The 72,089-nt window shown below is 46.9% G+C and overlaps 1 long non-coding RNA gene across 1 annotated transcript; it reads right to left on the bottom strand.

Moving 5' to 3' along the window:
• Nucleotides 1-18,702: 18,702 nt before the first annotated feature.
• LOC136624699 (uncharacterized) lies at nt 18,703-24,507 on the bottom strand. Its single transcript, XR_010792384.1, has 3 exons — nt 24,481-24,507; nt 23,675-23,755; nt 18,703-18,889 (listed from the first exon to the last, which is right to left on the bottom strand). It is a non-coding gene; the product is annotated as an uncharacterized lncRNA (long non-coding RNA).
• Nucleotides 24,508-72,089: the final 47,582 nt, after the last annotated feature.

Below are 72,089 nucleotides of genomic sequence, written 5' to 3' on the forward strand. Positions count from 1 at the left end.
CCCTTGGCTTTGTCAATCTCCAGTACTCAGTTCACTGTGTTGCCCTTCCTGGACCCTGGTTCCGCATGGAACTTCTTACATCAAGCCATGGTGGATCGCTACAAAATTCTTATTCCACGGCTTGAGCCCTTTCATGTTGACATCTGTTGATGGGAGTTCCCTTTCCGACACTATTCAATTCATCACGGAGCCTCTGGGTCTAAAGTTGGGCTTTCTCCACTCAGAGAGGATTTCCTTGCTGGTCCTTCCGAGATCCACCAGGTCCCTGTTGTTGGGTCTGCCTTGGCTTTGTCTGCATAATCCAACCTTGAATTGGAGGTCTCGGGGGAGTTATACGATGGGGTTATCCTGTCATTCTAAGTGCCTGCTTCCTATACAGCCTGTTCTATACCTCCCAGTGCCTCAGAAACCCCAGGGCCTGCCAAAGGCTTACTACAGTTTTGCTAATGTCTTCAAAAAGAAAGAGGTGGAATGTCTGCCCCCACATTTTCCTTAAGGCTGCCCAATTGATCTGCTGCCAGTTTCCTTACCTCCTCAAGGCAGGATATAACCTCTGTTGCTCCCTGAGAGCTAACTTGCAGCAGAGTATGTCAAAGACAATCTCAAGGCGTAATATACTGAGGGCATTTTTTGCCTGTTATTGGCAATTTTTCTAATCTGATATAAAGCCTTGTTGTCCTATAACATCCCTGGCATCTCTTTGATATTATAATAATGCCCCCGTTTAGTGCTCCATTATAAAAAATAAATATTATACTCACCTAACCCCTGATCAACGCAGTGACTCCTTTATTCCTGTACTGTTATCAACCCGCTGCAGCAGGTGTGATGACATCACTACATCGTGCCTCCTGCACTGAGTCAGCAACAATGCACGGAGGATGGGAGATGCTGTGCTCACCAACAGTTAGATGAGTGTAATGTTTATTTATTTTCTGATCTTTATTCTATTTGGTTTAGGCGATAGAAATGGTAAAACAGGCAAACTATATGGCTCCCTGCTCTTCCATAATTGCTGACACAGCTGGATTCAGGGCACTGGTCTTTAGGCCCAAGGCTTGTGTGCCCCGGATCTCCAGTGCTAGTGACGCTCCTGGTTTAGAGATTTCTATTACTAAAGACTGATATAACCATTCTATAAATGATCATTGATATAAAGTACTATTTAATTATAATGCTTAGATTTTCTCAGCAGCCCTCCACATGGGGACAATAGTGTCAGTGTGAGGGATACTTCAGGGATTAGTAACTGGATTTGGGGAGAGATAACATCGGGGCAGGTTCTGTTTTTGGTTATTATTTTGGTTCTATTATCTACTCCACTTTCCACAGCCACTGACATTGTATTCATCATCCTTCTCCTCATCTGGTACCGTCCTCTTCTCGCCCTGCTGTATAAGGGTGAGTTCCCATGTCCCTTGTATATTACAGTATTGATATATGCTTCAGAGATATCCTTGACGTCCATCTGCAAGCAATTTGCATTGTTTGGAGTCCTCTGATATCTGAGTCAATTTTCACTATTAAGTGGTGTCACAGCCCCGCAAACAAGTAAGCTCTCCTTATAGATCACCTCCTTCTGTTAACCGTTGAATTACCATATATACTAGAGTATAAGCCGGGTTTTTCAGCACATATTTTTTGTGCTGAAAAAGCTCCCCCGCAATACTCACCTCTCAGCCGGCGTCTGTGTCTCTGGCACGATGGTCTCTCCGGTGATGCAGCAAGCTGCTTGAGATTTCTCCCCACTGTCATCTTCCTGCTCGACTTTGTATTCCGCCACTGTCAGCGCTGTGTAATTAGGTGCTATGATTGGTTCGAACGCCGGCTGGGAGGTGAGTATTGTGTTTTTTGTTTTTTTTTACCTAGTATATACTTGAGTATAGCTAGGCTTATACTCGAGTCAATAAGTTTTACCATTTTTCTGATAAAACTTATTGACTCGGCTTATTCTCAGGTAGGCTAATACTTGAGTATATACAGTAACTATGCACATTTAGTGTATTACCAGTTGGCAGTGTGGCCAGCCCAAGAAGAACTAGGGAAGAGCAGGAAGGAGGAGGAGGGAGGCAGTCACATGGGCCAGCAGGGACTGCTGCACCTGCCTCCTGCTGAACGCGTCCACCGGATCTGCCTGTGCTGCTGGCCTGCTGCTATCAAGGGAGAACTGGTCCGGGCCCCGGGGTATGTGTATATAGTGTGTTTATAGTGTGTATATATAGTGTGTATGTGTGTACTATCTATCTTATCTATCTTATCTGTCTTATCTGTCTTATCTGTCTTATCTGTCTTATCTGTCTTATCTGTCTTATCTGTCTTATCTGTCTTATCTATCTGTTATACATCCCCATGGATTTACTGTATATATTTCCCTCTTTACACACAATTAAAAAACGCATCTGAAACGCGTGGTTATTAATAGTGTTTGCGGCTTCTTAATAACGTACGCGGTCTTTTTATGTGTTTTTCTTAATTGTGCTTCTAAAGTACAACAAAAACATGAACACACTCTAAAGCCACGGTCACATGGGACTGAAATCCCGCAGAAATTTCGTGGAATGACCACATCGTAATGCTGCAAAATTTCTGCGGCAGAAATGCAGCTTCGTAACGCACGCAAGTTTTGCTATGGCCATCTTTCCACATAGAAGGAGAGAGGCCACCGCAGAAACGACGATACAGTTGACATGCCACGGCTTTGAATTCCACACAACATGTCAATTTCAGCATGGCTCGGCCGCGACGGACTGGCCGCAGCGTGTGGATGAGATTTTTGCAAATCTCGTCCACTTTGCTGCTTTGTCACGGGATAAAAATGCAGGTGGAATTTTCATGCAGAAAGTCTGCTCTGAAATTCCGCTGCAATTCCGCCCATGTTATCCAAGCCTAAGGCCACTCTCACATGTGCATTCAGAAAACGCAGCTTGTAATCGTGGCACTTTTACCAGAATTTCGAGCGGCATTTTTGAACACATGGTACAGAGTTTGACAGCACTTTTTAATGCACCCCATCATTGTGATGGGTGAGAGGAGGTAAAAAACCTGAAAATGCAAAATTAGAGCAGACAGCTCTCGAAAATTGGGAGCACCATGTTCGAGTGCAGGTTTGAGTAACCCCATTAGAATCAATGGGAGTGTTGTACTGAGTTTTGTATGGCGCTTGGACACTGCGCTAATAATGGTAAAAAGCAGTGTGTGTGTGGCCTGCGGGGCTACCAAGAAACTTTCATGTGCAGGAAATGCATCATGTGCAGGAAAGATTACGCTAAGGAGTTAGATCATGTATGGAAATTTGTTTTGCAGCCGTATGCAGCCCGATTTGGGTAAAGGTACAGGGGAACTTTTGCACCTGGGCCCCTGAGCCTTTAGGTATGCCCCTGATGGTACGTATATGTTACAGTAGTCATTACAAACCTTTTGCAACACATGATCAGGGTAGACCCGAGAAACCGTTCTGTAGCCAACCGACCTTTACGTTAAAGAATGACACAACACAAAATTCTTTGGATAATTTGGCCACAGCAGTTATTTTATTAATTTTGTAACATTAACAAAATAAATGACCTTCGTTTTTTAACCACTGAGGGGGGGAATCCTTGGAGGCACAAAATCTGGTGCTTAAATAATTTCTTGATGGAAAATGGAATCTTGCCCACAATCGTCCTAACCAATTCGTGGACACCACTAGCTGCCTTAAGGTGGCTAAAATATATGACATACGGCTGGGAGAGATAACCCCCCCCCCATTAGCCAAATCCCATAGCACCAGACATTAAACCAATAACCAGAGGAGGGAGCGTTAAGCTGTAAGGCCATACCCACCAACTCCCCCCCCCCCAAACAATTTACCACTGACTCCACGGACTCCCCACCCGTCACAGCCAGCACGGCTTATGCCTCAGCCTGCGCCGCACCCCACCAATCTCAGTGCCCTTTCAATACCCTCCTGAACTGCTGGGGCCCACATGTCAGTCCCAATGTCATTAAGTTGGACTCCGTCAGACTGCCAGTAATTCCCTTCTCCCTTTTCAAGATATATATGACAGACACTATCTCCTCCGTTTCTAGCCACAAAGGCCGAGACATGCCTGTTGAGTTTGATCCTTGCTTTATTCAAACTCTCTGGTGACCTAGCCATCCTCCATGTTTTTCTAGGAATGATCTCTGAACAAACTATTACCATATTCTCAAACAAGCAAGGAAGCCTTAAAAAATCATATTGAATGTCGTGCCGCAATTCACGGGCAGGGCGGCTCCCCAAATCATTCCCACCCACATGTAGGACTAAAACGTTGGGACTCCTATCCCTAGCTGCGCAATCACTGACCTCCAGTAACACAAGCCTCCACAACATTCCCCACCTACCAATCCACCGCAGGGTCGCCACATCTGTGTTAAATCCCAACTGCCGTCCATTCAGCCGTGCGCTTGCTCTTTCAGCAGCCCAGTAGAGATATGAATGGCCTAGAAGCCATACCAAGGCAGCAGAAGGAAGGCCTGTGTAAAAAAGATGAAGAAATATCAGTCCCAATCCCCCGTCCTTTAAAACACAAAATAGATAATTTTTTTTTAAATAACCTACTTGTAAAGCTAATTAAATCCCACTACCCACAGCGCTGGCCAAGTAGCTGCGCACCATTTTCCTTTAAAGAAGGCACCAAAAGCTGCTCCCCGAGCCGCATCCCTGTACAATTTGCAATCAAAATTGTTCACTGTCTTTTCTAAAAACAAAGACCTCCCGTTGTATTGATCCAAGAATTTGTCCCATTCGTCCAAATCAGCCTTCATTCCCTTTGACACCCGCAGAAAATGATGCCCTGCCTTTACGCCCGCTGACGCTTCTGCCATTCGGCGACAAAATATGCGCCCCATTGGCATAATACGACAGGCAAAATTTAATTTACCCAACAGCGACTGTACAGTTTTTAGCGTCACCTTCCTAGCTTTACGCACACTCTTCAAATCTTCCTTCAACGACTTCAATTTATTCTCTGGCAAATGGTATGCCAAAATGTTCAGCGACCCATTGCACCGTGGTTAAAAGAAAGGCACACACCCGGAATTTGCTGGACCAATGCATAGAAAATCATCCAAATAATGAATGATTGACTTTATACCTGAAACATCCCAAACAACCCATTCTAAAAATAAACTAAATGCCTCAAAATAGGCACAAGAAATGGAACACCCCATAGGAAGATACCTATCTACATAAAACTTTCCTTCCCAACAACACCCCAACAGCCTTAAACTCTCAGGATGCACTGGCAATAGCTTAAACGTCGATTCCACATCCGTTTTTGCCATTAGTGCCCCTTTTCCACACCGCAACACCCATTTGACCGCCTCATCAAAGGACGTGGGGGTCATGGCTTAACCACAGAGCAGGAAAGACATATGGTGGATAAGCTCCCACCTAATTTATATATAAACTTAAAAAAAAACTGGAAAAACCCACTGGAGAGAGATCCGGGTGCACTGCTACTCACCCTCAGTGGTACCCCCAACCATCGGAGGGGTGAAGAGGAGACTGGAGAGCTGGATCGTGTCCCGAGGTGGCTGAGAGGAGCTGCGGCCTGCTGCCCACACTGATCCTTCTGGATACATCTGGTCCCCGGAGATCGCGATCGGTGAGGAGGAACCTGCATTACAGGTGTGCTCCCGGTGGGTCCCCAGCACTCACCCAGAAGCTGTGGAACGGAGGAGACAGCAGACGCCGTAGGGATTGCCATCTTGCCAAGGTGGGATGGAGCTCCTCCCGATCGGAGCTGCTGCTGGAAGGGGCCCCTTGCTTGCTCACCGGAGAGCAGTAAGTAGCTGGCCATGGCGCCGGCGGAAGTTGGACTGACTGCCTGCGGTGCTCTCCTTGCAGGCGGAGCTCGGCGGCAGTTCCTGCATCCCAGCGCGGCACCAGGAGGGAACTCCCCTTGCAGGCCTCTCACATCTGTCACCTACCCGAGTGAGGACTGGGGATAGCGCTGCGGCTTCCTGCTGCTGGGGCTCCGATACTGGGTCCTGCGGCACCCAGTGACGTCATTTTGGGGTCACTGTGATCCTCTGGTGGTTCACCGCCATCTTTTTCTCTCGGGCAGAGGTATCCCCCGCCCCCCCCCTCCTGCAATTAACAAAAGCTGCGGAGAGGAAGAGCAGCGAGCAGAGGGCCGATAATAGCTACCTGTACCCAGCAAGGGTAACTAAAGAGAAGCCCATCTGAGGGATAACTCACTGCAGTATCTGCATAAACTGCATAAAGTGAGCCCAGCTATCTGCATTCACATTATCAAGAAATCACTGATCTGTTCCAAACTACTAGTGGTGATTTTCTTATATTTTGTTGACCTCCCGTCAACAATGACTGTTGAAATATTCTATTGATGTTTCACCTCTAATGGCCTAAGGCACACCTATCCAGTTATCACCATTCTTTTATACTAAACAAGAGGTTCGTTCACAGACCCGTCAATTATAGGTACCCCAAGCACGTCATATATTTTATCCACTACAGCCTCCAACAATATGACAAGAGGCAGAAAAAGGGACGTCAGTCCTCCCAAACTCACTTACTTCTTCGAATCTGTGGCTCCGTCTCGTCGTGAGGAGAATTACATTGACTCTCCTGTTAAAGTAGGCAAGAGGCCTCCGCACAAACAAGCGCCAGAGGATATATTACCTCAAAAAACCAATACAAGTCCAGAGCACATCACACCAGAGGTCTTAAGAGCCATGTTTCAGGATCTTAAAGAAACCATACAGAAGGACTTTAAAGAAGCTGTTTCCTCTATCCACAACTACGTCATAGCTATAAGGGAATGCACCTCTTATCTTGAAGAGAAAATGGAGGATTTTGTTGTGGCTCATAATACTCTGGTGGATGCCTATAATGAAGCAGAAGATGACATCACTGCAATTAAACTAAAGCAGGCGGCTCTAGAGGACTGATCAAGGAGGAACAACATCCGGTTCAGGAATATCCTGATATTGTGGAATTTCTTACCGACCTCTTTGTTGCAATAATACCCAAATCTACACAATTCGACTTTCTGATTGACAGGACCCATAGGGTTCCCGAACCCAAAACCTTCCAGCTTCTGTACTCAGAGACGTTCTCGCGAGGTTGCACTTCTTTAATTTCAAAGATGCCCTCCTGAAAGCTTCTTTACAAATTAAAGAACTCCCAGTTTGCTTCCAGCAAATCTCATTATTCACAGACCTCTCTCCTGCTACACTTGCCCGGAGAAGAGAATTCGCAAGATTTACGAGAGTTTTGCGAGAGAAAAGAAAATCAGTGTAAATGGGGCTTTCCTGTGAAGCTTATAATCTCCAAAGATAGGACCTCTCATGCGATCTCTTCTCCCAAACATGTGGAAGCGACGATTGCCAAATGGTCTCTCGCTCTCCCAGGTGGAGAAACTAAACCCTCTCCAAAAGAACCTCCCCCATTCCTAAATCAAGAATGGTCCAAAGTTCCACCAAAGGATTCCTCCAAGTCTTCTCTATGAACATAAGAACACTTCTCTCTGTTCCTATTTTAAAAGGAGACTGTGTAGATTTCCAGAACATTTCGAATACTCAGGCTAACATATTTTGTGCCTTGGCCTATATGCCTTAGCCCTTTCATCATTCCATTTTTTCTTTTCAACGATAGAGAAAACCTCACCTTATTCTTTTCTGTCGTTCATCACCCCCCTACTACAGATATTTCCAGGTGTTTCTCTTACAACACCCACCTTGGTTCACGTAGAACCAGGACTGTTTACTATTTGTTATACTGTCTTTTGATAGTTCATGTTCATTTTTGTGGTCAACTTATCCTGTTCATTACCGAGCACTTGGCAATTTCTCAGATTTCTGATAACTCTAGGTCTTTACTCAATTTGTTTGTCATGATTTCTCACTGTATGTCGCAGATGCAGCATAGAGTACCCCAACCTACCCCATGGTTATAAAAGTTTCATCACTGAATGTAAATGGACTTAATAGTCCCTTCAAACGATCCCTCCTCTGGAAAGAAGCTAACAAATTGAAATGTGACATTCTCTGTGTCCAGGAATCTCACCTAAATAAAAAAAAGATACATTTAGACTCCAAAATAAAAACTTTTCCTTTATTTTTACTCCCATGCTATTAATAAGAAGAGGGGTGTCTTAATAGCTGTAAATCGGACGGTAGCTTTTCAATGCCTAAGTGTGGTTGCGGACAAGGAGGGAAGATTTGCTATATTATCGTGTCTGATCAACAACATCCCATATACTATTCTTACAATATATTCACCCAATACCAAACAAACCGCTCTTATTTGGTGAGTTCTAGACCGTCTCCTGAGTATCAAACAAGGAGCCTTGATTATCTGCGGTGACTTTAATATTGTCCCCAATAATTCTCTTAATAAAAGTGGCTCATTGCCTGTTGGCGGCACACAAGAGTTGCAGGACCTCATTTTTCAAATGACGTTTGAAGAATTCTACATGCGAACGAAAGAGATTACTCCTTTTTCTCACCCCCCCCCCTAAATTTATTCGCAAATCGAATATTTTCTAGTAGATAAGTGGGTGTTACAGAGATCCCATTTGTCAGACATAGGCTTTATAACTTGGTCCGACCATGCTCCTGTTTCCCTGTCTATTACTGAAGTGTTTAACTTGGCTCCGTCTTCTCCCTTGAGACTTAACAACTCTCTTCTCAACGACTTATAATTTTCGGAGGAAATTAAAAAGCATTTGGAAGAATATTTCTTCCTTAACAATACAAGCGAGATTCCAATTCCACCTATATAGTTTGCCCATAAAGCCGTGATAAAAGGATATTTCTTAAAAAAAAGCTGCATGCGAGAAGAAAAAAAGACTTAAAGAAATAGATGACCTTCTGTTACGGATTACATCTAGAGAATTTAAATAAAAAACACTTCTCAGACAAAACCTTATCAGAGTTGAAATCTCTTGTCTTCGCTTATACAACCTTATGCAAAACAAATACGAATTTCACCTCTGCAGAGCCAAGCTTGTTAACTATAGTGTGGGAAACAGGACTTATAAACTTCTAGCTAAAAGAGTAAAAACTAATGAAACCAAAACCAGAAGCTTATTTTTACTGGACTCCTCTAATAATAAAATCATTAAAGGGGTTGTCTCGCGCCGAAAGGTTTTTTTTTTTTCAATAGGCCCACCGTTCGGCGCGAGACAAACCCAAAGGATGGGTTAAAAAAAATATATATATATTACTTACCCGAATCCCCGCTCTGCGACGACTTCTTTCTTCCTTCTCCAAGATGGCCGCCGGGATCTTCACCCACGATGCACCGCGGGTCTTCTCCCATGGTGCACCGTGGGCTCTGTGCGGTCCATTGCCGATTCCAGCCTCCTGATTGGCTGGAATCGGCACACGTGACGGGGCGGAGCTACGATGACGACGCGGGACCAGCTCTCCGGCACGAGCGGCCCCATTCACAAGGCAGAGGACCGGACTGCGCAAGCGCGTCTAAAAACGCCAGAAGATAGCGAATTTAGACGGATCCATGGCGACGGGGACGCCAGCAACGGAGCAGGTAAGTGAATAACTTCTGTATGGCTCATATTTAATGCACAATGTACATTACAAAGTGCATTAATATGGCCATACAGAAGTGTATGACCCCACTTGCTACCGCGAGACAACCCCTTTAACCCTTGCAACATTGCAGAAGAATTTGCACAATACTATAGTTTGCTTTATAACTTTAAGGATGATAAAAACATCACACACCCCAACCCGCAACTCATTCAGAACTTTTTAAATAGTATCTCTCTCTCTCTTCCCTTTCAGAATCGTAATCCACATTTCTTAATAAGGAAACTTCCATTTTGGAAATACTGGACACCATTACCTTCTTTAAAACTGAATAAGTTCCCTGGACCAGACGGCCTATCCAATGAATATTATAAAAAGTTTGCGAACACCCTGGCTCCATATCTACTAAAAATGTTTAATCACGCTATCTGCTCAGGGTCTTTTCCTCCGGAGATGTTGGGTGCCCTGATAGTCACCCTCCCTAAAACGGGCAAACAACTCATTTCTCCTGCCGATTTCAGGCCCATATCGCTCTTTAAATCTGACTTGAAAATTTTTGCTAACATTTTGGCCTCAAAGCTTAACAGCATTTTACCAAGTCTTGTAAAAAACAACCAGGTGGGATTTATCAGAGATAGACAGACTTTAGATGCTACTAGAAGATTTATAAATTTGATTGAGCTGGCTAAATCTAATCGTACTTCTTCTATGCTCCTATCGCTCGATGCAGAAAAGGCCTTCGATAGGGTGCACTGGGATTAGCTAAAAGTGGTCCTTGAAAAATTTGGGTTTGGGGGACAGTTTCTATTCACTACAATGTCTTTATACACCTTCCCCAATGCCAGGGTATATTCCTCTAGTTTTTTGTACCAAACCTTCCCAATTAGTAACGGTACTAGACAGGGCTGCCCTATGTCTCCACTACTCTTTGCCCTTCTAATGGAACCATTTGCAGAACATGTCAGAGCATCCCCAGAGATCTCGAGAATATGGGCGGCACTAGAGAACATAAAATCAGCCTTTATGCTGATGATGTTATTCTTGCTCTAACAAACCCTTCCCTATCTCTGTCAGCAGTAAGTGCTTTGATCAACAATCTCTCTGAAACCTCCTACTACAAAGTTAACACCTCTAAATCTTTAATTCTAAACATAGGCATCAGAAAGTCTTTAATTTTTTTCCTCGCAAAGGAGCACAACTTCTGCTGGACTGAAGAAGTCCTCCCAAACTTAGGTATTAAATTAACATCTCCATCAGCCAAATTATTTAACCAAAACTACAAGCCTCTTGTAACATCCATTCAGGCAGAACTAAAGAAACTTAAAACATATGGGATCTCCTGGCTCAGTAGAATTTCGGCCACTAAGATGAGAATTTTCCCTAAAATCCTGTATATTTTCCGAAATGTCCCCATTTCACTCCCAATTTCATATCTTAACCCCTTAACGACCAGCCCATAGTGTTTTTACGTCCTCCCGAAGTGGGCTTTATTCTCTGAGGACGTAAAAACATGTGTCCTGCAGAGAATAAAGCCCCTCGGGCTCTGGACATGACAGCTCCATGCTATCGGTGTCCGCAGGTAGCCGACAGCATGGAGCTGTCATCCCGGGCTGCAAGGACCCCCCCCCCCCCCCGGCATTGCGATCGGCGCTATCCAATGGATAGCACCGATCGCAAAAAAGTAAATAAAAGTGCAAAAAAAGTTACATATTCAGCTCCCCTGATGGATCGGATCGGTCCGCCGCACTGCTCCCCGCTCGCCAGGCGGCATTACGTCAGCCGCATGCGCGGAAGGCCCGGCGGCGCGGGAAATTTAAAATCTCCTGGCTCCCGGCTCCTGTAGGTAGCCGGGAGGCAGGAGATGTCAGCGGGGACCTGGTTGAGCGGTCCCCGATACTGCGATCGCCGTTATCTAATGGATAACGGCGATCATGGAAAAGTGAAAAAAAGTTTTAAAAAAGTAAATGTTTCAGCTGCCCTCATGGATCGGATCCATGAGGGCAGCTGAAAATACTCACCTCCATCCTCCACGAAGTGCCCTGCGATCTGGAGCCGCCACGGGCTTCCGTGCATGCGCTCCAAGGGGAAAATGGCGGCGCATGCGCAGAAGCGCCGCGAGGTTTAAAAATCCCCTGTCTCCAGGCTACCTTCAGTAGCTGGGATACAGGAGATGTCACCGGGGACCGCGGAGTTAAAAAAAGTTGTAGTTTCATCTCCCCTATGAAAATGCTCCCCTAAGGTCCCCAAAAGCCCCCCCCCCCCAAAACACAGGGCATTACCCTCTACTGCGCATGCGCCGAACAAAATGGTGGCACATGCGCAGTAGAGCCTAAGGCAAAAGATGCCTTAGGCATAGTAACTTGCAGAGACCAAAATGATTGGCCCCTGCTGACATGGATGGCTGTGATAAACCTATCACAGCCATCCATGTCATTTGTTTAATAAATATGGCACACGATCAGTCTGGCGTATCTCTCCCCTGTCACTCAGAGTGATTTGTGACAGGAGAGAGATAGCTGAGAAAAATCGTGTGCCATATAGCAAGTTAAAAAAAGAAAAAAAAAACGTTATTACCCGCCTTCACCTTCCCTTATACCCTAATTACCCTACTTTATCCCTGTCCACTTTTTTGGGGGCTATTTTTTTTTTACCCCCATTAAAAAAATTTTTTAATAAAATGGAGTGCAGGCGCTACACCGCCGAGCAAGCATACGCGCTGCTCTATGCCTCAAGCTCCGGTAGCGATGCTACCAGCGAGTCAGAGGAGGAGGAGGTTTTTTTTGAGAGTGACGACTCTGCCTCCAGCGCTATGGAGGTAGAGGAAGTCGTTGGGGCAGCGGGGTCAAGTTATGCGGCGCCCGCCACTGTGTGGAGTGCCGCATGTTTGTTTACGCCCCGCATCCCAGAATTTTTAGCGTCTCCAGGCGTTAATCTGGACGTTGCAAATTTCACCCCGTATAATTTTTTACATTTATTTATTACCGACGATGTGCTGCAGTTAATTGTCCAGCAGACAAATATATACGCTGGACAATACGTGACCGCGCACCCAACGTCAGTTTATTCAGTGATGTGGACCGCCATAGATGTCCCTGAGCAAAACAATTTTTGGGACTTATTTTACTAATGGGACTTGTAAAAAAGTCATCCATACGGTCCTATTGGTCCATGAGCGCCATTCACGCAACGCCCGTATTTGCGTCGATAATGCCCCGACGCAGATATGAAAACATTCTGCATTTTTTTCATTTTGCAAATAATGCTCCGACAACTACTATACGAGCGTCCCCCCTTTTAAAAGCGTTACACGCCGCAGGTACAGGAGCTTGCGGAACTACCAGCAAAAATAGAGTAGGATTCCCACAACCCCTTGTTTCCAGGCATGTAGATAAAGGCGCGTCTTACGCACTGGCCTATGACCCCTTGCTGGCAGTTAAATGGCGTGACAGAAAGGACGTCTTTATGCTGTCCACTGTGCACACAGACACCTCCATTACAGTTAGGGAGAGGGGGGCTGCAGCGGAGAAAATTAAACCGGTCTGCATCACAGATTATAATAAATTCATGGGGGGCGTCGATCTGTCAGACCAAGCTCTACAGCCCTACCTTGTGAAACGTAAAACGCGAGCTTGGTATAAGAAGGTAGCCTTCAACCTTATACATATGGCTACATATAACGCTCACATAATTTTTAAATCGTCTGGGGGCACACTGAGCTTCCTCCAGTTTCAGGAGGCGCACCACAAGACGCATTGCAATCGGAGGAGGTGCGGAGGCTAACGGAGTGCCATTTTATGAATCTCATCCCCGAGACTGCGAGCAAAAAATACCCCCCCAAAAAAGTGTCGCGTCTGCACTAAGCAAGGGAGGAGGAGAGATACGCGTTTTTATTGCCCCACGTGCCCATCCCACCCTGGCCTTTGTAATTACCCCTGCTTTGAAATTTACCATACAGTTTTACATTATTAATTTTATTTCACATACTAGCTTACCCGTCGCGCATTGCTGCGAAGACAGACAGACATACATTCATTCATTTTTATATATCTAGATAACAACCAATCACAGTGCAGCTTTCATGTTACCTCAGTTGTATAATATATAACAACCAATCACAGCGCAGCTTTCATGTTACCTTAGCAGTATAAAATATAACAACCAATCACAGCACAGCTTTCATGTTACCTCAACAGTAAGAGAAATAACAACCAATTACAGCGCAACTTTTATTCTGCCTCAGCAATATAAAAAATAGCAACCAATCACAGCGCAGCTTTCATGTTACCTCTGCGGTATTATATATAGCAACCAATCACAGCGCAGCTTTCATGTTACCTCAGTGGTATAATATATAACAATGAATCGCAGCACAGCTTTCATGCAACCTCAGTAGTATAAGAAGTAGCCACCAATCACAGCACAGCTTTCATGTTACCTCAGCGGTATAATATATAGCAACCAATCACAGCACAGCTTTCATTTTACCTCAGCATTCTCAATATCCAGCAATTGTCTTGCGAAACGTTCGGCGGATGCATCATTTTCTGGTTGAACACTCATCCCATTGCTCGCAATGCCTTTTGCTTTCGTGCTTGAGATGGAAATCAAACGATCTTTGTCTGGGGGGCATAACTGTCAACGATGCTCGCACGCGCGCCACCTATCGTAGGATAGATGTACTATGCCAGTAATCTTCCCAGGAGTGTACTCAACAACTTTCCAAAGTCTCATGGCAATTGGATGAATGGTGTAGTAATGCATAAAGGACAAACAGACAGACATACATTCATTTATATATATCAGGAAGTGAGAGAATTAGATTCCGTACGTAAAATTTGGACGCTAATTCTTTTGCGCATAGAATTGAATAATCGAGTTGGGACCCATTAGCTTTTCCTATTTATGACATATTCAATGCCCGTGCCAAATTTAATGTTTCTATGTGAGAAAATTACATTCCGTACGTAAAATTGACGCTTATTCTTTTGCGCATAGAATTGAATAATCGAGTTGGGACCCATTAGCTTTTCCTATTTATGACATAATCAATGTTCGTGCCAAATTTCAAGTTTCTATGTGAAAAAATTACATTCCGTACGTAAAATTTGGACGCTAATTCTTTGGCGCTTAGAATTGAATAATCGAGTTGGGACCCATTACCTTTTCCTATTTATGACATAATCAATGCTCGTGCCAAATTTCAAGTTTCTATGACATTGGGAAGCGAGAAAATTAGATTCCGTACGTAAAATTTGGACGCTAATTCTTTTGCGTTTAGAATTGAATAATCGAGTTGGGACCCATTAGCTTTTACTATTTATGACATAATCAGTGCTCGTGCCAAATTTCATGTTTCTACAACATCGAGAAGTGAGAGAATTAGTGGCAATGATGGAAATCGAACGATCTACGTGGGGGGGGGGGTCGTAACTGTCGACGACGAACGCACGCGCGCCATTTATCGTAGCATAAATGTACTATGCCTATAATCTTCCCAGGAGTGTACTCAACAACTTCCCAAAGTTTCATGGCGATCGGATGAATGGTGTAGTAGCGCATAAAGGACAAACAAACAGACAGACACGCACGCATACAGACACGCATACATTCAATTTTAGATATATAGATAAAAAACGCCAAAAGGGGGTGTGGGTGGGGGGTTGTTCTTTTTAGGGAATCAGTTTTACTTTTTTTAGTCCGTCTCCCCAGTTTTTCCTGCTTGAAACAAAAAAAAAACCAGTCCAAAAAGTGTCAAATTTGGTGAAAAAAATGAAATCACATTTATATTCCACTCGCATTATAATTATTTTAAATTGTGAGGGGCATTTTATTATTTTGGCAGTTTATTATCTCTACTAGTGTGCAATGGGGCCTGTAAATTATTCAGTTGCGCCCTAAAATCAAACGGGTGCTCCATACACTATAGGCCTAGCCATGCGCCCTCTAAGAAGATTGGGGCTACAATGGGTATGTTTCTGAGCAAAGGACACACAGGGGTATCCATTTTGGGGTGCAAGTCTTTATTCATATATGTGCTGTACAAAAAAAAATCACTTTTAAAATGACAGAATTACCAAAAGAATGAAAATCTTATTTTTTTTCTGCTGCTTGGCTTAGATTCATTCAAAAACCGTGAAGTCAAAAAAGACATTGTACCCATAGATAAATTCGTTAAGGGGTCTAGTTTTCAAAATGGGGTCACTTGTGGGGGTTCACCATCGTTTTGGTAACTCAAGGGCTCTACAAGTGTACAATAGGGCCAAAATATCATTCAAGCAAAATTTCTGTTCCAAAAGTCACCGGTTGTTCTTTCCATTTCGGGCCCCATTGTGCATTCAGACATAAGATTAGGGCCATAATGGGTATATTTCTGAAAACAGGACAAAAAGGGGTATCCATTTTGGGGAGCAAGTCTTTATTCATATATGTGCTGTACAAAAAAAAAAAAATCGCTTTTAAAATGACAGAATTACCAAAAAAATGAAGATCGTAATTTTTTTTTTCTACTTCGCTTAGATTTATTAAAAAACCGTGAAGTCAAAAAAGACATCATACCCCTAGATAAATTCGTTAAGGGGTCTAGTTTTTGAAATGGGTTCACTTGTGGGGGTTCTCCATTGTTTTGGTCACTCAAGGGCTCTACAAGTGTACAATAGGGCATAAATCTCCTCCAAGCAAAATTTCTGTTCCAAAAGTCACCGGTTGCTCTTTTCATTTTGGGCCCCATTGTGCATACAGACATAAGATTAGGGCCATAATGGGTATATTTCTGAAAAGAGCACAAACAGGGGTATCCATTCTGGGGTGCAAGTCTTTATTCATGTATGTGCTTTACAAAAAAAACGATTTTAAAATGACAGAATTACCAAAAAAATGAAAATCGTAATTTTTTCCTTCTGCTTGGCTTAGATTTATTCATAAACCGTGAAGTCAAAAAAGACATCGTACCCCTAGATAAATTCGTTAAGGGGTCTAGTTTTCAAAATGGTGTCACTTTTGGGCGTTCTCCATCGTTTTGGTCACTCAATGGCTCTACAAGTGTACAATAGGGCCTAAGTCTCATTCAAGCAAAATTTCTGTTCCAAAAGTCACCGGTTGCTCTTTTCATTTTGGGCCCCATTGTGCATACAGATGTAATACTAGGGCCACAATGGGTATGTTTCTGAGCACGGGACAAACAGGGGTATCCATTCTGGGGTGTAAATTCTCATTTTCATGTGTACTATAGAAAAAAGTCCTGTCTTTAAAATGACATATTTGCAAAAATATGACATTTTAGTTTTTCTCTAAATTGCATTGACTCCTGAAAAAAATCTGTGGGGTTAAAATACTCATGGTACCCCTCAGTGAATACGTTAAGGGGTGTAGTTTTTAAAATGGGGTCACTTGTGGGGGTATCTATCATTTTGATTCCTATGGGCCTTTCCAATCTTGGCGTGGTGTAGGAAAACAAAGTGTTTTCACATTTTTAAGATATTGCAGTTGGAAATGTGAAAAAATGACGCTTTTTTCAAAATTTTCCCAATTTTGGCGCTTTTAATAAATAAACACAAATTCTATCGGTCTATTTTTTCCGCCTAAATGAAGTACAACATGTGGCGAAAAAACAATGTCAGAATCGCTTGGATATGCAAAACCTTTCTGGTGTTTTTCCATGTTAAAGTGACACATGTCAGATTTGCAAAATTTGGCCTGGTCATTAAGGCGCAAACAGGCTTGGTCACTAAGGGGTTAAAAGAATTCAATCTGCTCTTCATTTGGGAAAAAAAGAAACCCAGGGTCAGAAGAGACATTTTATATATACACAGGAAAGATGGCAGCCTTGGATTCCCCTCTATTGTACAATACTACAAAGCAACCATATTAGATCAACTCAGATTCTCGTGGCTTAACGATCCTGTGAAAGAATGGGTGGCTATTGAAAACTACAGGCTAAATAACCATTCCCTGAGACATCTGCTATTGGCGGAACTATACTTCAACTCTAAACCTTCTCTTACTTCAGCCACACTTCTAGTGGCCTTGAATGTCTTGAACACAGTAACGAGAAGACTGAAGCTAATATCCTTTCCCTTACATAAAGCTAAAATAACAATACTAAAAATAGTCATCCAGAACCTTTCTCTCTCTAGCTGGAAACAATTAGGTTTAACCCAGATTAACCAATTTTGGGAGAACGGGCATCTTTTATCACTTTTGTAGAGTTATCTGACAAATTTAATATCCCCAAAACAAACTTTTTAAAATATGTAAATTACCCACCTCCTGAGCAATAGGGCCTAAATCTCCTTCAAGCAAAATGTCTGTTCTGTAAGCCATCGGCTGCTCCTTTCATTTTGGGCCCCATTGTGCATACAGACATAATATTAGGGCCACAATGGGTATGGTTCTGAGCATGGGACACACAGGGGTATCCATTTTGGGGTGCAAATCCTCATTTTCATGTGTACTATAGAAAAAAGTCTGGTCTTTAAAATGACATATTTGCAAAAGTATCAAATTTTAGTTCTTCTCTTCTAAATTTCATTGACTCCTGAAAAAAACTGTGGGGTTAAAATACTCATGACACCCCACAGTGAATACACTATGGGGTATACTTTTTAAAATGGGGTCATTTATGGGGGTATCTATAATTCTGACACCTATGAGCCTTTGCAATCTTGGCTTGGCATTGGAAAACAAAGTGTTCCTCAAAATGTTGATAATCAATGTTAAATTTGTACGTCTCCTGAATGGTTAAAAAAAAGCGAAAGTTTTTCAAATGTCCAGAATAAAGTAAAGAAATGAAAATATATATCTTAGCAAAAATTTGTACAGTATGTTTGCACTGATTTGAGATATTGCAATTGCAAATGTGAAAAAATGACATTTTCTCCAACATTTTCCCAATTTTGGCGCTTTTAATAAATATACACAAATTTTATCTGCCTATTTTTACCACCTAAATGCAGTAAGGCGAAAAAACAATGTCAGAATCACTTGGGTATGCAAAACCATTACGGAGCTATTCTATGTTAAAGAGACACATGCCAGATTTCCAAAATTTGGCCTGGTCATTAAGGCGCAAACAGGCTTGGTCACTAAGGGGTTAAATAATACATATTGCAATCAGGATTAAACATGGCATACTGAGCAAAAAAAGACAGACCAGCATTTCAGTTAAGCATGCTTTAATGTATTATTGGCACAACTAATAATAATTATGCTCTTTACAGTTATGAAGCATTGTATTATATTAATGGTTTATCCTTTCATAAAAATTCCTAGTACAGGCCCAAGAAATCTCTTTTCTTCACCATTCTCCCTTTCCTGTACATTGTCTCCCTGCGCTTCTTCCTCTCTTTTCCTGTTAGGAGACAGTGTACAATTAATTAAACATTATGCTAATTGTTCCTACATTGTCAATTAATAATATATTGGTATTTATTTGATTTCTAGTCAGCTGCTGTGAAGTGCAGCGATCTCCGTAGGCCCTGATCTGGTGACAATAGAGCTAAGTAGCAAGTGACAGTCAGGGGAGATTTAGTAAAGTCCTGTGAAAGAAACATATAGAGTTGTTTGGGATTTTAAAGAAACGGTCTTATTTTGTGGACAGTAGTGTCCATTTCTGGGGACAAAAAAAGCATATTGAACACCGAAAAATCCCTTTGGTTTTAATTTTAGCATACTGTGGCCAACTTTTGGGCTCAGTCACACAGGCGTTTTTACGTGCTTATATATGCGTAAAAAAACGCGTGAACATGTCCATTGCCACCCATATGTTCTCTCTTTTGTAGGTGCTATTTTTTTTTCTTGACGAACGCAGTACGAACGTTTTTACGCGCGTATATACTCGTGTAAAAACGCCCGTATGACTGAGCCCTTTCTGTGTTCTGTGCCAGAGGTGTAGCGAGGCTTTTCCTCACTGGGGCAAAGATTTAGTTCAGCGACCTACTATACCATTTTTGACAAACAACCCTAACAAAATGCCAATATACAATTCAATTGCGCATTTTTTTTCCTATTTAAAGTAGATATATTTGGCTCCCAGGTTAAAAAATGTAGGCACCAAATTACTTTTAGCAAGTCGCTGTGATGCTGCCATTACTGGTGCTATAATGTTGTTGTCAGCCGTTTAGTCGTTCTCGACCCTCGGCGACCGTAAAGACGAGCTCCCTCCATGTTTTTCGGTTTTGCACTGCTTCTTTCAGTTGTGTGATATCCATGCCAGTATCAGCTCTGACAGTATCAGCCATCGTGTCCTTTGGTGCTATAATACATAGCAGTAATACAGCAGCACAGAGCGATGTTACAGTACCAGAAATATGGCGGCACAATTAGATGTAACACCCGCAATGTGTTCCTATACAATTGATGGTAATACAGCAATACAGTTAGATGATAGTATAATAATGCCAACAGGTTAGAGATAAAGTGTCTATTTGGTGGGGGTCTGATCACTCGGACCACCATGGATTACAAAATGTGGGTCCTCTGTCCCTCCTCTGAATGACAGGAGCAATGGAGCATGAGCACTGCTGCTCTATACATGTTAATGGGACTGACGGAGGTGAGCGCTTGTACTTGGCTCTCCAGCAGTCTGAATAAAATGAAAGGACACAAAACATCTTGTGATTGATGAAGATCCCAGTGGTCGGACTCTCACCAATCAGACACTTTTCCCCGATCATGTTGATTAGGGGTACAAGGTAAATTTATCACAAGCCCTTTAAATCATGATGCAGTACCATGTCTGCTGGACAGTCACAGTACTACAAGCATGCACAGTCACTGGGGGAATCTCTCTGAATCAGCCTGCAACAATAAAAACCATTAGTTTCACCATCCCTCCTTCCATACAGACTGCTTGTTTCCCTACCCCTTCTTCCCCCTCACCTACAGACAGCTGGCCCAGCGCCATCGTCACTCCTTAGGCCTCATGTCCACGGGTATATAAAGAGTTAAAATCCGGAGCATTTTTCCCGCACGCGCATCCGCGCCCCATAGGGATTCATTAGACACCCGCAGGTAGTTAAATACCTGTGGATGTCATTTTTCCCTACAGGCGCGGGTCCCGCGTGCAGGAAAAAATCCGGACATGCTCCATTTTAGTGCAAGTCTCCCACGGGGACGGCTCCCGCAGGCTTCTATTGAAGCCTATGGAAGCCGTCCGGATCCGCGGGAAACCCGCACCTGAATTAAACTCGCCTGCTCCGGACGGTACGGGTCTTCCCTTCTTCGCGGCCTGATCTCTCTTCTTTGCGGCCGGCTCTTCTTTCTTCGGCCCTGGGGAAGTGCCCTGCGCATGCGCGCCGCACGCAGCCGACGTGCTGAGCACATCCGCCAGGCCGAAGAAAGAAGATCCAGCCACGACGGAGAGAAGATCAGGCCGCAAAGAATGGAAGATCTAGAGCCTCCGGAGAGGTGAGTAATTCTTATTTTCAGCCCTCATGTCCGCGGGGCAGGAGGTACCCGCTACGGATTCTCCATGGAGAATCCGTAGCGGGCCTGATTTGCCCCATGGACATGAGGCCTTAGGCCTCATGTCCACGGGGAAAATCAGGTCCACTGCGGATATGTAACGTGGGGAAAATAATATTTAAAATCCGCATCGGATCACCCGCGTGCATAATCCGCATCTAAAATTTCCTATTGGAAAGCATTGACCACCTGCAGGTAGATAAATACCCGCAGATGGTATTTAAAAGTGATTTTAAAATTTCATGTGCGTGAAAAAAAACGCGAAATGCTCCATTTAAGTGCGGATCACGCGTGCGGGAGCTCATAGCTCAATTGATCTCCTGCATGAAAGAAAAAAGAATTTAGGGCACAACTCCACTTTTTGTGTGCTTTTATCCTAATTCAGAGCAGAGGGGTTAGAAATGCTCTATCTCTGCCTGCAGTGCGCAGACAGGAGCCATCCACCTTTGCCCAGGGTACATAACCCTCCTTACCCCCCCTTCCCCCCAGCCACACTACTGCCTTTGCGCAAGTTAGGACAAATGTTCCTTTTTGCTACAAATGTATGAGTAAGGACATACTAATTCATTGGAAAATATACAGATGAGCAGTGAGATTGTACTTTAAGCATAAAAAGGGAGCCTGTCATCTTGAACACGCTGTCCAAACTGCTGGCAGCATGGCTATTAGTGTATCTTGATGCCACCAGGAAGTCCTGGTGGAGTCAAGATTGACAGAGGGGTGACGTCCCCTGTCAGTGATTGGCTTCTTATCAGCTTGGCCTGTCGGTCCTGGAAGGCCACTAAGCATTTAGCGCTGCCAGGACATAGCAGAGAGGAGTTGGTGGCTGGCCGGGTGTCGTGGCCCTGGAGCAGCTCATTCGTGTCCAGGGGCCACTTTGGCAGTGGATGAGTGAGGGAGCGGGCAATAGGGAAAACAGAGGCTGCGGCAGATGTCGTAAGCCTGTTCTGCCGGCGGAGCAGAAAATGTATGCCCATCCTGTATTTTTGCAGTGGTGATGGGGTGGATCGGACGGCAGAGAACTGAGAGGCTACAGTGGCTGCGGCACGCAGCAGTCAGCCGGCGGCCAGCTGGGCAGCAGAACAGATGCAGGCGAACGGCAACATGGCAGTGAGCGGGGGAGGGGCTGTCATGGAGCAGAGGCTCTTTGCTGGCTGCCGCAACTCAGCAGTGAGGCAGCGGCCACCTGGGAGCCGGAGACCACCACTCTGCTCACACTGATCGCTGGAGCGTCTGCATTGATGACTGCAGGCCCTGCTGCCGTTAGCCTTACGGTTAATTATCATTATTACATCTTCATGCTGCCAGCTTACACCGGTAACATTGAAATCACCGTCAGCCTAAGGCTGCAGGGCAGCCAGTTATTAATGCACACTGGAGGACCTTCGTGTCTTGAGCCTATCGGGAGCTGGGGGTGTGATGGGGGCGTTCTCCCTGTAAAACCCCTAGCTCCTGGTGGCGTCAAGATACACTAATACCGGCAGCATATTATAGAGCCGGGGGAGCTGAGCAGACTTTATATATGTATATATATATATATATATATATATATATATATGTGTGTGTGTGTGTGTATATATATATATATGTATATATATATATATATATACATATATATATATATATATATATATATATATATATATATATATATAAATACAATCCTATCAGTGATTGATAGCTACCACTGTACGTGCACTCATACACAGATAATTGTCAATTGTCAATCACTGATAGCTCCACCCACTGGACTCTTCAGTTCGTAATGAGCAGAGATATAAATGTGTGAAATGCACGTTTTATTGACTCTTTCCCCATAAAACTATATATCAGTCTGCTCAGCTCCTCCTGCTCTATAACTGGCTGCCTGCAGTTAGGACAGCGTGTTCAAGCTGACAGGCTCGCTTTAACCCTTTGCAATTTTTTCTCTTTCTGCCATTATACAGTGGCGCCATCTGATGACTAGAGCCAGTTTTGCAGTATGGGACATGCTGGAGAAGCCCCCCACAACAGAGCGAGCAGTAATATACAGTAAGAATACCCTACTAGACGTCTTCAGACATCGGAGCTGTACAGCCCTCAATTAGAATGTCTTCAGACGTCAGACAGTGGATTGGAAAGGGTTAAGTTTGGCAGAATATTAATGTTGCTCTAATATGCTCACAAGTAAGGGTGTCACCCATTCCATTAACGAATACCAGCCAGGTTAGGCTGGCTTTACACGGGCGTATTATATATAATACGTAGAGAATGGAACCTATTCATTTCAAACTCATATCAGAACCAAAAGTAAATTGGTCAGTTGGAGTCCGACCTCTGGGACCCCGGGGATTATTCTGCTTTATTGCTGCAGATACTTCCAGGTTCTTCTGGCACAGTGCTGCCCCCTCATGGCACTGAGCAGGAACTGCAGCATGACTCCTTTTACTTAAATGGAGCTGTATTGCCATTTCCAACCTAGGAGCTTTCTGAAGCACATCTGTGCAGGAACAAACAGAGAAGGGGCTACAACATTACACCACTGTATCTGCCCCTTCATTCCCAGGATCTGTGGATGTCTCAGCGGTTGGACCGCATGAAGCAGTATGGGATAGCATATCCTAGTCATATAACATCACTGTATGAGATGGGAATAACCCTCTAATATGCTGTATATTATATGAGTACTTACTCTTCCTCACAGATGGAAAGTGAGACTAATCCAAGGAAAAGAACAAGGAGAAGAGACTTCTTCAAGAAAGCCATGTTTTATCTGTAAAAATACATTTATATTGAAATGCAATAAAAAACAAACAACTTACTGTCTAAAACATTTCACACTATTCTTAGTTAATCTCTGTTGGTACTGTCAGTGTTAGGGCTCATTGACTCGAGCAAGGTGGATTCACTACGAATTTATGACTACAGTGAGAACTGGGGGGTGAAAATTTTTTGGGGGGCAAAAAACTTGTAATGACCAATCCTAAGGAATGTCAACAGTTAATCACTGAAGACCTGCTGCTCGGGATCCCTAGTGACCTCCTGATCAGTTTGTCTGCTGACAGTACAGCGGGCCACACATGCATCATAAGGAACGGTAGAAGAAGTGCCCTAGCTGGTGTCACTCCCTTTTAGCAGTTGGGGCAATGACTCATGTAACTACAGTCTGTCACTGTCCAATTAGTGTTGACAGAGGAATCTGCGTATGGACCCACACCTTTAACAGTTGTAAAGGTTCTTGTTGTCAATTTTTGTATTAATTTCTAGGAGGAATAACAGAGGAACAGTGCAGTACAGAGTAATAAGGATAGATACTCAAGGAATGATATTTGATGGGAATACAAGTATAAACTAAAACAACTACATCAGGACAGCTGACAGATCATCTTAATAACATTCTACATGGTTTCTGACCTAATTTTGGAATTGTGCTGAAATAAAGTACAAAATACATAACAAAAATCAAATATATTTTAAATATAAAGCCACAATACATACCGTGTGATTCAGTAAGTACTGAGTGCAGAATACTGCAGGATCGTTGATTTCTTGGGATGAACATACCGGTTAATATAGCAGCTACTTGGGGGTGGGATCATAAATCCACAATAACGACTACACTGCAGGGAAGAGAACTCTGTTTGTTTTTCTCATCCACGTCTTTGTATTGTGGGTCACATTTTTGATGAACCTTTCCCATGATTTAGAATTGTGAGACATATTTTAATATGTTGAGTCATTTGCAAATACTGGTTGGCGGCTCAATTCCGTAACCCCTTCCCGCTGCAGCTCTTTTTATTTTCTTCTTTTTCCTTTTTTAACATTCCCACTTTCAAATATCATAACTGTTTTACTTTTCAAGTAACATGACTACACAAAGGGTTTTTTTTGTGCAGAAGTTGCATTTTTCAATGCCACCATTTAATGTAGCATATAATATAATGGAAATCTTAATATATTCTAAGTGGGGCAGAATGAAAAAAATGCAATTGCACCATTTTTTGAGGGGTCTGTATTTACAGCATTTATATCACATTCACCCTGAGTGTAAGATGCAACTCACCGAGGACCAAAGTAAGGTTGTGTTCACACAAGGAGCAAACTGCATAACAGAGTGAAATAGCATATAATCTAAAGAAAAGGAGGAAAAGACAACCTCGCTCCGACTACTAGGACAACACCCACCCTGCCTAAAAATCAGGTTATCGCCTTGATTAAATTGGCCCAATGTCTCATACCTCAGCCACTAACTCTAGCAACTAAAAGAAGAAAAATACAAGTGAATGAATAAAAGCACTACTTATCATTACAGCAGAACTCCTACCATCACAAACACATCCTCTCTCCACAAAGGCCGCCTGCAGACGGCCGGGTATGAATTCTCGCAGCCAAACCTGACCCGAGCCCCTGCAAGAACCAGCGCAGTGCTTACCTCTCCCGCGGCTCCGGCCCTTTGATGTGCCGGCTGCTGGGAACATCATGCGCAGGGCGGAGCCGGCGGCTGGGGAAACACGTTTCTGTGCGGGCCTCTGCGAGACCCGCACAGAAATAGAGCATGCCGCAATTTGTTTTCTGCGCTTGATTTCGGGTGGACAAACTGCGGGTGTCTGCCTAGGATTGCATTTTCTAACGCAATCCTATGGCAGCTTCCACTGGCGGAAATTCTGTGGGAAATTCCGCCGCGGAATTCCCGCCCGTGTGCAGGGGGCCAAAGACTGAGAAAATATTCAACAACAGCCAGACACAAAAGCAAACTTAAATAATGACCGAGGCAATGCAACTTGACAGTGTTCCACAAACATCAGGGTAAAATCCATATACAAAACAAGAGAACAAAATCAGTGACAGAGGAAACTCTAAAAGAATACAAATAAATGGCCAAGTAATACCTAATGAAATGCCAAACCACAAAAACATAAGCATCAACTTGTCAGACAGACTGTAACATTGCCACGACCCTGTTACAGTCTACGGAGGGGCCACAGGACACTTAGGACATGGTTGATTAGGATTCCACCAATGAAAAGTCTTAACAAGGCGATCAGCTCTGACATTGCTGTCTGCAACCTGCATCCTTTCCTCAGGTCCATATCCCCGCCAGTGCACCAAATACTGCAAGGAATTCCTTACACAGCGAGGGTCAATAATTTGACTGACTTCAAACTGAAAATTCCCATCCAAAAGAAATGGAGGAGGGAGGGACTCTACATTCACTGGATTAATGTACGTCTTAAGCAGTGATTTGTGATATACATCAGTAATCTTAAGAGAACCAGGCATCTCCTCTCAAAATGAAACAGGGTTAATGATCTCCTTGACCAAGAAAACGTGGGCCCAGTTTAAAAGAGGGTACTTTCAGCTTAATATATTTAGTAGATAACCACACCAAATCACCAACTCAAAAAATAATCCCCTCTGACAGCCTGCTATTAGCACTCTTTTTTTAGTCTCTTACAGATCTTCTAAGGTTTCTCTGCACTTCCATCTAAACATTCTTGTGATGAAATGAAAATTCATACTCTTTTGGTACCTCAGAAAGAAATCTTGAAAAACACGAATGATACCCAGAATTGCAAAACAGGGTGAATTGCCCATTGACTCCAAATAGCTATTCAATGCAAACTCTGCCAAAGGTAAAAACTACAACCACTCTTCCTGATTGTCAAAAACAAAATACAGCAAATGTTGCTGAACACTGTGATTACATCTTTCAGTTTGACCATTAGTAGCAGCATGATAAGCAGAGGGAAAAGACAGTTGTACTTTTAACCGATGGAACATGATATGCTAGAATCTAGGCACAAACTGGACACCCCAATCTGAGATGATATCAGATGGCAACCCGTATAACGGACCACATGAGTCAAGAACAGCCTAACCAAGGCTTTAGCTTTAGTAAGACTAGATACATCTTGCTAAATCAGTCCTCCATTACCCGAGCCTTTATGTTGCCTAAGGTTTCTCCGGTACAAGCAAAGGTAATAACTTCCCAACTGATAGATTCCATGGAGCCTTGGATCTCACACAAACCTCGCAGGAAGTGACAAAGCTAAAAATATCCAATCTAATGAACAGCCTCTAGAAGATTCTGGTTATTAACCTCATAGAATTGTTAATTCCTGGATGACCTGCTACAACAGAACTTTGCATTTTAGACAGTAACTGGAGTCTTAGATGTATTGTAACAAAATGCTTTCCCTCTGGAAGGTTTGAAAGGGCAAAAGATTCTCCCTTACAGATCTACTCCTCCAAATTCAAAGAAACTGAAGACACAACAACCCCTTCAGACAGAATGGGTGCAGTTGGTTCCTTGGAGACTACTGAAACAAAATGTCTAGAGAGAGCATCTGCTTTGATATTTTTACAACCAGGGTGTGATATGTGACAACAAATTCTAAGGGAGAAACGAATGATGACCACTGAGCCTGTCTGGAGTTAAGTTCCTTAGCAGACTTCAAATACATAAAATTTTTGTGATCAGTATTAGAGATGAATGTGCACCAAAATGCTCGGGTGCTCTTTGCTCGAGTCAAACTTTCCGCGATGCTCGAGAGCTCGTTTCGAGTAATGAACCCCATTGAAATCAATGGGCGACTCGAGCATTTTTGTATATGACCAATGCTCCGCTTAGGTTTTCACTTGTGAAAATCTGGAAAACATACGAAAGTCATGGAAAGGTCAGGGCAGGGGCAGCATGCAGGGCTGCACCTCAGACTCCCAGGTCTCACTATTAAGCCACAATAGCGGCAAGAATTTGCTCCCCCCCCTTAACAATTTTTACTTCGGACAAACCCTCATTAGCAAGGCACACCTTAGCTAAGCACCACACTACCTCCAACAAAGCACAATCACTGCCTGCGGGTCACACCGCTGCCTCTTCTGCAGGGTTACATGCTGCCTAACCCCCCGCACTACCCTGCGTCCACAGCGCACACAAAAGTGTCCCTGCGCAGCCTTCAGCTGCCCTCATGCCACACGCTCACTTCATAGCCACACCACCCTCATGTCTATTTATAATTGCGTCTGCCATGAGGAGGAACCGGAGGCACACAATGAAGAGGGTTGGCAGGGCCAGGTAGCGACCCTCTTTAAAAGGGGCGGGGCGATAGCCCCCAATGCAGTTGAGAATCAATGAGAAATTGACGTTCGATCTTCATTCCAATAAAGTGCCAGCCTCCGTCAGGAGCTGCAAACGTGGGCATGAGTTACATAGCTATGGGGAATCTATGTGCCCACACAGTATTCATTCTGTCTAGGTGTGGGATAGCTCAATCGACACTGCAAGGGGAAAGCCATCTGCACTCTGCCCCCTACCCAAGTCAGTCAGTGTCTTTGTGCCAGACAGGTCAAACACCGCGATGGGAAGTCTGTGTGCACCCACAGCATAGGTGTGTCCTAGGCAACCCAACACATGAACAATAAAAAAATCAGAGTGGCCAAACATGGCAGAGTTACACTGCGCCGAGGACATAGACCTCGGCCAACAGCTTCTGCAATCGTAGGCATGAAGCGGACTTTGATGCTAGTACACCTGTGAAGGTCTCATTAAATCAATTATGTTTTCTTTCACTGCTCCTATGACTGGATTAGCCAGGAAAAAGTTCCACAGGCCCAACCTGGCGCAGTTGCAATTCCCCCGGGACATAGGCCTCAGCCCACACACTCAGCAATCGCGGACATGAAGCAGGCTTTGATGCTAGCACAGCATTGAATGTCTCATTAATGCAGTAACGCTCCTCTTCTTTGGCCCAAACCAGTGTATCAGATAACTGTGGTAACACGAGAGCAAATACATGATGCCCACTGCTGATCCCCTGACCCTAAGCAGGAGGAGGAGGTGGCCTTACAAGGCCAAGAAAACATGACCAGGATCCTCAGTAGCCTGTGTGGGAAGTATGTGAGCAGGCCCTTGGTACGGCTTGGTTCCAGCAAACACACTGTGGTACCCAAGGTGCCGCGAGTTACATAGCAATGGGCAATCCGGGTCCCCTCACACTATTCTTTCTGTGTTGGTGTCGGATAGCTCAATCGACACCGCAAGGGGAAAGCCATCTGCACTCTGCACCCTACCCAAGTCAGTCAGTGACTTTGTGCCAGACAGGTAAAACACCGCTATGGAAAGTCTTTGTGCACCCACAGCATAGGCGAGCAGAAGGAACAAAAAGAAAGTAATAAACATGAAGAAATTACAGTACCCAAATATGGCAGACTTTAACTCCACTGAGGACATAGGCCACTTCACAAACCCTCAGCAAATGCGGGCATCGAGCGGACTCCGATGCTAATACAGCTGTGAACGTCTCATTAAGGCAGTAACCCTCCTCTTCAGTGGCCCAAACGAGTTTCACAGATAACTGTGGTAACACGAGAGAAAATACATGTTGGCCTCGGCCCACAATTCATGCCCTAGTCAGTGAGTGTTTCTGGGCCAGATAGGTAAGACACCGCGATGGGAAGTTTGTGTGCACCCATAGTATAAACAGGCCCCTGCAACATTCCATTAGAAAAGGTATAAGCAGACCCCAAAAACATTTCGGTTGCAGTAGTATAGGCAGACCCCAGTACCATTTCTTTAGTAGAAGTATAGGCAGACCCCTGTAACAATTTGGTAGCAGGAGTATAGACAGACCCCTGTAACATTTTGGTAGCAGGAGTAAAGGCAGACCCCAGTAGTACTATTTATGTACAAGTATAAGCAGACCCCTGTAACATTTATGGAGCAGCAGTATAGGCAGACCCCTGTAACATTTGCGTGGCAGAAGTGTAGGCAGACCCCAGTAACATTCTTGTAGCAGAAGTATAGGCAGACCCCTGTAACATTTAAGTGGCAGAAGTATAGGCAGACCCCTGTAACATTTCTGTAGCAGCAGTATAGGCAGACCCATGTAACATTCTTGTAGCAGCAGTATAGGCAGACCCCTGTAACATTTAAGTGGCAGAAGTATAGGCAGACCCCAGTAACATTTCGGTTGCAGTAGTATAGGCAGACCCCAGTACCATTTCTTTAGTAGAAGTATAGGCAGACCCCTGTAAAATTTTGACAGCAGGAGTATAGGGAGACCCATGTAACATTTTGGTTGCAGGAGTAAAGGCAGACCCCAGTAGTACTATTTCTGTACAAGTAGAGGCAGACCCCTGTAACATTTATGAAGCAGCAGTATAGGCAGACCCCTGTAACATTTACGCGGCAGAAGAATAGGCAGACCCCAGTAACTTTCTTGTAGCAGAAGTATAGGCAGACCCCTGTAACATTTACATGGCAGAAGTATTGGCAGACCCCTGTAACATTTATGTAGCAGCAGTATAGGCAGACCCCTGTAACATTTACATGACAGAAGTATTAGCAGACCCCTGTAACATTTATGTAGCAGCAGTATAGCCAGACCCCTGTAACATTTATGTGGCAGAAGCATAGGCAGACCCCTGTAACATTAGCGTGGCAGCAGTATAGGCAGACCCCAGATCATTCTTGTAGCAGCAGTATAAGCAGACCCCTGCACCATTTCTGTAGTAGAAGTATAGGCAGACCCCTGTAACATTTACGTGGCAGACGTATAGGCAGACCCCTGTAACATTTAAGTGGCAGCAGTATAGGCAGACCCTTGTAACATTTACGTGGCAGAAGTATAGGCAGACCCCAGTAACATTCTTGCAGCAGCAGTATAGGCAGACCCCTGTAACATTTACGTGGCAGAAGTATAGGCAGACCCCAGTAACATTTATGTAGCAGCAGTATAGGCAAACCCCTATATCAGTTCTGTAGCAGCAGTATAGGCAGACCCCTGCACCATTTCTGTAGTAGAAGTATAGGCAGACTCCTGTAACATTTACGTGGCAGAAGTATTGGCAGACCCCTGTAATATTTAAGCGGCAGCAGTATAGACAGACCCATGTAACATTTATGGAGCAGCAGTATAGGCAGACCCCTGTAACATTGTTGTAGCAGCAGTATAGGCTGACCCCTGTAACATTTAAGTGGCAGTAGTATAGGCAGACCCCTGTAACATTTATGGAGGAGCAGTATAGGCAGACCCCTGTAACATTTACGTGGCAGAAATATAGGCAGACCCCAGTAACATTCTTGTAGCAGCAGTATAGGCAGACCCCTGTAACATTTACGTGGCAGAAGTATAGGCAGACCCCAGCACCATTTCTGTAGTAGAAGTATAGGCGGACCCCTGTAACATTTACGTTGCAGAAGTTTAGGCAGACCCCAGTAACATTCTTGTAGCAGCAGTATAGGCAGACCCCAGTAACATTCCTGTAGCAGAAGTATAGGCAGACCCCTGTAACATTTATGGAGCAGCAGTATAGGCAGACCCCTGTAACATTTGCGTGGCAGAAGTGTAGGCAGACCCCAGTAACATTCTTGTAGCAGAAGTATAGGCAGACCCCTGTAACATTTAAGTGGCAGAAGTATAGGCAGACCCCTGTAACATTTCTGTAGCAGCAGTATAGGCAGACCCATGTAACATTCTTGTAGCAGCAGTATAGGCAGACCCCTGTAACATTTAAGTGGCAGAAGTATAGGCAGACCCCAGTAACATTTCGGTTGCAGTAGTATAGGCAGACCCCAGTACCATTTCTTTAGTAGAAGTATAGGCAGACCCCTGTAAAATTTTGACAGCAGGAGTATAGGGAGACCCATGTAACATTTTGGTTGCAGGAGTAAAGGCAGACCCCAGTAGTACTATTTCTGTACAAGTAGAGGCAGACCCCTGTAACATTTATGAAGCAGCAGTATAGGCAGACCCCTGTAACATTTACGCGGCAGAAGAATAGGCAGACCCCAGTAACTTTCTTGTAGCAGAAGTATAGGCAGACCCCTGTAACATTTACATGGCAGAAGTATTGGCAGACCCCTGTAACATTTATGTAGCAGCAGTATAGGCAGACCCCTGTAACATTTACATGACAGAAGTATTAGCAGACCCCTGTAACATTTATGTAGCAGCAGTATAGCCAGACCCCTGTAACATTTATGTGGCAGAAGCATAGGCAGACCCCTGTAACATTAGCGTGGCAGCAGTATAGGCAGACCCCAGATCATTCTTGTAGCAGCAGTATAAGCAGACCCCTGCACCATTTCTGTAGTAGAAGTATAGGCAGACCCCTGCACCATTTCTGTAGTAGAAGTATAGGCAGACCCCTGTAACATTTACGTGGCAGACGTATAGGCAGACCCCTGTAACATTTAAGTGGCAGCAGTATAGGCAGACCCTTGTAACATTTACGTGGCAGAAGTATAGGCAGACCCCAGTAACATTCTTGCAGCAGCAGTATAGGCAGACCCCTGTAACATTTACGTGGCAGAAGTATAGGCAGACCCCAGTAACATTTATGTAGCAGCAGTATAGGCAAACCCCTATATCAGTTCTGTAGCAGCAGTATAGGCAGACCCCTGCACCATTTCTGTAGTAGAAGTATAGGCAGACTCCTGTAACATTTACGTGGCAGAAGTATTGGCAGACCCCTGTAATATTTAAGCGGCAGCAGTATAGACAGACCCATGTAACATTTATGGAGCAGCAGTATAGGCAGACCCCTGTAACATTGTTGTAGCAGCAGTATAGGCTGACCCCTGTAACATTTAAGTGGCAGTAGTATAGGCAGACCCCTGTAACATTTATGGAGGAGCAGTATAGGCAGACCCCTGTAACATTTACGTGGCAGAAATATAGGCAGACCCCAGTAACATTCTTGTAGCAGCAGTATAGGCAGACCCCTGTAACATTTACGTGGCAGAAGTATAGGCAGACCCCAGCACCATTTCTGTAGTAGAAGTATAGGCGGACCCCTGTAACATTTACGTTGCAGAAGTTTAGGCAGACCCCAGTAACATTCTTGTAGCAGCAGTATAGGCAGACCCCAGTAACATTCCTGTAGCAGAAGTATAGGCAGACCCCTGTAACATTTATGGAGCAGCAGTATAGGCAGACCCCTGTAACATTTGCGTGGCAGAAGTGTAGGCAGACCCCAGTAACATTCTTGTAGCAGAAGTATAGGCAGACCCCTGTAACATTTAAGTGGCAGAAGTATAGGCAGACCCCTGTAACATTTCTGTAGCAGCAGTATAGGCAGACCCATGTAACATTCTTGTAGCAGCAGTATAGGCAGACCCCTGTAACATTTAAGTGGCAGAAGTATAGGCAGACCCCAGTAACATTTCGGTTGCAGTAGTATAGGCAGACCCCAGTACCATTTCTTTAGTAGAAGTATAGGCAGACCCCTGTAAAATTTTGACAGCAGGAGTATAGGGAGACCCATGTAACATTTTGGTTGCAGGAGTAAAGGCAGACCCCAGTAGTACTATTTCTGTACAAGTAGAGGCAGACCCCTGTAACATTTATGAAGCAGCAGTATAGGCAGACCCCTGTAACATTTACGCGGCAGAAGAATAGGCAGACCCCAGTAACTTTCTTGTAGCAGAAGTATAGGCAGACCCCTGTAACATTTACATGGCAGAAGTATTGGCAGACCCCTGTGACATTTATGTAGCAGCAGTATAGGCAGACCCCTGTAACATTTACATGACAGAAGTATTAGCAGACCCCTGTAACATTTATGTAGCAGCAGTATAGCCAGACCCCTGTAACATTTATGTGGCAGAAGCATAGGCAGACCCCTGTAACATTAGCGTGGCAGCAGTATAGGCAGACCCCAGATCATTCTTGTAGCAGCAGTATAAGCAGACCCCTGCACCATTTCTGTAGTAGAAGTATAGGCAGACCCCTGTAACATTTACGTGGCAGACGTATAGGCAGACCCCTGTAACATTTAAGTGGCAGCAGTATAGGCAGTCCCTTGTAACATTTACGTGGCAGAAGTATAGGCAGACCCCAGTAACATTCTTGCAGCAGCAGTATAGGCAGACCCCTGTAACATTTACGTGGCAGAAGTATAGGCAGACCCCAGTAACATTTATGTAGCAGCAGTATAGGCAAACCCCTATATCAGTTCTGTAGCAGCAGTATAGGCAGACCCCTGCACCATTTCTGTAGTAGAAGTATAGGCAGACTCCTGTAACATTTACGTGGCAGAAGTATTGGCAGACCCCTGTAATATTTAAGCGGCAGCAGTATAGACAGACCCATGTAACATTTATGGAGCAGCAGTATAGGCAGACCCCTGTAACATTGTTGTAGCAGCAGTATAGGCTGACCCCTGTAACATTTAAGTGGCAGTAGTATAGGCAGACCCCTGTAACATTTATGGAGGAGCAGTATAGGCAGACCCCTGTAACATTTACGTGGCAGAAATATAGGCAGACCCCAGTAACATTCTTGTAGCAGCAGTATAGGCAGACCCCTGTAACATTTACGTGGCAGAAGTATAGGCAGACCCCAGCACCATTTCTGTAGTAGAAGTATAGGCGGACCCCTGTAACATTTACGTTGCAGAAGTTTAGGCAGACCCCAGTAACATTCTTGTAGCAGCAGTATAGGCAGACCCCAGTAACATTCCTGTAGCAGAAGTATAGGCAGACCCCAGTAACATTTATGGAGCAGCAGTATAGGCAGACCCCTGTAACATTTGCGTGGCAGAAGTGTAGGCAGACCCCAGTAACATTCTTGTAGCAGAAGTATAGGCAGACCCCTGTAACATTTAAGTGGCAGAAGTATAGGCAGACCCCTGTAACATTTCTGTAGCAGCAGTATAGGCAGACCCATGTAACATTCTTGTAGCAGCAGTATAGGCAGACCCCTGTAACATTTAAGTGGCAGAAGTATAGGCAGACCCCAGTAACATTTCGGTTGCAGTAGTATAGGCAGACCCCAGTACCATTTCTTTAGTAGAAGTATAGGCAGACCCCTGTAAAATTTTGACAGCAGGAGTATAGGGAGACCCATGTAACATTTTGGTTGCAGGAGTAAAGGCAGACCCCAGTAGTACTATTTCTGTACAAGTAGAGGCAGACCCCTGTAACATTTATGAAGCAGCAGTATAGGCAGACCCCTGTAACATTTACGCGGCAGAAGAATAGGCAGACCCCAGTAACTTTCTTGTAGCAGAAGTATAGGCAGACCCCTGTAACATTTACATGGCAGAAGTATTGGCAGACCCCTGTAACATTTATGTAGCAGCAGTATAGGCAGACCCCTGTAACATTTACATGACAGAAGTATTAGCAGACCCCTGTAACATTTATGTAGCAGCAGTATAGCCAGACCCCTGTAACATTTATGTGGCAGAAGCATAGGCAGACCCCTGTAACATTAGCGTGGCAGCAGTATAGGCAGACCCCAGATCATTCTTGTAGCAGCAGTATAAGCAGACCCCTGCACCATTTCTGTAGTAGAAGTATAGGCAGACCCCTGTAACATTTACGTGGCAGACGTATAGGCAGACCCCTGTAACATTTAAGTGGCAGCAGTATAGGCAGTCCCTTGTAACATTTACGTGGCAGAAGTATAGGCAGACCCCAGTAACATTCTTGCAGCAGCAGTATAGGCAGACCCCTGTAACATTTACGTGGCAGAAGTATAGGCAGACCCCAGTAACATTTATGTAGCAGCAGTATAGGCAAACCCCTATATCAGTTCTGTAGCAGCAGTATAGGCAGACCCCTGCACCATTTCTGTAGTAGAAGTATAGGCAGACTCCTGTAACATTTACGTGGCAGAAGTATTGGCAGACCCCTGTAATATTTAAGCGGCAGCAGTATAGACAGACCCATGTAACATTTATGGAGCAGCAGTATAGGCAGACCCCTGTAACATTGTTGTAGCAGCAGTATAGGCTGACCCCTGTAACATTTAAGTGGCAGTAGTATAGGCAGACCCCTGTAACATTTATGGAGGAGCAGTATAGGCAGACCCCTGTAACATTTACGTGGCAGAAATATAGGCAGACCCCAGTAACATTCTTGTAGCAGCAGTATAGGCAGACCCCTGTAACATTTACGTGGCAGAAGTATAGGCAGACCCCAGCACCATTTCTGTAGTAGAAGTATAGGCGGACCCCTGTAACATTTACGTTGCAGAAGTTTAGGCAGACCCCAGTAACATTCTTGTAGCAGCAGTATAGGCAGACCCCAGTAACATTCCTGTAGCAGAAGTATAGGCAGACCCCAGTAACATTTATGTAGCAGCAGTATAGGCAAACCCCTGTATCAGTTCAGTAGCAGCAGTATAGGCAGACCCCTGCACAATTTCTGTAGTAGAAGTATAGGCAGACCCCTGTAACATTTACATGGCAGAAGTATAGGTCAACCCCTGTAACATTTAAGTGGCAGCAGTATTGGCAGACCCCTGTAACATTTATGGAGCAGCAGTATAGGTAGACCCCTGTAACATTTACGTGGCAGAAGTATAGGCAGATCCCAGTAACATTCTTGTAACAGCAGTATAGGCAGACCCCTGTAACATTTACGTGGCAGAAGTATAGGCAGACCCCAGTAACATTGTTGTAGCAGCAGTATAGGCTGACCCCTGTAACATTTACATGGCAGAAGAATAGGCAGACCCCTGTAACATTTAAGTGACAGCAGTATAGCCAGACCCCTGTAACATTTATGGAGGAGCAGTATAGGCAGACCCCTGTAACGTTTACGTGGCAGAAATATAGGCAGACCCCAGTAACATTCTTGTAGCAGCAGTATAGGCAGATCCCAGTAAGATTCTTGTAGCAGACGTATAGGCAGACCCCTGTAACATTTATGGAGCAGTAGCATAGGCAGACCCCTGTAACATTTACGTGGCAGAAGTATAGGCAGACCCCTGTAACATTTAAATAGCAGCAGTATATGCAGATCCCAGTAACATTCTTGTAGCAGAAGTATAGGCAGACCCCTGTAATATATACGTGGCAGCAGCATAGGCAGACGCCAGTAACATTCTTGTAACAGCAGTATAGGCAGACCCCTGTAACATTTACGTGGCAGAAGTATAGGCAGACCCCAGTAACATTGCTGTAGCAGCAGTATAGGCTGACCCCTGTAACATTTACATGGCAGAAGAATAGGCAGACCCCTGTAACATTTAAGTGACAGCAGTATAGCCAGACCCCTGTAACATTTATGGAGGAGCAGTATAGGCAGACCCCTGTAACGTTTACGTGGCAGAAATATAGGCAGACCCCAGTAACATTCTTGTAGCAGCAGTATAGGCAGATCCCAGTAAGATTCTTGTAGCAGACGTATAGGCAGACCCCTGTAACATTTATGGAGCAGTAGCATAGGCAGACCCCTGTAACATTTACGTGGCAGAAGTATAGGCAGACCCCTGTAACATTTAAATAGCAGCAGTATATGCAGATCCCAGTAACATTCTTATAGCAGAAGTATAGGCAGACCCCTGTAATATATACGTGGCAGCAGCATAGGCAGACGCCAGTAACATTCTTGTAGCAGCAGTATAGGCAGACCCCTGTAACATTTACGTGGCAGAAGTATAGGCAGACCCCTGCACCATTTCTGTAGTAGAAGTATAGGCAGACCCCTGTAACATTTACGTGGCAGAAGTATAGGCAGACCCCTGTAATATTTAAGTGGCAGCAGTATAGGCAGACCCCTGTAACATTTATGGAGCAGCAGTATAGGCAGACCCCTGTAACATTTACGTGGCAGAAGTATAGGCAGACCCCAGTAACATTCTTGTAGCAGCAGTATAGGCAGACCCCTGTAACATTTACGTGGCAGAAGTATAGGCAGACCCCAGCACCATTTCTGTAGTAGAAGTATAGGCAGACCCCTGTAACATTTACGTTGCAGAAGTTTAGGCAGACCCCAGTAACATTCTTGTAGCAGCAGTATAGGCAGACCCCAGTAACATTCCTGTAGCAGAAGTATAGGCAGACCCCAGTAACATTTATGTAGCAGCAGTATAGGCAAACCCCTGTATCAGTTCTGTAGCAGCAGTATAGGCAGACCCCTGCACAATTTCTGTAGTAGAAGTATAGGCAGACCCCTGTAACATTTACATGGCAGAAGTATAGGTCAACCCCTGTAACATTTAAGTGGCAGCAGTATTGGCAGACCCCTGTAACATTTATGGAGCAGCAGTATAGGCAGACCCCTGTAACATTTACGTGGCAGACGTATAGGCAGACCCCAGTAACATTCTTGTAGCAGCAGTATAGGCAGACCCCTGTAACATTTACGTGGCAGAAGTATAGGCAGACCCCAGTAACATTGTTGTAGCAGCAGTATAGGCTGATCCCTGTTACATTTACATGGCAGAAGTATAGGCTGACCCTGTAATATTTAAGTGGCAGCAGTATAGGCAGACCCCAGTAACATTTATGGAGCTGCAGTATAGGCAGACCCCTGTAACATTTACGTGGCAGAAGTATAGGCAGACCCCAGTAACATTCTTGTAGCAGCAGTATAGGCAGACCCCTGTAACATTTATGTGGCAGAAGTATAGGCAGACCCCAGCACCATTTCTGTAATAGAAGTATAGGCGGACCCCTGTAACATTTACGTTGCAGAAGTTTAGGCAGACCCCAGTAACATTCTTGTAGCAGCAGTATAGGCAGACCCCTGTAACATTTATGTGGCAGAAGTATAGGCAGACCCCAGCACCATTTCTGTAATAGAAGTATAGGCGGACCCCTGTAACATTTACGTTGCAGAAGTTTAGGCAGACCCCAGTAACATTCTTGTAGCAGCAGTATAGGCAGACCCCAGTAACATTCCTGTAGCAGAAGTATAGGCAGACCCCAGTAACATTTATGTAGCAGCAGTATAGGCAAACCCCTGTATCAGTTCTGTAGCAGCAGTGTAGGCAGACCCCTGCACAATTTCTGTAGTAGAAGTATAGGCAGACCCCTGTAACATTTACATGGCAGAAGTGTAGGTCAACCCCTGTAACATTTAAGTGGCAGCAGTATTGGCAGACCCCTGTAACATTTATGGAGCAGCAGTATAGGCAGACCCCTGTAACATTTACGTGGTAGAAATATAGGCAGACCCCTGTAACATTTTTGTAGCAGTAGTATAGGCACCCTCTCTGACAAGACGCTAGCGGCAGGGCAAGCCAGCACCTCCTGGGCATACAGCGCAAGTTCGTGCCACGTGTCCAGCTTTGACCCCCAATAGTTGTATGGAGCAGAGACATCATGGAGGATGGTGGTACGATCGGCTACGTACTCCCTCACCATCTTTTTACAGTGCTCCTTCCGACTCAGCCTCGACTGGGGAGTGGTGACGCAGTCTTGCTGGGGAGCCATAAAGCTGGCAAAGGCCTTGGAGAGTGTTCCCCTGCCTGCGCTGAACATGCTGCCCGATCTCCGCACCTCCCCTGCTACTTGGCCCTCGGAACTGCGCCTTCTGCCGCTAGTGCTGTCAGATGGGAAGTTTAGCATCACTTTGTTCACCAGGGTCCTGTGGTATTGTATCACTCTCGTGTCCTTTTCCTCTTCTGGAATGAGAGTGGAAAGGTTCTCCTTGTAACGTGGGTCGAGAAGGGTGTACACCCAGTAATCTGTGTTGGCCAGAATGCGTCTAATGTGAGGGTCACGAGAAAGAAAGCCTAACATGAAGTCAGGCATGTGTGCCAGGGTACCAGTACGCAAGACATGGCTGTCCTCGCCAGCAAGATGACTTTCAGGATCCTCCTCCTCCTCCTCCTCCACAGCCCATACACGCTGAATAGATGAGAGGCAAGCAGCATGGGTACCCTCTGCAGTGTGCCCAGCTGTCTCTTCCCCCTCCTCCTGAACCTACACCTGCTCCTCCCCCTCCTCCTCCAAAATACGTTGAGATATAGACATGAGGGTGGTCTGGCTATCAAGCGACATACTGTCATTCCCCGTCTCCTGTTCCAACCGCAAAGCGTCGGCCTTTATGCCTTGCAGCGAACTTCTCAGCAGGCATAGCAGCGGGATGGTAATGCTAATGATTGCAGCGTCGCCGCTCACCATCTGGGTAGACTCCTCAAAGTTTCCGAGGACCTGGCAGATGTCTGCTATCCAGGCCCACTCCTCGGTAAAGAATTGGGGAGGCTGACTACCACTACGCCGCCCAGGTTGGAGTTGGTATTCCACTATTGCTCTACGCTGCTCGTAGAGCCTGGCCAACATGTGAATTCCACCGTGTGGGCACGTCGCACAGCAGTCGGTGCTCTGGCAGATTAAACCGATGTTGCAGGCTCCTCAGGGTGGCAGCATCCGTGGTGGACTTGCGGAAATGTGCGCAGACACCGCGCACCTTGCCGAGGAGGTCAGATAAATGCGAGTAGTTTTTCAGAAAACGCTGAACCACCAGATTGAAGATGTGGGCCAGGCATGGCACGTGTGTGAGGCTGCCGACCTGCAGAGCCGCCACCAGGTTACGGCCGTTGTCACACACGACCATGCCCGGTTGGAGGCTCAGCGGCAAAAGCCAGAGGTCGGTCTGCTCTGTCAGACCCTGCAACAGTTCTGGGGCCATGTGCCTCTTGTCACCTAGGCTGAGTAGTTTCAGCACGGCCTGCTGACGCTTGCCCACGCTGTACCGCGCCGTGCCACACCGACTGCTGGCGACGTGCTGCTCACATTTCTTAATTGACAGGTAGAGGTTGCATAGGAGGAGGAGGGGGAGGGTTTAGAGGAGGTGGCATAGACTGCAGCAGATACCAGAACTGAGCAAGGACCCGCTATTCTGTGTGTGGGTAGGACGTGTGCGGTCCCAGGCTCTGACTCGGTCCCAGCCTCCACCAAATTCACCCAATGTGCCGTCAGGGAGATATAGTGGCCCTGCCCGCCAGTAATTTCCACGTGTCCGTGGTTAAGTGGACCTTCCCAGTAACCGCGTTGGTGAGGGCACGATTAATGTTGCGGGAGACGTGCTGGTGTAGGGCTGGGACGGCACACCGGGAAAAATAGTGGCGACTGGGGACCGAGTAGCGTGGGACGCTGCACTGAGAGACATTGCAGCATGGGGTCGAGGGCAGGGGAGGTGAGGGTGAGGGTGCAGGCCGGGAGGCGCTCGTGCCTGTGTCCTGAGAGGGGGGCTGGAGAGGCAGTGGTTTGACCCGGAGGCGGTGAATGGCCTTCGTCCCACCTTGCGCATGCTGGTGGTGGTGAGGCTGGTAGTGGTGGCTTCCTGACTGATCGTGGCGCGACACAGGTTGCACACCACTGTCTGTCTGTCGTCCGCGCTCTCACTGAAAAACATCCACACCTTTGAGCACCTAGGCCTCTGTACGGTAGCTTGGTGCAAGGGGGTGCTTTGGGAAACAGTTGGGGGATTGTTTGCTCTGGCTCTGCCTCTACCCCTGCCCACCCCACTGCCTCTTCCAACCTGTACTGCTGCTGCACTTGCCTCCCCCTCTGAAGACCTGTGCTCAGTTGGCTTAGCAAACCAGGTGGGGTCAGTCACGTCATCGTCCAGCGGCTCTTCCTCCGAAGCCTCTGTGCGCTCCTCACTCGGACTTACTACCCTTACTACTACCTCACAGATAGACAACTGTGTCTCATTATCATCGTCCTCCTCACACACTGAAAGCTCTTGAGACAGTTGCCGGAAGTCCCCAGCCTCATCACCCAGACCCCGGGAACTTTCCAAAGGTTGGACATGGGTCACGACAAACTCCTCAGGTGAGAGAGGACCCATTTTTACCCAATCTAGGCAGGCACCCGAGAATAGTTCCTGGGAGTCTGCCTGCTCATCAGAATGTGTGATTTTTATGGAGTGAGGAGGCTGGGAGGAAGGAGGAGCAGCAGCGAGAGGATTCAGAGTTGCAGCAGTGGACGGCATAGAAGATTGGGCGGTCGATACATTTCTGGATGCATTTTCTGCCATCCACGACAGGACCTGCTCACACTGCACTGTTTGTAATAAAGGTCTACTAGGTGGACCCATAAATTGTGATATGAAGCTGGGGACCCCAGAAACTTGCCTCTCTCCTAATCCCACAGCAGCCGGCTGCGATTCACCGGGACCAGGAACTCGGCTTGTGCCCACACCCTCACTTGGACCTCCGCATCCTCATCCGATTCCACGTCCTCGAGCCCTACCCCTACCCATCAGCATGGTGGATTACGAATAGAGCAGACATAGAGCGCTGTAAATAATTATGGAATTATTTGCGTACACTTTCACGCTGACAGCGGTATTGTAACGCTAGCTCCAGGCAGAAACAAATTATATGGAAGGCTGCAAACAGGCCTAGCTGTGCAATAGTGATGCACTGCAACTCCCACCAGACACCCTGTAAATTTCAGACGGTCAGAGGTAGCGCAACAATGGATTTTTTTTTCTTTTTGAAAAAGAATACAGGCTATATAGTGTGTATATGTCTTTCCCTATATCAGTGACTGTGTCCATACGCTGTGCGTTAAGTTCACTGCAGACACAGACCGGTGTAAAAAATAATGGAATTATTGGCGGACACTTTCATGCTGAAAGCGGAATTGTAACGCTAACTCCAGGCAGAAACAAATTATACGGAAGGCTGCAAACAGGCCAAGCTGTGCAATAGTGATGCACTGCAACTCACACCAGACACCCAGTAAATTTCAGACGGTCAGAGGTAGCCCAACGAAGGAGCTTTTATTTTATTTTTTTTGAAAAAGAATACAGGCTATATAGCATGTAGAGATGAGCGAACACCAAAATGTTCGGGTGTTCGTTATTCGTAACGAACTTCCCGTGATGCTCGAGGGTTCGTTTCGAACAACGAACCCCATTGAAGTCAATGGGCGACCAGAACATTTTTGTATTTCGCCGATGCTCGCTAAGGTTTTCATGTGTGAAAATCTGGGCAATTCAGGAAAGTGATGGGAATGACACAGTGACGGATAGGGCAGGCGAGGGGCTACATGTTGGGCTGCATCCTAAGTTCACAGGTCCCACTATTAAGCCACAATACCGGCAAGAGTGGGCCCCCCCCCCTCCCAACAACTTTTACTTCTGAAAAGCGCTCATTAGCATGGCATACCTTTGCTAAGCACCACACTACCTCCAACAAAGCACAATCACTGCCTGCATGACACTCCACTGCCACTTCTCCTGAGTTATATGCTGCCCAACCGCACCCCCTCCCCCCCACAGCGCACAGCAAACTGTCCCTGCGCAGCCTTCAGCTGCCCTCATGCCACACCACCCTCATGTCTATTTAGAAGTGCGTCTGCCACGACGAGGGACCGCAGGCACACACTGCACAGGGTTGGCACGGCTAGGTAGCGACCCTCTTTAATAGGGGCGGGGCGATAGCCCACAATGCTGTACAGAAGCAATGAGAAATACAATCCTGTGCCACCGCCATCAGGAGCTGCACACGTGGGCATAGCAATGGGGAACCTATGTGCCACACACTATTCATTCTGTCAAGGTGTCTGCATGCCCCAGTCAGACTGGTTATATGCACCTTAACAGTAACCGCGTTGGTGGTAATGTGGTGGTGACTGCGGACCTAGTACCACGGTTGTATTTTGTTGGTTTTCGGAATGTGGCCAGGATTAAGTGGGCCGTGGCGGGGGGATGGTGGGGGGGCTCTCTTGTAGTGTCGGTAAAGGTGAAATTCTTGGACTGCCGCCAGACGAACCAATGCAAAGGCATTTGCCAACAATGTTTTCCCTGTTGGAGGAGGAGGGGGATGTTTTTGAGGCACTACGTGTCCTCTCCACGTGTCCGTGGTTATATGCACCTTAACAGTAACCGCGTTGGTGGTAATGTGGTGGTGACTGCGGACCTAGTACCACGGTTGTATTTTGTTGGTTTTCGGAATGTGGCCAGGATTAAGTGGGCCGTGGCGGGGGGATGGTGGGGGGGCTCTCTTGTAGTGTCGGTAAAGGTGAAATTCTTGGACTGCCGCCAGACGAACCAATGCAAAGGCATTTGCCAACAATGTTTTCCCTGTTGGAGGAGGAGGGGGATGTTTTTGAGGCACTACGTGTCCTCTCCACGTGTCCGTTCCATGTAAGCAATAGTAGCACTCAAGACAGGCCCCAGTAACAATTCTGAAGCAGCAGTATAGCGGGAGCGCAGTCTTCGTTCCATGTAAGCAATAGTAGCACTCAAGACAGGCCCCAGTAACAATTCTGAAGCAGCAGTATAGCGGGAGCGCAGTCTTCGTTCCATTTCAGTAGCCTTAGTATAGCCAAGGCACAAGTGACATTTATGTAGCTAAACTGTAGGCCAACCCCACACACCTTTCTGTACCATGAGTGCAGGCGAAGAACATAGAAATTACTATGATTACACTGTAGGTGAGGGCCCCAAAAAATTGGTGTACCAACAGTACTAATGTACCTCAGTAAAAATTGGCCATGCCCAACCAAGATGGCAGGTGAATCGCTTTGGTTAATGTGGCTTAAGTGGTAACTAGGCCTGGAGGCAGCCCAGTGTAACGAAAAATTGGTTCAAGTTAAAGTTCCAACGCTTTTAAGCTAATTGAAACTTATAAAAATTGTTCTGAAAAATTATTTGAGTGAGCCTTGTGGCCCTAAGAAAAATTGCCCGTTCAGCGTGATTACGTGAGGTTTCAGGAGGAGGAGCAGGAGGAGGAGGAGGAGGAATATTAGACACAGATTGATGAAGCACAAATGTCCCCGTTTTGGATGGTGAGAGAGAACGTAGCTTCCATCCGCGGGTGCAGCCTACGTATTGCTTACGTATCGCTGCTGTCCGCTGGTGGAGAACAGAAGTCTGGCGAAATCCAGCCTTTGTTCATCTTGATGAGTGTTAGCCTGTCGGCACTGTCGGTTGACAAGCGGCTACGCTTATCGGTGATGATTCCCCCAGCCGCACTAAACACCCTCTCCGACAACACGCTAGCCGCAGGACAAGCAAGCACCTCAAGGGCATACAGGGCTAGTTCAGGCCACGTGTCCAGCTTCGACACCCAGTAGTTGTAGGGGGCAGAGGCGTCACCAAGGATGGTCGTGCGATCCGCTACGTACTCCCTCACCATCCTTTTGCAGTGCTCCCGCCGACTCAGCCGTGACTGGGGAGCGGTGACACAGTCTTGGTGGGGAGCCATAAAGCTGGCCAGGCCCTTAAAGACTGTTGCACTGCCTGGGATGTACATGCTGCTCGATCTACGCACATCCCCTGCAACATGGCCCTCGGAACTGCGCCTTCTGCCACTAGCGCTGTCGGCTGGGAATTTTACCATCAGCTTGTCCGCAAGGGTCCTGTGGTATAGCAACACTCTCGAACCCCTTTCCTCTTCGGGAATCAGAGTGGGCAGGTTCTCCTTATACCGTGGATCGAGCAGTGTGTACACCCAGTAATCCGTAGTGGCCAGAATGCGTGCAACGCGAGGGTCACGAGAAAGGCATCCTAACATGAAGTCAGCCATGTGTGCCAGGGTACCTGTACGCAACACATGGCTGTCTTCACTAGGAAGATCACTTTCAGGATCCTCCTCCTCCTCCTCCTCCTCAGGCCATACACGCTGAAAGGATGACAGGCAATCAGCCGGTGTACCGTCAGCAGCGGGCCAAGCTGTCTCTTCCCCCTCCTCCTCATCCTCCTCATGCTCCTCCTCCTCCTCCTGTACGCGCTGAGAAATAGACAGGAGGGTGCCCTGACTATCCAGCGGCATACTGTCTTCCCCCGCCCCCGTTTCCGAGCGCAAAGCAGCTGCCTTTATGGTTTGCAGGGAATTTCTCAAGATGCATAGCAGAGGAATGGTGACGCTAATGATTGTAGCATCGCCGCTCACCACCTGGGTAGACTCCTCAAAATTACCAAGGACATGGCAGATGTCTGCCAACCAGGCCCACTCTTCTGAAAGGAATTGAGGAGGCTGACTCCCACTGCGCCGCCCATGTTGGAGTTGGTATTCGACTATAGCTCTACGCTGTTCATAGAGCCTGGCCAACATGTGGAGCGTAGAGTTCCACCGTGTGGGCACGTCGCACAGCAGTCGGTGCACTGGCAGCTTAAAGTGATGTTGCAGGGTGCGCAGGGTGGCAGCGTCCGTGTGGGACTTGCGGAAATGTGCGCAGAGCCGGCGCGCCTTTACGAGCAGGTCTGACAAGCGTGGGTAGCTTTTCAGAAACCGCTGAACCACCAAATTAAAGACGTGGGCCAGGCATGGCACGTGCGTGAGGCTGCCGAGCTGCAGAGCCGCCACCAGGTTACGGCCGTTGTCACACACGACCATGCCCGGTTGGAGGCTCAGCGGCGCAAGCCAGCGGTCGGTCTGCTGTGTCAGACCCTGCAGCAGTTCGTGGGCCGTGTGCCTCTTATCGCCTAAGCTGAGTAGTTTCAGCACGGCCTGCTGACGCTTGCCCACCGCTGTGCTGCCACACCGCGCGACACCGACTGCTGGCGACATGCTGCTGCTAACACATCTTGATTGTGAGACAGAGGAGGAGGAGGAGGAGGAGGGTGCTTTAGTGGAGGAAGCATACACCTCCGCAGATACCAGCACCGAGCTGGGGCCCGCAATTCTGGGGGTGGGTAGGACGTGAGCGGTCCCAGGCTCTGACTCTGTCCCAGCCTCCACTAAATTCACCCAATGTGCCGTCAGGGAGATGTAGTGGCCCTGCCCGCCTGTGCTTGTCCACGTGTCTGTAGTTAAGTGGACCGTGGCAGTAACCGCGTTGGTGAGGGCGCGCACAATGTTGCGGGAGACGTGGTCGTGCAGGGCTGGGACGGCACATCGGGAAAAGTAGTGGCGACTGGGAACTGAGTAGCGCGGGGCCGCCGCCTCCATGATACTTTTGAAGGACTCCGTTTCCACAACCCTATACGGCAGCATCTCAAGGCTGATGAATTTTGCGATGCGGACGGTTAACGTTTGAGCGTGCGGGTGCGTGGCGGCGTACTTGCGCTTGCGCTCGAACACTTGCGCAAGCGACGGCTGAACGGTGCGCTGAACTACACTGCTGGATGGGGCCGAGGACAGCGGAGATGAGGGTGTGGGTGCAGGCCATGAGGCGGTAGTGCCTGTGTCCTGAGAGGGGGGTTGCATCTCAGTGGCAGGTTGGGGCACAGGGGGAGAGGCAGGGGTGCAAACCAGAGGCGGTGAACGGCCTTTGTCCCACCTTGCGGGGTGCTTGGCCATCATATGTCTGCGCATGGTGGTGGTGGTGAGGCTGTTGGTGTTGGCTCCCCGGCTGAGCTTTGCGCGACAAAGGTTGCACACCACTGTTCGTCGGTCGTCAGGCGTCTCTGTGAAAAACTGCCAGACCTTAGAGCACCTCGGCCTCCGCAGGGTGGCATGGCGCGAGGGGGCGCTTTGGGAAACACTTGGTGGATTATTCGGTCTGGCCCTGCCTCTACCCCTGGCCCTGGCCACCGCACTGCCTCTTGCAACCTGCCCTGCTGATGCCCTTGACTCCCCCTCTGAAGACCTGTCCTCCTGAGTAAGCGTTGCACACCAGGTGGGGTCAGTCACCTCATCGTCCTGCTGCTCTTCCTCCGAATCCTCTGTGCGCTGCTCCCTGGGACGTACTGCCCTTACTACTACCTCACTGCAAGACAACTGTGTCTGATCGTCATCGTCCTCCTCACCCACAGAAAGTTGTTGAGACAGTTGGCGGAAGTCCCCAGCCTCTTCCCCCCGACCCCGGGAACTTTCGAATGGTTGGGCATCAGTGACGATAAACTCCTCTGGTGGGAGAGGAACCGCTGCTGCCCAATCTAAGCAGGGGCCCGAGAACAGTTCCTGGGAGTGTTCCCGCTCCTGAGCAGGTGTCATTGTAGTGGAGTGAGGAGGCTGGGAGGAAGGAGGAGCAGCAGACAGAGGATTCGGATTGGCAGCAGTGGACGGCGCAGAACTGCGGGTAGACGATAGGTTGCTCGAAGCACTTTCTGCCATCCAGGACAGGACCTGCTCACACTGCTCATTTTCTAATAACCGTCTCCCGCGTGGACCCATTAATTGGGCGATGAATGTGGGGACGCCAGAAACGTGCCTCTCTCCTAATCGCGCAGCAGACAGCTGCGACACACCTGGATCAGGAGCTTGGCCTGTGCCCACACCCTCACTTGGCCCTCCGCGTCCTCGGCCACGTCCACGTCCACGTCCTCTAGGCTTACCCCTACCCCTCAGCATGCTGTATTACCAGTGATTAGATTTCCCAGGCAGGAAATAAATTGGCGCAAGACTGCAGGCCAAATATAATTTTTGCCCTTTTTGGAAAACGAAAGGCCCCACTGCCTCTAGTGAATGAATTATCTAAGTTTAATAACTGTGCTGTGTCCCTGCTTATGTGTCACAGAACGTGAGGGTAGCAGAGTTATTAACTGTGGCAGAGCAGGTATTTTTTTTTCCCAATTAAGGAAAGCAAATGGCGAAGCCAGCAGTAAAGCGTAGCTGGGTGCGTATGATTTAGCAATGTTTTTCACGCAGCTCACACGTCTCCACAGGCGTAAGGACGGACAGAGGCTGGACAAATAGATTTGTTTTCAGTTTTTTCCCACCAACAGGCAGCACTGCGTATATTCAATGAACCTGAGAAGTTTAATAACTGTGCTGTGTCCCTGCTTATGTGTCACAGAACGTGAGGGTAGCAGAGTTATTATAACTCTTGGAGAGCAGGTATTTTTTTTCCCAATTAAGGAAAGCAAATGGCGAAGCCGGCAGTAAAGCGTAGCTGGCTGCGTATGATTTAGCAATGTTTTTCACGCAGCTCACACGTCTCCACAGGCGTAAGGACGGACAGAGGCTGGACAAATAGATTTGTTTTCAGTTTTTTCCCACCAACAGGCAGCACTGCGTATATTCAATGAACCTGAGAAGTTTAATAACTGTGCTGTGTCCCTGCTTATGTGTCACAGAACGTGAGGGTAGCAGAGTTATTATAACTCTTGGAGAGCAGGTATTTTTTTTCCCAATTAAGGAAAGCAAATGGCGAAGCCGGCAGTAAAGCGTAGCTGGCTGCGTATGATTTAGCAATGTTTTTCACGCAGCTCACACGTGTCCACCGCCCTTAGGACGGACACAGGCTGGACAAATAGATTTCTTTTCAGTTTTTTCCCACCAACAGGCAGCACTGCGTATATTCAATGAACCTGAGAAGTTTAATAACTGTGCTGTGTCCCTGCTTATGTGTCACAGAACGTGAGGGTAGCAGAGTTATTATAACTCTTGGAGAGCAGGTATTTTTTTTCCCAATTAAGGAAAGCAAATGGCGAAGCCGGCAGTAAAGCGTAGCTGGCTGCGTATGATTTAGCAATGTTTTTCACGCAGCTCACACGTGTCCACCGCCCTTAGGACGGACACAGGCTGGACAAATAGATTTCTTTTCAGTTTTTTCCCACCAACAGGCAGCACTGCGTATATTCAATGAACCTGAGAAGTTTAATAACTGCGCTGTGTCCCTGCTTATGTGTCACAGAACGTGAGGGTAGCAGAGTTATTAACTGTGGCAGAGCAGGTATTTTTTTTCCCAATTAAGGAAAGCAAATGGCGAACCCAGCAGTAAAGCGTAGCTGGCTGCGTATGATTTAGCAATGTTTTTCACGCAGCTCACACGTCTCCACAGGCGTAAGGACGGACAGAGGCTGGACAAATAGATTTGTTTTCAGTTTTTTCCCACCAACAGGCAGCACTGCGTATATTCAATGAACCTGAGAAGTTTAATAACTGTGCTGTGTCCCTGCTTATGTGTCACAGAACGTGAGGGTAGCAGAGTTATTATAACTCTTGGAGAGCAGGTATTTTTTTTCCCAATTAAGGAAAGCAAATGGCGAAGCCGGCAGTAAAGCGTAGCTGGCTGCGTATGATTTAGCAATGTTTTTCACGCAGCTCACACGTGTCCACCGCCCTTAGGACGGACACAGGCTGGACAAATAGATTTCTTTTCAGTTTTTTCCCACCAACAGGCAGCACTGCGTATATTCAATGAACCTGAGAAGTTTAATAACTGCGCTGTGTCCCTGCTTATGTGTCACAGAACGTGAGGGTAGCAGAGTTATTAACTGTGGCAGAGCAGGTATTTTTTTTCCCAATTAAGGAAAGCAAATGGCGAACCCAGCAGTAAAGCGTAGCTGGCTGCGTATGATTTAGCAATGTTTTTCACGCAGCTCACACGTCTACACAGGCGTAAGGACGGACACAGGCTGGACAAATAGATTTGTTTTCAGTTTTTTCCCACCAACAGGCAGCACTGCGTATATTCAATGAACCTGAGAAGTTTAATAACTGTGCTGTGTCCCTGCTTATGTGTCACAGAACGTGAGGGTAGCAGAGTTATTATAACTCTTGGAGAGCAGGTATTTTTTTTCCCAATTAAGGAAAGCAAATGGCGAAGCCGGCAGTAAAGCGTAGCTGGCTGCGTATGATTTAGCAATGTTTTTCACGCAGCTCACACGTGTCCACCGCCCTTAGGACGGACACAGGCTGGACAAATAGATTTCTTTTCAGTTTTTTCCCACCAACAGGCAGCACTGCGTATATTCAATGAACCTGAGAAGTTTAATAACTGCGCTGTGTCCCTGCTTATGTGTCACAGAACGTGAGGGTAGCAGAGTTATTAACTGTGGCAGAGCAGGTATTTTTTTTCCCAATTAAGGAAAGCAAATGGCGAACCCAGCAGTAAAGCGTAGCTGGCTGCGTATGATTTAGCAATGTTTTTCACGCAGCTCACACGTCTACACAGGCGTAAGGACGGACACAGGCTGGACAAATAGATTTGTTTTCAGTTTTTTCCCACCAACAGGCAGCACTGCGTATATTCAATGAACCTGAGAAGTTTAATAACTGCGCTGTGTCCCTGCTTATGTGTCACAGAACGTGAGGGTAGCAGAGTTATTAACTGTGGCAGAGCAGGTATTTTTTTTCCCGATTAAGGAAAGCAAATGGCGAAGCCAGCAGTAAAGCGTAGCTGGGTGCGTATGATTTAGCAATGTTTTTCACGCAGCTCACACGTCTCCACCGCCCGTAAGGACGGACACAGGCTGGACAAATAGATTTCTTTTCAGTTTTTTCCCACCAACAGGCAGCACTGCGTATATTCTATGAATAATAACTGTGTTGTGGCCCTGCCTATACAATTCTTTCCCTGCAGTATCAATGGAGGGTGGAATGCTCTGCAGAGGCGATTTTGAGAAGCCCAAAAAAAATGCAGCACAGCCAACAGCAGCCTGGACAGTACTGCACACGGATAAATATGGCCCTAGAAAGGACCGTTGAGGTTCTTGAAGGCTACACTCACTCCTAACACTCTCCCTGCCTATGCAGCACTTCTGTCCCTAATGCCAGGTGCAACGGTCTGCAGAGGCGATTTTGAGAAAAAAAAAAAAATCCCACTGCTAACAGCAGCCAACACACAGCTATCAGTGGCCCTAATAAGGACCTTTGGGGGGTCTTGAAGCCTACACTAACTACCAATTCTTTCCCTACAGCAGCTCCGGTATAAACAGCACTGTCCCTCATCTAACTCACACCGCATCTGAGGCGAGCCGCGGGAGGGGCCGACTTTTATATTAGGCGAACACCTGATCTCGCCAGCCACTCACAGCAGGGGGGTGGTATAGGGCTTAAACGTTGCAGGGGGAAGTTGTAATGCCTTCCCTGTCTTTCAATTGGCCAGAAAAGCGCGCTAACGTCTCAGGGAAGGAAGTGAAAGTAACCAGAACACCGCATGGTGTTCGTCACGAATAACGAACATCCCGAACACCCTAATATTCGCACGAATATCAAGCTCGGACGAACGCGTTCGCTCATCTCTAATAGCATGTATATGTTTTCCCCTATATCAGTGACTGTGTCCATACGCTGTGCGTTAAGTTCACTGCAGACACAGACCGGTGTAAAAAATAATGGAATTATTGGCGGACACTTTCATGCTGAAAGCGGAATTGTAACGCTAACTCCAGGCAGAAACAAATTATACGGAAGGCTGCAAACAGGCCAAGCTGTGCAATAGTGATGCACTGCAACTCACACCAGACACCCAGTAAATTTCAGACGGTCAGAGGTAGCCCAACGAAGGAGCTTTTATTTTATTTTTTTTGAAAAAGAATACAGGCTATATAGCATGTATATGTTTTCCCCTATATCAGTGACTGTGTCCGTACGCTGTGCGTTAAGTTCACGGCAGACACAGACCGGTGTAAACAATTATGGAATTATTGGTGGACAGTTTGACGCTGAGAACCGTATTGTAACGCTAACTCCAGGCAGAAACGAAGAATAAAGAAGGCTGCAAACAAGCCTAGCTGTGCAATAGTGACGCACTGCAACTCCCACCAGACACTCTGTAAATTTCCAAGGGTCAGAGGTATCCCAACGAAGGAGCTTTTAATTTAATTTTTTTGGAAAAAGAATACAGGCTATATGGCGTGTATATAACTTTCCCACTATCAGTGACTGTGGCCGTACGCTGTGCGTTAGGTTCACGGCAGACACAGACCGGTGTAAAAAATTATGGAATTATTGGCGTACAGTTGGAGGCTGACAGCGGTAATGTAATGCAAACTGAAGGCAGAAAAAAATGATACGGAAGGCTGCAAACAGGCCTAGCTGTGCAATAGTGATGCACTACAACTCCCACCAGACAACTTGTAAAATGCAGATGGTCAGAGGTAGCCCTAAGAAGGAGGTTTTTTTTAAATTTTTTTGAAAAAGAATACAGGCTATATAGCGTGTATATCACTTTCCCTCTATCAGTGACAGTGGCCGTACGCTGTGCGTTAAGTTCACTGCAGTCACAGACCGCTGTAAGAAATAATGGAATTATTGGCGGACAGTTAGACGCTGAGAGCCGTATTGTAACGCTAACTCCAGGCAGAAACAAAGAATACGGAAGGCTGCAAACAGGCCTAGCTGTGCAATAGTGATGCGCTGCAACTCACGCCAGACACCCAGTAAATTTCAGATGGTCATAGGTAGCCCAACGAAGGAGCTTTTTTTTTAATTGTTTTGAAAAAGAATACAGGCTATATAGCATGTATATGACTTTCCCTCTATCAGTGGCTGTGGCTGTACGCTGTGCGTTAAGTTCACAGCACGCACAGACCGGTGTAAAAAATTATGGAATTATTGGCGTACAGTTTGAGGCTGACAGCGGTATTGTAACGCAAACTGCAGTCAGAAAAAAATTATACAGAAGGCTGCAAACAGGCCTAGCTGTGCAATAGTGATGCAGTACAACTCCCACCAGACAACCTGTAAAATGCAGACGGTCAGAGGTAGCCCAACGAAGGAGCTTTTTAAAAAAAATTTAAAAAAAAGAATACAGGCTATATAGCGTGTATATGACTTTCCCTCTATCAGTGGCTGTGGCCGTACGCTGTACGTTAAGTTCACGGCAGACACAGACCGGTGTAAAAAATTATGGAATTATTGGCGTACAGTTGGAGGCTGACAGCGGTAATGTAACGCAAACTGCAGGCAGGAAAAAATTATTCGGAAGGCTGCAAAAAGGTCTGGCTGTGCAATAGTGATGCACTACAACTCCCACCAGACAACCTGTAAAATGCACAAGGTCAGAAGTAGCCCTAAGAAGGACCATTGGGGTTCTTGTAGACAGGATCCTACACTACCACTGTCCCTGCCTCAGCACCACTTTCCCTATACTCTGTATTACAGACTGCAGACTTAGAACGCTATAGGTGTAATAGCCTGCACAGCCCGAGATTAAAAAAAAAATGTTGGTGCAGAACTGCTCCCAGCAGCAACAACAGTAATGCACACGGTCAGATGTGGCCCTAAGAAGGATCATTGGGGTTCTTGAGGACAGGATCCTACACTAGTACTCTCCCTATAGCAGCAGCAGCAGCAGCACTTTCCCTAATCTCTCCCAGTGTGTGTCTGAGGCAAGCAGCGGGCGGGACCGCTTTAAGTACTTGGCGGTCACTTGATGCCGCCACTCCTCAAAAGCCCACTTAATAGCCAACCATCCCCTATCCCCAATATGATAATTCTATTTAGCCGAATGCAAACTTCCATGAAAAGAAAACAAAAGGATGGAGATTTTTAAATTCATTATTCCCCTGAGACAGTACAGATGCCACTCCCACCTCCAAAGCATACACCTCCACCACAAAGGGTTTAGAAGAATCAGGTTGAATAAGAACAGGAGCAGAAGCGCAGTATTAGGAAAGTTCCCCGTGGCAAGCAAAAATGCTCGCAACAGTACACTCCTCAAGAGCTGTATTTAAAACATAACTTTTATTCATAATTAGAGATGAGCGAACGTACTCGTCCGAGCTTGATGCTCGCTCGAGTATTAGGGTACTCGAGAGGCTCGTTACTCGAGACGAGCTCTACGCAATATTCGAGTCAATAGCATTTCCTTCCCTGCATGTTTTGCGCAATTTTCTGGCCAATAGACATGCAGGGAAGGCATTACAACTTCCTCCTGTGACGTTCCAGCCCTATTCCACCCCCTGCAGTGAATGGCTGGCAAGATCAAGTGACCGCCGAGTATATAAAGCAGTCCCGCCCGCTGCTCGCCTCAGACACACGCTGGCAGAGATTAGGGAGAGTCCTACTGGTGCTATAGGGAGAGTGTTAGCGTCTTCAAGAACCCCAACGGTCCTTCTTAGGGACACATCTGACCGTGTGCATTACTGTTGTGGCTGTCTGGGAGCAGTTTTGCACAAATTTTTTTTTTTTCATCTCGGGCTGTGCAGGCCATTACAGCTATAGCGTTCTCAGTCTGCAGTCTATTATACAGAGTATAGGGAAAGTGCTGCTGAGATACGGAAAGTGATAGTGTAGGATCCTGTTTACAAGAACCCCAACGGTCCTTCTTAGGGCTACCTCTGACCGTGAGCATTACTGTTGGGGCAGCTGTGAGCAGTTTTGCACTTTTGTTTTTTTTTCATCTTGGGCTCTGAAGACTATTGCATTGTCAGTCTGCAGCCAATTATACAGAGTATAGGGGTAGTAGTGGTCAGGCAAGGACAGTGGTAGTGTAGAATTCTGTCAACAAGTCCCCCAAAAAAGCTCCTCCTTGGGGCTACCTATGAGCGTGTGCATTACTGTTGTAGTGGCTCACTATTAGCCAGCTAGGCCTTTCTGCAGCCCAGCGTATAATTTTTTCGGCCCACAGTGTGCGTTACATTTTTTACACCACTGTGTGCGTCCCGTCAACTCCACGCACAACGTACGGCCATAGCCGCTGATAGAGGGAAGGAAATATACACGCTATCTAGGTTCCTGTTTTTTTAAAAAACATCTGAAAAAAAAATCCTCCTTAGGGCTACCTGTGCCCGTGTGCAGTTTACTGCGTGGCTGCTAGGAGTTGTAGTGGCTCACTATTAGCCAGCTAGGCCTTTCTGCTGCCTAGCGTATAATTTTTTTGGCCTACAGTGTGTGTAACATAACCTCTGTCAGCCTCCAAGTGCAAGCAAATAATTGCCTAATGTTTTACAATGCTCTGCGTCTGCTGTATTCGAAATACGCCATGCTGAGGGGTAGGCCTAGAGGACGTGGCCGTGGACGCGGGCGAGGACGCGGAGGTCCAAGTGAGGGTGTGGGCATAGACCGAGTTCCTGGTCCAGGTGAATCGCAGCCGGCTGCTGTGGGATTAGGAGAGAGGCAAGTTTCTGGGGTCCCCAGCTTCATATCACAATTTATGGGTCCACGTGGCAGACCTTTATTACAAAATGAGCAGTGTGAGCAGGTCCTGTCGTGGATAGCAGAAAATGCATCCAGCAATGTATCGACCACCCAGTCTTCTACGCCGTGCACTGCTGCAACTCTGAATCCTCTCGCTGCTGCTCCTCCTTCCTCCCAGCCTCCTCACTCAATGAAAATGACACATTCTGATGAGCAGGCAGACTCCCAGGAACTGTTTTCTGGCCCCTTTCTTGATTGGGAAAAAATGGTTCCTCTCCCACTTGAGGAGCTTTCAGTGTGTGAGGAGGTCGATGTGAATGATGAGACACAGTTGTCTATCTGTGAGGTAGTAGTAAGGGTAGTAAGTCCGATGGAGGAGCGCACAGAGGATTCGGAGGAAGAGCCGCTGGACGATGAGGTGACTGACCCCACCTGGTTCGCTAAGCCAACTGAGGAGAGGTCTTCAGAGGGGGAGGCAAGCGCAGCAGCAGGACAGGTTGGAAGAGGCAGTGGGGTGGGCAGGGGTAGAGGCAGGGCCAGAGCAAAGACTCCTCCAAACTGTTTCTCAAAGCACCCCCTCATGCCAAGCCACCGTGCAGAGGCCTAGGTCTTCAAAGGTGTGGATGTTTTTCAGTGAGAGCGCGGATGACCGACGGACAGTGGTGTGCAACCTGTGTCGCGCCAAGATCTGCCGGGGAGCCACCAGTACCAGCCTCACCACCACCAGCATGCGCAGGCATATGATGGCCAGGCACCCCACAAGGTGGGACGAACGCCGTTCACCGCCTCCAGGTCGCACCACTGCCTCTCCCCCTGTGCCCCAACCTGCCACTCAGATCCAACCCCCCTCTCAGGACACAGGCACGAGCGCCTCCCGGCCTGCACCCACACCCTCACCTCCCCTGTCCTCGACCCCATCCTGCAATGTCTCTCAGTGCAGCGTCCAGCTGTCGCTAGCGCAAGCCTTGGAGCGAAAGCGCAAATACGCCGCCACGCACCCGCACGCTCAAGCTTTAAACGTGCACATTGCCAAATTGATCAGCCTGGAGATGCTGCCGTACAGGCTTGTGGAAACGGAGGCTTTCAAAAACATGATGGCGGCAGCGGCGGTCCCACGCTACTCGGTCCCCAGTCGCCACTATTTTTCCCGGTGTGCCGTCCCAGCCCTACACCAGCACGTCTCCTGCAATATCAATCATGCCCTCACCAATGCAGTTACTGGGAAGGTCCACTTAACCACGGACACGTGGACAAGTACTGGCGGGCAGGGCCACTATATCTTCCTGACGGCACATTGGGTGAATTTGGTGGAGGCTGGGACCGAGTCAGAGCCTGGGACCGCACACGTCCTACCCACACACAGAATAGCGGGTCCTTCCTCGGTTCTGGTATCTGCTGCGGTCTATGCCACCTCCTCTAAACCCTCCCCCTCCTCCTCCTATGCAACTTCTACCTCTCAATTAAAAAAAAAATGTGAGCAGCACGTCGCCAGCAGTCGGTGTGGCGCGGCAGCACAGCGGTGGGCAAGCGTCAGCAGGCCGTGCTGAAACTACTCAGCCTAGGTGACAAGAGGCACACGGCCCCCGAGCTGTTGCAGGGTCTGACAGAGCAGACCGAATGCTGGCTTTCGCCGCTGAGCCTCCAACCGGGCATGGTCGTGTGTGACAACAGCTGTAACCTGGTGGCGGCTGTGTAGCTCGGAAGCCTCAAACACGTGCCATGCCTGGCCCACGTCTTCAATCTGGTGGTTCAGCGGTTTCTGAAAAACTACCCACCCTTGTCAGACCTTCTCGGCAAGGTGCACGGTGTCTGCGCACATTTCCGCAAGTCCACAATGGACGCTGCCACCCTGAGGACCCTGAAACATCGGTTTAATCTGCCAGTGCACCGACTGCTGTGCGACGTGCCACACGGTGGAATTCTACACTCCACATGTTGGCCAGGCTGTATGAGCAGCGTAGAGCAATAGTGGAATACCAACTCCAACCTGGGCGGCGTAGTGGTAGTCAGCCTCCCCAATTCTTTACCAAGGAGTGGGCCTGGATGGCAGACATCTGCCAGGTCCTCGGAAACTTTGAGGAGTCTACCCAGATGGTGAGTGGTGATGCTGCAATCATTAGCGTCACCATTCCTCTGCTGTGCCTGTTGAGAAGTGCCCTGCAAGGCATAAAGGCTGACGCTTTGCGATCGGAACAGGAGACGGGGGAAGATAGTATGTCGCTGGATAGTCAGAGCACCCTCATGTCTATAACTCATCGCATTTTGGAGGAGGAGGAGGGGAGGGGGAGGGGCCTCAGGAGGAGGAGGGGGAAGAGACAGCTGGGCCCACTGCAGAGGGTACCCATCCTGCTTGCCTCTCATCTGTTCAGCGTGTATGGCCTGTGGAGGAGAAGGAGGAGGATCCAGAAAGTGTGGACAGCGATGTGTTGCGTACAGGTACCCTGACACACATGGCTGACTTCATGTTAGGATGCCTTTCTCGTGACCCTCGCGTTAGACGCATTCTGGCCACTACAGATTACTGGGTGTACACACTGCTTGACCCACGGTATAAGGAGAACCTTTCCACTCTCATTCCCGAAGAGGAAAGGGGTTCGAGAGTGATGCTATACCACAGGGCCCTGGTGGACAAACTGATGCTAAACTTCCCATCTGACAGCGCTAGCGGCAGAAGGCACAGTTCCGAGGGCCAAGTAGCAGGGGAGACGCGGAGATCAGGCAGCATGTTCAGCACAGGCAGGGTAACACTCTCCAAGGCCTTTGCCAGCTTAATGGCTCCCCAGCAAGATTGTGTCTCCACTCCCCAGTCAAGGCTGAGTCGGCGGGAGCACTGTTAAAAGAATGGTGAGGGAGTACGTAGCCGATCGTACCACCGCCCTCCGTGACGCCTCTGCTCCGTACAACTACTGGGTGTCAAAGCTGGACACGTGGCACAACCTCGCGCTGTATGCCCTGGAGGTGCTTGCTTGCCCTGCTGCTAGCGTCAGAGAGGGTGTTTAATGCAGCTGGGGGAATCATCACAGATAAGCGTACCCGCCTGTCAACTGACAGTGCCGACATGCTTACACTCATAAAGATGAACAAAGCCTGGATTTCCCCAGACTTCTCTTCTCCACCAGCGGAGAGCAGTGGTGCCTAAACATTCTTTTCGCTGCAACCGCAAATAAAAGCACTCTTCTCTATCACCGTAAAAAAAAGAGACATTTACCTTTGTCAATCTGTGTATGATATTAGTCCTCCTCCTGCTCCTCCTCCTGAAACATCCTGTCATCACGCTGAACTGCCAATTTTTCTGCGGCCTAAAAGGCTCATATAACTTTTGTCAAACAATATTTCAACGTTTCTAACTGAAGCATTGAAACTTTAACATGAACCTATTGTTTTTAACAGGGCTGCCTCCAGGCTCTGTTACAAATTAAGACACAGTAAGCTAAAATATTTATGGGTTTCACCTGCCCTCTCTAGGTTGAGCATTTTTTCTGGGGTACATTTCTACTGTCGGTACAGCAATTTTTTGGGCCCTCGCCTACACTGTAATCAAAGTAATTTTTCTGGCCTTCGCCAACACTCATGGTACACCAATGTGTCCGGGGTTGGCCTACACTCTCGCTACAGAAATGTCTCACGGGTCTGCCTGCCTATACTTCTGCCACAGTAATGCTCCAGGGGTCTGCCTATACTTCTACGACAGAAATGTTTTTTCGGTCTGCCTATACTTCTGCTCCTGAAATGTTACTGGGGTCGGCCTACACCGCTGCTACTGAAATGTTAGTGGGGTCTGTGTATACTGCAGCAAATGAAATGTTACTGGGTTCTGTCTATACTGCTATAAATGAAATGTTAGTGGGGTCTGTCTATGCTGTTACAACCGAAATGTTACTGGGCTCTGCCTATGCTGCTGCTACTGAAATGTTGCTGAGTTCTGTGTATACTGCTGCAAATGAAATGTTACTAATACTGGGCTATGCCTATACTGCTGCTACGGAAATGTTACAGGGGTCTGTCTATACTGTTACTACTGAAATGTTACTGGGGTCTCTTTAGACTTCTTCTGCAACATAACTGTTAGTGGGATCAGCTTATACCTTTGCAACAGTAATATTACAGGAGTCAGTGCATAGTATGGGTGCACTATGTTTTCCCATCGCGGTGTTCTAAGTATCTGGGCATAACCAAAAAAAACCTGACTGACTAGGGCATGGAGTGTAGGCCGAAGTCAACCTGTATTTTATCTCACGTTACTGCAGCTATCCAGGGCACTGCATTGTGACAAACTAGAGGAGCGAAACAGCCCTAATGAAACGTTCACTGCAACGCTAGCATTGGAGTCCGCTGTAGGCCCGCGATTACTGAGTCTTTGTGCAGAGGCCTATGTCCTGGGTGCAGTGAAAGTCCGCTTCCTGCCTACGAATGCTGAAGCTGTATGCCAAGGCCTATGTCCCGTGGGAACTGCAAGTACGCCAGGTTGGGGCTGTGCAACTTTTTCCAGGCTAATGCTGTCATTGTAGCAGGGAAAGAAAACGTGACTGGTTTACTTTGCCAGCTTGGCCTTTCTGCAGGCAAGCGTATTATTTTTTCGGCCTACTGTGTGCGTTACAGTACCGCTGTCAGCCTCCAAGTGCAGGCCAATAATCGCCTAATTTTACCAATGCCCAGTGTCTGCTGTATTCGTAATCCACCATGCTGAGGGGTAGGGGTAAGCCTAGAGGATGTGGCCATGGGCGAGGACGCGGAGGTCCAAATGAGGGTGTGGGCACAGACCGAGTTCCTGGTGCAGGTGAATCGCAGCTGGCTGCTGAGGGATTAGGAGAGAGGAAAATTTCTGGGGTCCCCAGCTTCATATCACACTTTTGTTCTGTGGCTTCACTGTTATCCATTGGCTCTTATTCGTATCTGAAGCTTTGATTTTGCCCAAGGAGGCAAAATCCACGGTGGTATCCCGGAACCCAGCCTCAACCTGGGCCCGGTAATGTGGATCCCACACAGACTATAGCGGGTCCTGGTCATGCTGTCTTGGCCTTGTAATGCCACCTCCTTTAACCCCCCCCCCCTCCTCCTCCAACAATACAAACATTCTTGGCAAATGGTAAAGCTTTGGTCCCTCTTGCAGCAGTCCAAGAATTTCACCTTAACCATCACAATAGGAATCCCCCCCCCCCCCTTCCCTCTTAATCCTGGGCACAATTCCGAAAACCAAATAAACACAGACTATAGCGGGTCCTGGTCGTGCTGTCTTGGCCTTGTAATGCCACCTCCTTTAACCCCCCCCCCTCCTCCTCCTCCAACAATACAAACATTCTTGGCAAATGGTAAAGCTTTGGTCCCTCTTGCAGCAGTCCAAGAATTTCACCTTAACCGTCACAATAGGAATCCCCCCCCCCCCTTCCCTCTTAATCCTGGGCACAATTCCGAAAACCAAATAAACACAGACTATAGCGGGTCCTGGTCATGCTGTCTTGGCCTTGTAATGCCACCTCCTTTAACCCCCCCCCCCTCCTCCTCCTCCAACAATACAAACATTCTTGGCAAATGGTAAAGCTTTGGTCCCTCTTGCAGCAGTCCAAGAATTTCACCTTAACCGTCACAATAGGAATCCCCCCCCTTCCCTCTTAATCCTGGGCACAATTCCGAAAACCAAATAAACACAACCGGGGTGCTATTCGATTATCCCTATCTGAAGCATTCAGCCGAGCGGTAGAGCAATTGCAGGCTTCCATCTTGTTGGTGCAGATAATAATTACATGGTGTTGTGTCATGCTGAGGTAGGAATAGAGCCCACTCTCGAACACAGCAACCCTGCAGGGCTGGGGACAGAGTAGCAGCAGGCACATATCCTTGGTGGAAGCAGGCCAGCTGAGAGCCACATCCTCTTGGTCTGATTTTGGACTGATTGAAGAGGCCTTTACTTGTGATCATCTTTGGTAATTCCTAACAAAGATGAGTGGTATAGCCAGAAACTTGCATTGCTAACACTTTGCAATGGTCAACAGAAAACATATGAATGAAGCCTTTCCATATTTCTGATTGAGATGAGGAGGAGTGCTGACTTTTAGTTCCTAGAATATCCTTTTCATTGCTATCAAATGCCCCTCTTGTCTCAGAAAATACTAGCTATTCCAAATACCTGTTGTCGCTTCCGCTTTTACTCTGTGGCTTTACTTTTGTCCAGTGGCTCTTAGACGGATCTGAAGGTTTGATTTTGCCCATGGAGGCAAAATCCACGGTGGAGGCCCGGAGCCCAGCCTGAATCTGGGCCCACTAACGTGGTTCCCACACAGACTATAGCGGGTCCTGGTCATGCTGTCTTGGCCTTGTAATGCCACCTCCTCCTCCCGCTTGGGGTCAGGGGGTCAGCAATGCGCATCATGTATTTTCTCTTGTGTTACCACAGTTATCGGAGAAACTTGTTTGGGCCAAAGGAGAGGACTGGAGCATAACTGCATTAACATAACAGGGGTCTGCCTATACTTCAGCTGCAGAAATGTTACAGGGGTCTGCCAATACCGCAGCTACATAAATGTTTCTGGGGTCAGTCTATACTGCTGCAACTAAAATGTTACTGCGGTCTGTCTATACTGTAACTACAAAATTGTTACTGGGGTCTACCTAGACTTCTGCAGCATAACTGTTATTGGGGTCAGCTCATACGTTTGCTACAGGAATACTACAGAGGTCTGTGCATAGTATGTTTTCACCACTAAGTTTTCACATCGCGGTGTTCTACCTTTCTGGCCCAAAAAAAGACAGTGTGACTGGGGCATGTAGTGTGGGCCGAAGCCCACCTGTATTTTATCTGATGTTAGCTCTGCTATCTGGGGCACTGCAATAGGATACAGTAATGTACCGTCGGTAGGTTCCAGGGAGCCGCCCGTGCTGTGGGTGCACACAAAATTCCCTGAGCGGAGTTGTACCTGCCTGTGACTATTAATAAAAAAAAAACCAGTCTGACTGGGGCATGCAGTGTGGGCCGAAGCCCACCTGTATTTAATCTGACGTCAGCTCAGCTGTGCAGGGCACTGCAATGGGATTTATTTATGTACCGCCGGTGGGTTCCAGGGAGCCACCCATGCTGTGGGTGCACACGGAATTCCCATAGGGGAGTTGTACCTGTCTGTGTCTTTTTATAAAAAAAACCCAGTCTGACTGGGGCATGCACTGTGGGCCAAAGTCCACTGGTATTCTATCTGACGTTAGCTCTGCTGTCCGGGGAACTGCGATGGGATTTATTTATTATGAACGGTCGGTGGCTTCCTGGGACCCACCCATGCGGTGGGTGCACACGGAATTCCCATTGCGGAGTTGTACCTGCCTGTGACAATTAATAGAAAACCCCAGTCTGACTGGGGCATGCAGTGTGGGCCGAAGCCCACCTGTATTTAATCTGACGTTAGCTCAGCTGTGCAGGGCACTGCAATGGGATATATTTATGTACCGCCGGTGGGTTCCAGGGAGCCATCGATGCTGTGGGTGAACACGGAATTCCCACAGGGGAGTTATGCCTGCCTGTGTCTTTTTATTTTAAAAAACCAGTCTGACTGGGACATGCAGTGTGGGCAAAAGCCCACCTGTATTTTATCTGACGTTAGCTCTGCTGTCCAGGGCACTGCGAGGGGATTTATTTATTATGAAAGGTCGGTGGCTTCCTGGGACCCACCCATGTGGGTGCACACGGAATTCCCATTGCGGAGTTGTACCTGCCTGTGACTATTAATAGAAAACCCCAGTCTGACTGGGGCGTGCAGTGTGGGCCGAAGCCCACCTGTATTTAATCTGACGTTACCTCAGCTGTGCAGGGCACTGCAATGGGATTTATTTATGTACCGCCGGTGGGTTCCAGGGAGCCACCCATGCTGTGGGTGCACATGGAATTCCCATAGGGGAGTTGTACCTGCCTGTGTCTTTTTATAAAAAAAAACCCAGCCTGACTGGGGCATGCAGTGTGGGCCAAAGCCCACCTGTATTCTATCTGACGTTAGCTCTGCTGTCCGGGGCACTGCAATGGGATTTATTTATGTACCGGGAGTCACCCATGCTGTGCGTGCACACAGAATTCACATAGTGGAATTCTACCTGCCTGTGACTATTAATTTTAAAAAACCCAGTCTGACTAGGGCATGCAGTGTTGGCCAAAGCCCACCTGTATTCTATCTAACGTTACATCAGCTATCCGGGGGACTGCAATGGGATTTCTTTATGTACTGCCGGTGGCTTCCTGGGACCCACCCATGCTGTGAGTCCACACAGACTTCCCATAGGGGAGTTGTACCTGCCTGTAACTATTAATTAAAAAAAACCAGTCTGACTGGGGCATGCAGTGTGGGCCGAAGCCCACTTGTATTTTATCTGACGTTAGCTCAGCTATCCGGGGCACTGCAATGGGATTTATTTATGTACCGCCGGTGGGTTCCAGGGAGCCACCCATGCTGTGGGTGCACACAGAATTCCCATAGCGGAATTGTACCTTCCTGTGACTATTAATTTTTTTTTTTAAGTCTGACTCGGGCATGCAGTGTTGGCCAAAGCCCACCTGTACTTTATCTAACGTTACCTCAGCTATCTGGGGGACTGCAATGGGATTTATTTATGTACCGTCGGTGGCTTCCTGGGACCCACCCATGCTGTGGGTCCACACAGACATGCCCATGTTTGCAGCTCCTGACAGAGGTGGCACAGGATTGGAATGAAGTTCGAACGTCAATTTCTCCCTGATTCTCTACAGCATTGTGGGCTATATCCCCGCCCCTTTTAAAGAGGGTCGTTACCTGGCCCTGCCAACCCTCTGCAGTGTGTGCCTCCGGTTCCTCCTCATGGCAGACGCACTTATAAATAGACATGAGGGTGGTGTGGCTATGAGGCCAGCGTGTGGCATGAAGGCAGCTGAAGGCTGCGCAGGGACACTTTTGTGTGCGCTGCGGACGCAGGGTTGTGCAGCGGGTGGGGAGGGGGGGGGCAGCATGTAACCCAGGAGAAGAGGCAGCGGTGTGTCCCGCAGGCAGTGCTTGTGCTTGGTTGGAGGTAGTGTGGTGCTTAGCTAAGGTGTGTCTTGCTAATGAGGGTTTGTCCGAAGTAAAAATTGTTAGGGGGGGGCTCACTCTTGCCGCTATTGTGGCTTAATAGTGGGACCTGGGAACCTGAGATGCAGTCCAGCATGTTGCCCCTCGCCTGCCCTATCCGTTTCTGTTTCGTTTCCATCACTTTCGTAGGTTTTGCAGATTTGCACAAATGAAAACCTTAGCGAGCATCGGCGATATACAAAAATGCTCGAGTCACCCATTGACTTCAACGGGGTTCGTTACTCGCAACCAACCCTCGAGCATCACGGAAAGCTCGACTCGAGCAACGAGCGCCCGAGCATTTTGGTGCTCTCTCATCTCTAGTTATAAAGCATTATTGTCCTATAACATCCTTGGCATCTCTTTTATATTATAACAATGCCCCCGTTTAGTTAAAAAATAAACATTATACTCACCCAACCTCTAATCAACGCAGTGACCCCATTCTTTCTGTACTGTCGTCAACCGGCTGCAGCAAGTGTGATGACATCACTACATTGTGCCTCCTGCGCTGAGCCAGCAGCAATGCACGGAGGATGGGAGATGCTGCGCTCACAAAGGGTTAGATGAATGTAATGTTTATTTATTTTATAATCTTGATTCGATTTGGTTTTAGCGATAGATAATGGTAGTACAGGGAAACTATATGACTCCCTGCTCTTCCATAATTATAGACTGTATCAGTGCATGGTGGATGCTGACACAGTTGGATTCATTTAATTGGTTTAAAGATTTCTATTACTAACGACCGATATAACCATTCTATAAATGATCATTGATATAAAGTACTATTTAATTAGAATGCTTAGATTGTCAAATTTCTCAGTAGCTCTCCATACTGGCTTATGGAGGGGAGCACCCTATGCCAGAACAAAATATAAGAACAAGGACTGACCAGTGGAAGAGCACCTCTAAATACAAGTAAGGGCCTTTCTCCATTCCTTTCTTTGTTTGATTTTTACCATACTTATAACAAATAGCTGTTTGTTGCTTGTGGTATAATTCATCTCAGTAATGATGGGCCAAGTCAACCGATTCCAATCCTTTTGTGAAGTAGCACATACTGTTACTAAGGATTAGCAGTCAGGGCTAGCTTTGGAGGGATAGCAAAGGGTTACATGGGGACAGTAGTGTTGGTGTGAGGGATACTTCAGGGATTAGGAACTGGATTTGGGGAGAGATAACATAGGGACAGAGTCTGCTTTTTGGTTATTATTTTGGTTCCATTACCTACTCCAGTTTCCACAGCCAGTGTCATTATGTTAATCATTATCCTCATCTGGTACTGTCATCCTCTCACCCTGCCATATAATATCCCTTGTATAATACAGTATTGATACATGCTACATAGATTTCCTTGACGTCCATCTGCACGCAATTTGGATCGTTTGCAAGCCAGTGATATCTGAGTCAAGTTTCGCCATGAAGTGAACAGTTGGAGTCACTGACCAGCAAACAAGTAAGCCCTCCTTATAGTATATTACCTCTTTCTGTTAACCATTCTATTAAATGCTTTCCAAAGAAAGCTTCCCATCACCCCTTCCCTACACACTCATGAAAAATAGCAAATTATAGCTGTTATATGGTATAGTATAGTTCATAAACTTGTTTGAGACACAGGGAATCCTTATAAAGTAAATTCAGTACTAATAACCTGATATTGGATCTCAAGGTAGGAATAAAGCATCCAAGATTATCTATATTATATGAGCCGGCTTCTAGTAACTTGTGATATATTAACAAACTCAGGATAACTGTCATTTGAGCTGCCACATGGCAAAGCAAACAATATTTGCAAACGTTTAAGTGTATTAAAATGTTTAACTTACACTGACAATACAGTAAACAGAGCTTAAATTGAGTTTGAATTGCATTCCCCACGGCAATAATCCAGCTGCGGAAAACGCAGTGAAAGCTCTCCATAGCGTTGCTATGGAGAGTGCTTCCCCCCTGTCCATGAGCACAGAATCATTGCGATTCTCGGCTCACGGCCAGCAAATCTCAGCATGCTACGTTTTGCCACGAGTCTCCGCGGTCGGCCTATCTGTCAGATAGGCTGACCGGCGGAGATCCGTCTGCCGACTCCTGCAGCCTAATTGTTCTTGATAGATGAAACATGGCTTTAAAAAATAAATAAACAAATGTCTGTGTGCAATGATATGAAGCTTACAATGCAGTTAGTATGTTGTGGGAGGTGGTGGGTGACACAAGTATCAGGATATGAGGTAGACACCGGACTTACAAATATATAAATGTTTATTACAACTATTAACAGCAAAGACATATGATTAATTATGATGAGTAACCAGTAACTTTTATATTGTGTCTCAGGCTACATGCGGACAGCAGTGTCAGTGTGAGGGATACTTCAGGGAGAGATTTGGGCGAGATAGCACAGGGACAGGGTATGCTTTTAGTTATTATTTTGGCTCCATCATCTGCTCCAATATTTATTATATTACCTTTATCTTTTAACCCTTTCACTAACTGGTTTACATAAGGCTTCCCATTGCCCCCTACCTCCTCCTTCCCCCCATACACACGAAAAAGACCATAGTATAGATGATATATGTTACAGTACTAAATACAGACTTTTTGCGAAACAGAAAATCCTGATAAAGTCAATTCAGCAATAATGACCTGATATTGAAATCTGAAGGTAAGAAAAACCATCCAAGATTATCTATATAAAGCCTATTTTAACACCGCTGTGAAAATCGTGCAGGGTTTGTACAATGCGAGATGCACAAATCTCGCACGACTATGAATCCCATTCTTTTGAATGTGGTCACATATATGAGCGTTCTTGCTTTCTTGCATTGCGGGGCGGCAAAAAAAAAAAAAAGGCATTTCGTATCTTTGGGCATTCCCTCGAAACAGCTTGCCCATTGTTTCCCATTAAAGCCGGAAAACACATTGCACAGCATGCAATGTGTACGCGACTGCAAGGTTTCCTATTAGAAACAATGGAAAACACTTGCTGATTGTTTGGTGCGGCTGAAAGTAACTGTACTGGAGTGACCAAATACCTCACATACGTGGGGACAGTACACGAGTGTGATATCGTGCTTGCCCATGTGCAATTAGCCCTATACTAGCATGCTCCTAGTAACCTGTGATATATTAACAAACATGATAAATGTCATTTGAGCTCCCACATGTGAGAGGAAACAATATTTTCGATTGTTTATGTGTATTAAAATTTTACACTGACATTAATAGAGTGACATGTTTTACATGGTGAGTTGCTATTTACAAGAAAACATTTTTTGACCTTTCAATATAATTGTTTTTAATATATGAAACATGGCTTAATTTTTAAAACATGAATAAATAACCTATTCTTGTACTTGTGTTCGAATCATGACTTTTCCACGTTTTGAGAACACCTTCATCATTTTTCCTACCTACACGAACTCTCTATCCTGTTTCTACTCCCATTTCTGTATCTGCTGCTGCCTCATCTTCCACTATTACCATAAATACTGTGTGGCACAGGGCCACAAATACTGTACTACATCAATAATGCTATCTTAAATAGTGTTTAACGGTTACTGATATATTCAGGTCAGGACTGCCTGACTCGATTTTCAAAAAATTCCCCTAAATGAGGACAGACGATTCTGACTCCCAATAAAATGAATGTGAGTAAAAAAAAAATTAAAAATAATCAGCTTCACTAATGAGTGCATTTCTTAAAATATGGCTTAGTTGTTAGCACTATTGACTTAATTTCTGCATGGAGTTTGGAAAAACTTCTTCCAGTTTTGTTCTTATTCACATTTCAACCTACAGCCACAGCCCTGCAAAGCAACAGTGCTAACGACTGAGCCACCACACTTGTCTGGTCTGTTCTGTTCTAGCGTAGGAAAGGAACAAGAAGAAAAACTGTAAAAAGAACATAAGTCCTTCCTGATGTTTCCCTTGGTCAGATTGAACATAGAACTCCAACGCTGCAAGGCAGCAGCGCTAAGAACTGAGCCACCATGCATGGTCTGCCTTCTCTGGGGCAAATGAAAAAGCACAAAGATAAAGTGACCAGACATCCTGATTTAGGCTGGACAGTCTCGCTTTGGGACCCTGTGCCCTGCCTTCCGCCGGGATAGCCATTTGTCCATCTTTTGAGAAGTCTGGTTACCATAGTGATTACAAGCTGGGGTGCTGCAGCTCCACAGCCTGTAATCAGCTTGCAGCGCCATGGTGGAAGCACACATTGAAGTCACACGTTCAGTGTGAGCATCCAGCATCTTCCCCCCCCCCTCCCCTGACCTCTTCTCTTTGGGCATCCACAGCAGTACCTCCTCCCTACTCTTCTCGCAGAACTACACACTTCCTCCTACAGCAGCTCTGAGAAGAGGAGGACCAGCGGCGCTCTGAAGGTAAGTTTCTTGGGTTTCATCGATGTGTGTGTGTGTGTGTGTGTGTGTGGGGGGGGGGGGTTGTCACTAGTACTACTGAGGGCCAGTGTGGGGGACACTAATACTACTGGGGCTGCTCTGGGGGACACTACTCCTACTGAGGGCCACTATGGGGAACACTATTACTACTGAGGCCACTGTGGAGGTCACTATTACCGCTGCATGCATTATGGGGGTCACTATTACTACTGAGGCCACTGTGGGGGACACTAGTACTACTGGGGCTGCTCGGGGGGACACTATTACTACCAGGGCCACTGTGGGGGTCATTACCACCGAGGCCACTGTGGGGGTCACTATTACTACAGAGGTCACTGTGGTGGGGTCACTATTACTACAGAGGCCACTGTGGGGTTGCTATTACTATTAAGACCACTGCGGAAGACACAGTAACTACTGTGGAAGACACCATTATTACTGGGGCTACGCTGGGGGACACTATTGCTACTGAGGGCCACTGTGGGGGTCACTATTACTACTGAGGGCCATTGTGGGGGTCACCATAACTACTGGGGCCACTGTGGGGGACACTATTACTACTTTGGCCACTGTGGGAGACACTATTACTACTGAAGCCACTGTGGGGGTCACTATTACTGATGTGGCCACTGTGGGGGTCACTATTACTACTGAGGCCACTATGGTGGGTCACTATTCCTACTGAGGCCACTGTATGGGTGACTATTACTGTGGCGTGCACTGTGGGGGGTCACATTTACTACCGGGGCCAGTGTGTGTGGGGGGGTCACATTTACTACTGGGGCCACTGTGGGGGTCACTATTATTACTGAGGCCACTGTGGGGGGTAATTATTAGTACAGAGGCCACTGTGGGGGTCACATTTACTACCTGGGCCACTGTGAGGGTCACTAATACTATTGAGTCCACTATGGAAGACACTATTACTGGGGCTACGCTGTGGGACACTATTACTACTGGGGTACACCATTAGTACTGGGGCTAAACTGGGGGAAACTGCAGCGTGCACTGTGGGGGTCACATTTACTACCGGGGCCACTGCAGGGGTCACCATTACCACTGAGGCCACTGCGGGTGTCACTATTACTACTGAGGCCACCGTCGTGGGTCACTGTTACTACTTAGGCAACTGTGGTGGTCACTATTACTGCTGCATGCACTGTGGAGGTCACTATTACTACTGAGGCTACTCTGGGGGACACTATTACTACTGAAGGCCAGTGTGGGGGGTCACTATTACTACTGTACCCACTGTGGTGGGTCACTATTACTTCTTGGGCCACTGTGGGGGACACTATTACTATTGGGGGCACTGTGGGGGACACTATAACTACTGGGGCTGGCTACACTCGGGGACACTATTACTACTGAGGGCCAGTGTGGGGTACAGCATTACTACTAGGGCTAATTCGGGGGACACTATTACTACTGAGGGCCACTGTTGGGGTCAATATTACTACTGAGAGCCACTGTTGGGGTTACTATTACTACTGAGGGCCACTGTGGGGGTCACTATTTCTACTGAGACCACTGTGGGGGCTCACTATTAATACTGAGGCCACTGTAGGGGTCAGTATTACTGCGGCGGGCACTGTGGGGGTAACATTTACTACTGGGGCCACTGTGTGGGTCCCTATTACTACCGAGGCCACAGTGGTTGGTCACTATTCCTACTGAGGCCACTGTAGTGGTTACTATTACTGCGGCGTGCATTGTGGGGGTCACATTTACTACCGGGGCCAGTGTGGGGGTCACATTTTCTACCTGGGTCACTGTGGGGGTCAGTATTACCACTGAGGCCACTTTGGGTGTCACTATTACTACTGAGGCCACTGTAGTGGGTCACTATTACTTCTGCATGCACTGTGGGGGTCACTATTACTACTGGGGCTACTCTGTGGGACACTATGACTACTGAGGTCCAGGGTGGGGGGTCACTAATACTACTGGGGCCACTGTGGGGGACACTAATACTACTGAGGCCACTGTGGTGGTAACTACCACTACTAAGGCCACTGGAGTGGGGGGGTCACTATAACTACTGAGGCCATTGTGGGGGCTCACTATTACTACTGAGGCCACTATGTGGGTCACTATTACTGCTGTGTGCACTGTGGTGGTCACATTTACTACCGGGGCCACTGTGGGGGCTCACTATTACCACCGAGACCACTGTGGGTGTCAGTATTACTACTGAGGCCATTGTGGGGGTCACTATTACTACTGAGGCCACTGTGGGGGTCACTATTACTACTGAGGCCACTATGTGGGTCACTATTACTGCTGTGTGCACTGTGGTGGTCACATTTACTACCGAGGCCACTGTGGGGGCTCACTATTACCACCGAGGCCACTGTGGTTGTCAGTATTACTACTGAGGCCATTGTGGGGGTCACTATTACTACTGAGGCCACTGTGTGGGGTCACTATTACGACTTAGGCAATTGTGGTGGTCACTATTACTTCTGCATGCACTGTGGGGGTCACTATTACTACTGAGGCTACTCTGGGGGACACTATTACTACTGAGGGCCAATGTGGGGGGTCACTATTACTATTAGGGCCACTGTGGGGGACACTTTTACTACTGAGGCCACTGTGGAGATCACTATTACTGCTGCATGCACTGTGGGGGTCACTATCACTACTGAGGCTACTGTGGGGGGACACTTTCTACTGGGGCTACTTTGGGGGACACTATTACTACTGAGGGCCAGGGTGGGGGGTCACTAATACTATTGGGGTCACTGTGGGGGACATTATTATTACTGAGGCCACTGTGTTGGTAACTACTACTACTAAGGCCACTGTGGGGGGGAGGGGGTCAATATAACTACTGAGGCCATTGTGGGGCTCACTGTTACTACTGAGGCCACTATGTGGGTCACTATTACTGCTTTGTGCACTGTGGCGGTCACATTTACTACTGGGGCCACTGTGGGGGTCACTATTACCACCTAGACCACTGTGAGTGTCACTATTACTACTGAGGCCATTGTGGGGGTCACTATTACTACTGAGACCACTGTGGGACACACTATTACTGAGGCCACTGTGTGGGGTCACTATTATAACCTAGGCAACTGTGGTGGTCACTATTACTTCTGCATGCACTGTGGAGGTCACTATTACTACTGAGGGCCACTGTGGGGGCTACTTTTACTACTGTGGCCACTGTTGGAGACACTATTACTACTGAGTCCACTGTGGGGGTCACTATTTCTACTGAGACCACTGTGGGGGCTCACTATTAATACTGAGGC

The sequence above is a fragment of the Eleutherodactylus coqui genome, chromosome 4 (assembly GCF_035609145.1).
Source record: "Eleutherodactylus coqui strain aEleCoq1 chromosome 4, aEleCoq1.hap1, whole genome shotgun sequence".
In the NCBI taxonomy this organism is placed as follows: Eukaryota; Metazoa; Chordata; class Amphibia; order Anura; family Eleutherodactylidae; genus Eleutherodactylus; species Eleutherodactylus coqui.